The 56,775-nt window shown below is 30.9% G+C and overlaps 1 protein-coding gene across 4 annotated transcripts; it reads right to left on the bottom strand.

The window, feature by feature from the left end:
- Positions 1–1,639: 1,639 nt before the first annotated feature.
- Positions 1,640–48,891, bottom strand: LOC122527677 (peroxidase-like). 4 transcript variants are annotated; one of them, XM_043652059.1, is made up of 13 exons: positions 48,731–48,891; positions 23,602–23,745; positions 20,370–20,688; positions 15,721–15,941; positions 8,721–8,897; positions 8,405–8,601; positions 8,161–8,332; positions 7,071–7,413; positions 6,757–6,913; positions 6,156–6,329; positions 5,634–5,832; positions 5,308–5,413; positions 1,640–4,731 (listed from the first exon to the last, which is right to left on the bottom strand). In XM_043652059.1, exons 2-13 carry the CDS (start codon positions 23,732–23,734, stop codon positions 4,644–4,646), a joined length of 2,286 nt encoding a protein of 761 aa, XP_043507994.1. In that variant the 5' UTR covers positions 23,735–23,745; positions 48,731–48,891; the 3' UTR covers positions 1,640–4,643. The 4 variants fall into 4 exon arrangements, with proteins under 4 accessions (XP_043507994.1, XP_043507991.1, XP_043507990.1 ...); XM_043652056.1 differs by lacking the exon at positions 48,731–48,891 and adding an exon at positions 42,096–42,469; XM_043652055.1 differs by lacking the exon at positions 48,731–48,891 and adding an exon at positions 34,886–35,357.
- Between the last annotated feature and the right edge of the window lie 7,884 nt (positions 48,892–56,775).

Genomic DNA, 56,775 nt, shown 5'->3' with positions numbered 1-56,775 from the left:
AGTTAATGCAACTATGTTTCCTAAATCGTGGAAAAAAATCGCGTACGTTTTCACGGCGGAAATTTTCAGTCTTTTTTAATAATGTTTTAATCACGTTGCTGCAAAGGCAATTTCACCGCTAATTATAGAAGTTCCATTGTAATTGATCACTGCCCAAGTCTGACTCAAATAACGCTCAAGTTCGATCGAAACGAAAGATTGCAATAACAAAAGAGAAAATTAAGTTGCGCGAAGGGAAAAGCCGTATCATAATAACACTGTTCCATTTTAACAAGGCAAGACCCGCGGAGGATCGCATAATATCCTTTCTGTTACTGCGAAACGTGGAAATTCAATCTTACTTTATATATAATATATTGGAAATTTCGAAGTATAATGCTCGTTGCGTGCTGCATAGCTAGATCGGCACGATACGTCGGAGTAATTTAATTTAAACGAAAATGCCCGATGTAAAATTCATACGTTCGTTATTTAATACACGTGATAAGACTCGTTTCATTGTTCCCTTGTCAACTGATGAGAAAATACAGCACCGCCACTTGACGAGTTCTCTTTACTTCTTTTCGATGGAGAAGTCGACATCTTCGTTTTAACGATTGAACGTAAATAATGATGATCGATTTAAAGAGAAATTGAAGGAACAGAATCAATCTTGCAAGCTTCTTGCCTCCAGCAATCGTCAATTTTGTGAAATTCAATATGGTTTTCAGTCGTTTGAGTGTTCACCAAAATTAAAGAGTTATTAAATTATATTAAAGAATATAATTTAAAAAATAAGAAGCATGCAACAAATTAAGAACACGTTTGTCTTTAAACATATACCTTTTGATACATTCTTTTTAAAATACTAGTAAGTTGTTTAAACATCTCAATTTATGTCTATTTATGTCTGTCTGATATTTTTAGTATGCCAAATGTATGTCTATTATGTCTGTCTGATATTATTGTATGTCTATTTATGTCTGTCTGATATTTTTAGTATGCCATTCTTCTTCACGACGTTATAACAATTCAAAATATCGACAATCTCTCATGATTAGTTATTGGTTTAGTTGTATTCTTCGCGTGACATAATTTTGTTTATTTTTACTATTTTCTCCTGTTGTGAACTTTTAATCTTCCTCTAGTAGTTATATTTTAATCTTGTTCTATAGTTTATACTTTTCTGCAAGCCTTCTTGTTGTAAAGGAATAATTTACCATTTACGTAAATGAATGAATTAATTATAAATCACTTGTATATTCTTGGTCAATATGAAAAATTCGGTTTTTGTGATTACGTTCAACCACAAGTTGGCACATGTTCTATGACAACGATTGAAATAAATTGGGTAAATTTAATTTAAATAGGATAAAAAATAAAAATTTTAAATAACCATTTATGTTACTTAATTATATATATAATTAATTAATTAACATATAAATAGTTATTATATTATATTATAGTATATATATATATATTAATAATTATATAATAATTATAATAATTATTATAATATGTATATATATTAATTTATTTGATCCAAATGAAACAAATCATTCCCAAATAACTCATTGTACCCTGCAAATGCAAGAATAATAGAAAAAGACACGTGGGAAAATTGCGAGTAGTAATGAAATAAAAATAAAAAATACCGACATCAGGATCAAGACCTTTATTTTCTAACTTCGCGATACGATTAATCTCACTTTCAATCACTTTCGATCGAAGCTTTCAATCGTATCGGACATCTTAAGTACAATTAATCCTAATTACGTACAAAACGTTCAACAATATTACTCTCTTCTTAAAAACTAATCAGTCATACTCCATATACTCCTAAAAGGAAAAAGAAAAAGAAACATACTTCAGTTGTTCTACAGTCGTGCAAACCAAACGTAAACGCTGAGCAGAGTTTCCCTTTTTCAAATTTTCATTTTGGCAAAAACGTGGCAATAAATAAAGAAGTGACGATGTCTGCGAACGAAAAAGAACGCGAGTGATTTGAAATGGCAGTTAATTGGTTGAGAGTATTTAAAAGAAAGCTGTATTAACGTGTAATCTTTCCACGCAACAATCGATATTCAACAGTTCTCGGTGTGTCGGCTTGAATGAAGAATTCTAGAGCAATTCCAACTGTTCATAGTAATTAGATTAAGCAGAGAGAATGTACAAAACAAGCATACAGGCATAAATAAAGTGTCCAAAGTACAGCTTGTTACGAAATCCAATATTGGAAATAAGTTTCTATTTTAATTACGTTCATACAAAAATTGAAAACTGCAAAATTGAGACCAGTGTGATTATAATAAACGGGATGCGTAATTAAAGATCAACTACTATATCACACTATATATAATAACACTACATTAACTAGAAAGTTTGATTACCAGATATATTTCCTTAAAAGTATCAATACAAATCTTATTTCAAGATATGAGCAAGGATTTCCTGCTAATTAGAAAAATATTGTGCACCAAATGTATTGCTATTCTTTATTATAATTACAGAATGATCTCGTATTCTCTGTTTGCATTTGAACTGCTCAGAAACCAAATTGGTCGACTTCTCAATTTCATAAATTTAGACAAGCAAATGTATATAATATTTAGGTGATTTAGACAATATTTAACACCTTAAGAAACGAAAGACTTGTTTTTACTCATTAAATGGAGTAGTGGATGTGCAATTATAAATTTGAAGGTACATTTACAAAAATAACGTTCGTAATTTTCCTTTACGTTTCAATTCATAGAGTTGCTCAAACCTGCTTGGCTTCTGAGCACCATATCTGTTCCACAATACTTTGATCTTATCGTAAACTCACTTCTTCATCCAATACATAAAAATAGTGCAATATTCGTCTGTTATAATATCGATTATTCTTCCACAACTTATTGCTCAATCTTTTTCAAATCTTTTCGACTTCCGATTCATCTGATTAAACTCTTGCCATACCTTATTTTCTTTCTTCCCACGTAGTTGAATGCATTGCTTTAATGAAAAGTTATTATTCAATTTAAAAATTATTAACGCGTTTCACTTAATTTTATTCGAGCCATTTTAACGTTGTTCTTTCAATATTCCATCGTGTTACTCTATCACATTATACTGTGGTCTCATAGTGTACTTTCGATTTATTTGTCGTTAATTTAAAATGTACGTATAGCTAAACTTGGTATAATACAATATTCGAGAAATGAAATAACTTCCTTTTGTTGGATAACATAAAACTTTCCCCCCAAGAACGTACCCAATGTAGAAATTATTTTGCTTTCGATTGATTAGTTAGTACGAATTAATTTAACAAAAGTACAATTCAAAATTTCTAAATAACTGAATTGTCCTCGATATCACAATTATCACAATATCTTTGATAAAATTTTCCAACAGTTTCATGCAGCAATTGTATTGAAAGATTGTTTTTAGCTCTGGCGATGAACCTTAAAATAAAAGTAGTATAATTACTTTACACACAAAAGTGCGTTCTTCAAGTATACGCTCAGACTTTGAATATTCTGCGATTACTCCGCTTAGATCATTTAAAACGCCAGATCATTTTAAAAGAGAGAAAAAAAAAGGATAAGAATTCAATAAACACGAAGACTCTCGCTCACACATTCACCTGTATATATAACACAGCATTCAAGACGTCACGCTGCTCTGATTCATAAGAATAAAGTACGATCTTAATAACTTAGGTAACGTATACCTTTGTGAAAATATGAAAGAGAAATGTATACCTAACAAGTAAAAACCAAACTCCTCCCTTTTCAAAGAGGCAGCTGCACTTTTCACGTATTCTTTTCTTACATAGCTCTATTTCATCAAAACGTCTATTTCATCAAGATCTTTTATCGCCTTTTTGTTTTGGTTTATTAAAATTAAAAGTGAAACTACCTCCTTGTTACAACAATCTCTCTTCAATCTTTGAACAGACAATGCGAATGGAGGAACAAATTGCAATGAATATCTGAAAACGAATAAAAATCGAGCAACATGACCGGTTGAACTAAGAAACAAATATACTCTCTAAGCGTAGGATTAACAAGAATTAGCGTACGACTTCTAGCTTTCCACATGCACTCTCATGTAAAGATTAGACGAGTCGGCCGCGCATTGTTCCGCAAGTTATTCTAAAAGCGCCACTCCGATCAAAACCGTCTGGCTAATTATGTTCTTCCCCCCTCTTTTTATTAAACGATACACTCATCCCTCTGTTCTTCCCTCCTCTCGACTGAGTTCACGTACTGTAGCACAGCCCCATAGCGTAGTTTCGCTTTAATCGACTAGTCACGTGTATTGGATGCACCTTGCTTTTTATTACGTTATTGTTCAATGAATTTTTCGTGTAGCGTGCATGTACTACTAAACTGTCTCGTTTCCCTTCATCGTGCCCGTTATTCGTCGTTCTTCTCTTGAGTGAAAATTCTCCGTCTCTCGTTCCTTTTTTTTTTTTTTTTCTTCTTTCCCTGATCTCGAGCGTGTTGATAAGATTGCGACGAGATTCGGTAGGAGTCAATCGCTATTTCTTTCTTTCTTTCTTTCTTTCTTTTCGCGATTATACTATATCTTATCGTGGTCTTGTGGTTTGTAAATTACGCCCGTCCCGCGACCCAGGCGAACCGATGCGGCAATGTGACCAGCCAATTAAGAGGGGAAGTTCAACGATAAGCCTTGGCCCTTTCTGCCCAGGCGAATAAATCCACGCTCGGAATCGCTTCGAACATCGTGCAGGACCTCAACTCATTTCTGATAAAAAATAGACAAATATATTTATGATGATTGCACTCAGAGATCGTTGTATAAGCAAAATTCTATATCAGTGGATGGCAATCTATTTTAATAACTAATCAATTAATTGAAAGTGACAAGTAACAGTAATAACAAAAAATAATAATGAACCACTCAATATTATCTTGTACATTTTCTTTACAATTTTTAGTAAATATAACTTATATAACTACTTTCAATAGCTTTTATAATTTTGGCACAGCCTGTTTCATTTAAAACTGGTTGGCTTTATAATTTTCCATCAATCAAATTTAAATAAGGAAAAATGAAATTGAGGTATTTCATACATATTGAACTGAAATATACTGAATATTTTTTACATGTAAAAGTTATTGACTTTATGTGATATATAATCACTATAATCACCATAAGTTAAGGTTCTTAACAATTTTACATTATAAACATATGAAACATTGCAATCGAGAACTAAAAAGAAAGACTATTCTAGAATTTAACAAATTCATATTTTTATTCTTTTTCTAATTCTAAACATGGATTATTGTAACAAAATGACTAGATAAAATATTAACTTACCCTAATTGTGGTCGAAGGAATACATTTGGTTGCATTTCTGTAATGTGGTTACCATTGGCGCAAAATACTCTCGCTAGCGTTACATTGCGAATTTCCGCTAATTGTTCTGTAATGTAAAATTACAACACGCTCGACTTTGCCCTTTATAATCAAACATAATTAATTTAAAACAGCAGTGTACTCAATCAAAGTTTTCATTATCTATTTTGAAATTAGCTTTTAGATACTATCATCTACTAAACTGTGTTATATTACTTCATATTATTAAATCAAGATGAGCCAGTGCTGAGGATTAACGAATTAATTTGAGAAAAATTGTTTCTTACTAGGGGTGAAAGGATGTGGTTGATACGCAGAATCATAGAAAAATCTGTCGGTGCGGCGAGTTCTCGAAAATTGTTCAAAGATCAAACAACGGAAAGTTGGACCCAATAATCCATCTTCTGCTGGCCGTTCAGCCATACCACCAATAATGAGATCAACGTCATCTGGATGGGCGTAAACTGTACGCAATTTCTTTATCATCTGTTGACAAAATAAATAACAAATGTTTAAGAAATTGAAGCAATAATTCTTACTATCAAATTTCATTGGGACAAATATAAGTCAAGTTTCGAACATTCTTTTCTTTTTCCTTCCTATCAAATGTTCATTACAAGTTTATTAAAATTAAACTTAAAATTTCTGTTATATTAATATGAAAATATCAAATATATACCAAGTTTCGAACTTTCATTTCTTTTCCTCTTTCGTAAGATACTATCGCATTGAAACAATTTCTACTATATCCCATTAAGGTAGGAAATAGATTCCGAATGTGAAAAATTTATTAACACTTGAATGTTTACCTCCATTGGAATGTAATCTAGGAAATCATCGAAGCTCTTCGCAGATGGAAGACCGCAATATTTGCGGTAATGATTATATCCCGGCAAACCGTGATCACGACCACGCTGAATATCTAAACTGATGGCATCTAAACCTAGGCTCTCTTCATTTGAAGCAAACAACTTGCTTGTTATCTGTAAAATACGAATAATTTTTTCTTATCGACTCTGTTTTGTTTATTGTTAGTATTAATTTTCTTCTTTGGACAGTTTATTCTTATTTATACTCATTTTGAGATTAATGCTTCAACGAATTCATTATTGTAATTTTGTTTTACTCTTGAAAAATGTCAGCTCTCTATAACATTTGAAAATACTTATTGCTTCTTTATTATATTACGTCGATACAGTGAATTATTTATTATTTTCTAAATTGATCTAAATCAAATTATTAATTTTCGCAGATTTTCAATTGAAACAAATAGTTGCAGTTAATTAATAATCACTTTCTTTTGCAGATAAAAATTTGGGCTATAGAGGATTAATTATAACAATTGCAAACAAGTTCTCAGAGGATACAATTTAAGAAAGAAGAAAATTAGAGAAACATTGTAACACTTACGTCTTCGACTATATTAATATCCATCTTCTGGCTGCTCTGAGTAGCCATGCCACGCAATAAATCGTCGAACACTTCATCCGACTCGATTATCGTTGGCTTGAAGAAATATTCCGCCAATGTAACTGTTTTATTGTTCTGGCGTTTATTATCTGTTAAGCTGTAACATCAAAATGAGACAACCACATGAGAGATTGAAGTATTAATCTTTAAAATTATTAAAGCTATCATATTTCTTATTATTTCAGTCATTTGTAGCAACTCTACAGATTCAACTCGTTGCAAAATATTGATTTTGAAATGCAACGTCGACTGACCTGATCTTTCCTTGCATCAAGGAAATCACGAAACGCAATGCCGCTGTAGCGACCTCGTTGCTAACTGCTGGATCATCCTCGGAGTTGTAGTTACGATTGTAGCTACTTTCAACAACAAGACCAACAGCCCGAGCGTACTTCTTGCCAAGCAATATCGGCAGCCATTCTTTGTACGTAATATGCTGAATTTCAGCAATTACTATACGCCTGGCTTCCTGATACAGTGTCTCGTCCGACCAGTTGGGATTCAGTTCGGCAAGCTTGTTGGCGATTCTGTTGTGTTCACGGTGCCAGATAGTGTGCATCACAGCCAATTGGGGGTGCGTATTTACGCGATAATCACCTATAAATAAAAGAAGTGATATATAATATTGTACAATGAATATCATATGCTATGCAATATTGTACAATGAATATCATGTGCTATGCAATATTGTACAATGAATATCATATATCATATGCTATGCAATATTGTTTATTGTATAATATAATATATATTGTAATATATGTTATGTACAAACTTCAAGAAAGTGAATATTATATTTGTACAGTGAATATTGTACAATATCGTATGTATTATATAGAATCATGCAATATTTTATACTTTATACAGTACCAATTTCAAGGAAGTAAATATTATATTGCAATATTGTATATTACATATGATACAGTACAAATTTTAAGAAAGTAAATATCGTACAATGAATATCATATATGTATATTATATATTATATAATATTCTATAATATCTGTACTGTATCATATTATCTATACTATATTATATAATATTGTATACCATATAATATTCTATATATACTGTAAAAACTTCAAACGAAGTGAAAATTATATTGTATTGCAGTATTATATATAGTACATATCGTGCAGTGAATATTGTATATATATTGCACAACATTGTATAATATCGCATTGTGGTATTTTACAAGTACAGTATTTGTTATTATATTATACAGTACATATTTTCTTGGACTTTCCTCAAGAAGTATGTTTTTTCTCGAGGTCGAAATCGATCAATCAACTAATTATACAAATCTCTCGTCGCAGATCAGCTACAAAGTGTGTGAATAATTACCGGAATCATAACAGCCATCCTTGCATTCAGTCCCTCCGATCGGTAAGAACTCGTGCTTGTTGTCCTTGTGAACGCGTAACCGGCCGCCATCGAACTCGCGTAGTTCGCGAGATTTCTTCAAAGTGGAACCGTAGATCGCGGAACCATCCAAAAAGTGGCTCGCTTGGTTCATCTGTTCATCGAGAATCGCGCGATTACTCTATCTCGTTCTAACATCAATTATTAAAAAAAAAGTTCCACTTGCCTGTTCCGCAGGGCCAAATGTACATTCTGACCTGAGAACCGGCAACGATCGCACGTAATTCATGCATCGTACGTAATGCTGGCCATAAACGGGATCTCTGTCGGGTACCGTGATCGGCGAACAATCAGGATGTACATACCGAGGTGACAATGGGTTTCCATCCGACCGACAACACGAGATTGGCTTTCCTGATGACACTGCGAGCGATAACGAACGAATTGAATTGAAAGGCGTATATTCATTCAAATCTTTCACAAGAGAAAGAAAGAAAAAAAAAAAAAAAAGAAAATGAAACACCATTGATACACGCACTTACCCATCTTGCGCATCGGAGTGTACGAGATATCGTTGGCAATAAACTGGGCCCATTGCATGACCGTCAATGTTCTGCTGACATCCGACTGATCGTTGGGTGTCGATAGAGCAACGCTCACGCTCCTGGCACCTGGCAGCGGCTTTTTCGTTTGCCCAATGCGCCTCGGCTCTTGAATTCCTGGGTCGCCAAAGCACGGAAGCATTAGCCTCGAGATTTTCTCTGACGGCGCGTCGTCAAATCGGAGTAACACCGCGCTGATTAAATCCACGCTCAGATCTAACAAACTGCTGTTTTGTACATCGTACAGAATCATCTCGACAGAATCAAACAAACGATATTAACTCTTAACTCGTACCGTTGAATTTCGCAGTCAATGTTACAAAGATCTCGAAGTTTTCAATGAATTATAGTAAATCCAACGTAAATTGCCGTAGCTGTCTGTATCACGTATACCAACGATACGATAGTTGAGAGTTAATTAACGAACGAACAGAGATTGTAAACCGAGACATCACGATTACTCCGATTTCGACAATGATCACGCACCTGCGATTTTCATCATCCTATGCATGTGAAACATAGTGTTCGTGCAGCGCGAGAGCGAGAGCGACAATTCGCGGCTGATAATACAAGAACAGCAACGCCTGATTCTGTGACTTTGGAATTCAAATTCGAAGCCTAACACACCGCGCGCACCTACGTGAAAATAAAACCTGCCTCAGCTCGCGAACAACATTCGTCAGGGACCAGTCAGTATCTATAGTCTCAGAACACTTTTGTCCAGCGTTTGACGAACGATATCTTTTCCAAACGCTCGAATTTTTTTCTGATCTATGTTTCTCAAAGCTGACTGATCCCTGAATCGACCAGGGAGCGATTGCCTCTCGCGCTGCAGAGCAACAGTACAAAATACTTGTCTTCTACTTATTTTGCGAGACATGACGTTCTGATGCGTTATCGACGAAACACACGCGCTGAGTGAACGAGAATTTCAGAGAAAGAGAAAGAGAACGAGGAGAGAGAGAGAGAGAGAGAAAAGGAAGAACGGTTTTCTCATTCCCGATTCTCTGTCATAGTGAATGCTTCAATATTTTGCTTGTTAAAAAACGATCACGTCGAGAACGCTCGCAGAAGGAATCAAGTGACTTATCTATGGTGGCTGATGAAGGTGCCCAAGCGAGAGAATCAAACTGGGAGCTGACTGTCTCAATATCCTGTCGTGCTTTCTAACGTGGTGTTCAGAGACAGTTGTCAGTGTGTTATATAGATGAGAAGTAACACTGAAGTAATCGTGTAGACAGTGTTAACGAAATGCTTCGTTAAAGGATTATAACAAAAAAGTAAAAAAAAAAAAAAAAAAGAAAGGATAAATTTATACATAAGAGATAAATTTACAATATTTTAAAGTGTCGTCGTATTATTCTAATTCAAAATTTCTATCGACATATACTATAGACTGAATTTTTCTGGCAATCATTTGTTATTCGTTTCTTACATTTTCAAGAACGAAGAATATTTTTCCTTAAACACAGAGAATTTTGAATGTGTAAAGTCTTTCTCTCTGTTTCTGAGCTAAATCCTTGTAACTTTAGGAAAATAATTTTATATAAATACACAATAAAAATAAAAATACATATTATACAAAATCATGCAATAAATAAAAATCTAAAAGTGTAAGATCAGATATTATTGCTTTTAAGAAACACGAATCATTTTGTCACGAAATACAGAAGGCCAGAAGATAAAAATATAAAACGTACATACATACATAACGTATACTTGTGTATGTATGCGACTCATGTAGTTGTAAACTTATGTACTTATGTGTGAATTTCTTAAATATCATTCTCAACTCAAAATTGAAATGTTCAACTTCTTCGTACGCAGCTTCAATTCTTGTAAATATTCAATTCAATTCGTGTAAATGCTTCTATATTAAAAATTTATTGCAGTCAAATATAGAGGATATTTTCCAACAAGTAAGAATCTAAAAGTGCAAGATTTGGTGACGTAGAAAGCCAGAAAATTGATCAGTTCAACAATCATCATCTGACGATCCAAAATTGATCGTACACGCATTTTTCTTTATTATACACAAAATTTTTATCATAACCTTTTAACAAAACATTTTTGAACATTTTTCTACGCGACATTTCCCACTCTTATTTTTGTAAATAATAAAACACACTGGCAAAGTTTGAACCCTAGATACCCTGTGATTATGTAATAAATCGTGTTCGTATTTCTACATCTTTCATCAAAATCTTCAAAAAAAAGAAAAGAAAAGAAAGAGAGATACATTTAAAATAAGTTTGACACTGTTGGAAAATCCTAGAACCGCGCGAACGGCTCCCAATTCTCCATTCGCTTGTCTCGGACACCTTTAACGAGACCCGTATACCGCAATCAACAGAAAAATATTTGAACTAGTGTTACAATAATAAATATGATACATTATTAGGTATATCCGAATTAGTTTACATACACATTCTACTGCTGGATAGAATCTCCCGACCGGGTCACCCTATTGTAGGCAGTATTATTCACTGCTACACTCAGGCATTTTATGCTCTATGTGCCTTATCGCACAACAACTGTAATGCAAATCACAGAATATAATTTGTTAAGCCAATCGACGAACGTTTTCTTTTTTTCTTCTGGTTTTTTTTTTTTTTTCCTTTCGTCCATTAGCGCCCAGGGATCAGAGAGTGTGTTCGTTTTATTCGTTCGTATTACATGCACACACGCACACACATATATTTATATACAGAGTGTTTTGAGTTTCACGATACAGCAGAGAAAGAGGTGATGCCACGTGAAAGGAACATAAGTCGAAAATACAGGACAAAATTGTATGACATACGACGCTTTGTTTCGGTGAGAAATTTGAAAATTTATCAAGTGTGTTTCAATTAGGCTGATTTTGAATTGTACAGAAGTAAATGATCGACAGAATTATACAATCTATTCTATATGTGAAAATAAAGTAATATTATTACTCTATAGAATTAATTTGCAGAGTACTATTATTAGTAGAGTATTAAAAAATTAATAGAACAAGATATTTTGTTTCCAAGGGAATTAAATTGAAGGTGATCATTTTAGAAAGCATTCATATCTTTAAATATATTCTCCTGTTCTTTCTAAACCTTCAATAAATATATCAATTGTCTTTCAGCATCACAGATTATCCGTACAGTATTTTAATAAATATAAAATATATATTTTAATAAATATATAAATATATTTATAAATATAATATAATACAAATATATAAATATATTTAAAAATATAATATAATACAAATATATAAATATATTTATAAATATAATATAATACAAGTATATAAATGTATTTATAAATATAATATAATACAAATATATAAATATATTTATAAATATAACATAATACAAATATATAAATATATTTATAAACATAATATAATATAAATATATAAATATAATATTTATAATAAATATATTTTAATAAATATAAACTACTCGAAGATTTAACAAAATACATTTAAAGCCAATTTTCTTAGAAAATTTTATTCTACAGTCTTCATTCAATTTTATACGTAGAATATTCTTCTGTCTGAATGCGAAATTAATTCTGCTCCTTTCTAACGATCATTTCCAATCCACTGGTATTTTTCAAACTAAAGGAAAAATCTAAGAAATATCTCAACTTTGAGAAAAATGTGAAAAAACTTCTCAGCAAGTTAAAATATTATAAAAATCGTAAATTTCTCACTTGAGCCGTCATAAATTCGTTCGATTCAAACACTATACAACTTCAAATTCGACCATTTCGTCGAATTTCCAAATTCCCATCTTCTCGAAAACGAAGTCTCAAACGAAAGGCAAGAGACAAAAATGTCACTGCTTCCTTCTGACTTATTTTCACACGTAGAATCATCCCGTTTCACGATTGTATCGCGAGAACCGATACACACTTTGTATACACAGATAAGATGCAATTAGTCTGTCTCTCTGTGTGATGAACGTGTGCATGCGTGTGTATGATGATTCTCGTGTGATTCGTGTATGTGAGATCGTGTACGATATTGCAAGGTGTGTGTGGTCGTTTGTGAGGAACCAAGGTAGGTTAGTAGGTCGAGGTTGGTAACTCGCGTGCACCATCACGCAGACTGCAACGATCTCGAGCCGTGAGCAGGAAAACACGAGCAAACTGGCACTTCTCCTATCGCAAGAGGCAGTTTTTCCAAAAATAGTTTCGCTCGAAACTCTCGAAAAGTTTTGCTCGAACATTCCACGGCCGACGAACGAAGAGTGACAAGAAGAATATGAGAGAGGACGATGACAGTTTGTTGGTTTCGGTGAGTCGTAGCTAATCTAAATTCGTCGAGTTGTGCGAGAAACCTGTTTGAGGGTCTTGTGATATGTTTGGAGAAATTTTTGATTCACCGGGTGAGGATTATCATGCGAGTACCAGTGTGACGCAGTACAAGGTATCCCAGAGTTATCGATGTAAAATTCATTACTCGCGTGCAAGTATAGGAGCTAGTAGCCTTGGATTGTTTTATGTAAACGTGGCGAAGTACACGTGGAATAAAAATAAATAAATATTTGTTTTATCCTATGTATTGAGTATTCTAAAAAAATTCGACAGATATAAATTTTGATGTATTTCAATATCCAGCGCTTAACTCTTTTAATGTCTATTTAATTCTAAATCTAATCCGTAATTCTCGACTTCTATTAGATACAGAATCTACTGAATTTTGATGCAAATTTATTTCAAGGATTTCTCACTTCTTGTCTCATATCAGAGTCTCATCGAGAACATTCATGTTAAGATTCTAGATTTATCCTTTTCTTTCCACTCAATTGTGCAATATTTGCAATAGCAATACCGACATGTATTGACATTCTACATTCCATGTTTTTATATTGTATTTTATTAATTTCTTTCATGACACACGAAATTTAATATCAGAAAAATTTCATTAACTTGCCATTAATTATTCTATTTCTTAATCGTTTCATTTCTCGTCCAAAAAGTTCAGATATTGGATGTATACGTTAAAAAGAAAGAATGATAGCGTATCGCAAAAATGTGTATTAATTGAAACATCTCTAGGAGACCCTGTACAAGTTTCAGTGTTCCAGCCAAAATTCACAGTCTCGTCATCCCTCAACACTCACAAATATCATCAACTAAGCAACATGTTCACAGGAACCGATACATCCCACATCGCAAGATGCGTGTCCAGTTTGTAACAACCAGCATTTGCAATTAGATCGCATTCATGCAGAACATACTTTCTCAAGAGTGAGCCTAAAGGAACAGTAATTCGAAAACATCCTTTGATCCTTGGATCGTCGGCCGTTTCAACGATCACACCAAACAAGAAAGGAAGAAGAAGAAGAAGAATCTACCGAAACGAGAGAAAATTGAGAATGTTTGAGAATCCGAAAATATCGGAGATTTGGTGTTTTGTTCAGTTTAGTGAAAGAAAGAGATTAGATCAGAAGTGGGCCCCAAAGATTCGAAAATATCAGGATTTTCGAGAATTTTAAGCACTTTTTTAAATTTTCATTATCTATTATTAATTAATTGTACGAAAAAGAATCTATGTAAATTATGGAAATATCACATAAAAATGAATAAAATGAGAAACGATCATTCACAAAAAAATATATTTTTGTACACGTGAATATGTTAAATTTAAAATAATACACCTCTTAAACTTTCTTGGTTAATCACGTAATAAGTTTTATCTTTTTTCTTGTAGTCAATAATTTTTAGAATCAAGCGACTAACATTCTGAATTTTAGGCATCGAGGCCACACGTTCACTTCATTCTATACTCATATTGTACAATATGAAGAAACATATACGCAAAAAAAAAGAAAGAAAATGAAACTCAAAGTTGAACAACAGTTACGAGACCTTGTAAAATCTCTGTCTTGAAAGAATAGACAGACTCGGAGCGCGAGTTCAAATCACAGTCGAAGCAATTCGTTCGCAACATCTGTACTTTAGTAATAATTAAAAATTAATAATATTATTACTAGTTTAAAGTAATGAAAATGAATTTTTTAAAAAATAAACAAGCAAAATTTATTTTGTACCTTTTGTATCGGGGTTAATTAATTAATTTTATTTGTCTCGAAAGTAAATGATCTAAATATATATATATATATATATAAAATTTTATTTATTTTAAAAAAAGCTAGATATTAATAAATGCGACAATATTATTATTATTTAAATATATATATATATTATTTTTTTGTAAAATAAAAAATAAATATATATTTAAAAATTAAATGTTTGTCGTATTTATTAATATCTAGCTTTTTTTTAAATAAATTTAATTTATATATAGTCGAAACAATGGAACAGTGAAATTACAAAGGATAAAAGAATCCAGTGTCAGAATCCCTAAATATTTTCAAGCTACTTTCTCTGGAGTTCCGACCCAGTTCCAAAGCAGATTCTCGATATTTTCGGATTCTCGCACCCCTAGAAGCCATTCTTCTTCGCAGAGACTATCGAAACAGACGAGGCAGAGGAAACTGAGGACGATGGGGGACGGGAGAGCAAGGAAGCGCCAAGCGTTCAGAGGCTGCAAATAATTGTTACCATTATTATTCCACACAAATAACACGGAACACCGTTCGTGAAATACCGGTTTGTCTCGAACTGTTATTTCGGATGATTAGACACACAACGAGAGAACGAAACGCGTCCGCGGGCGGTTCGCGCCGACAAACCGGAAGTCCGCGAGCCCAACGCGCTGAAGAACAAGATTGAGAGAGAGAGAGAGAGAAAGAGAGAGCGTAAACGCGATCAACGAATCGATCACCACATCCCAACGGATCCCAGAGATCGTACGAAAATTCGAAAACGAGCGCGTCACGTTTGTTGTTGGAAAACGACGTAATGAAACATGGCTGACAAGCGCCTCATCATTTGTTTCTTTTGGAATTTTCGATGGATGATGGACACGCGGGTTAGGAAACACCCTTACCGTCGAAATATTGGGGGAAGAGAATTCTGGTGTACGCGGTCATCGCACTACCCCAGCTTGGATTTTCCACGTTGTTGCACGAGCCGTCGAAGCTTCGATACTTGGCCATCGGGTTGCAGATGGCGGCGTGCCGCGATCCTGGACAAGCCGAGTCCAACGGTGTACCCTGCAGCGACAACGTCGATATGTAACGGGCGCAGTCGTCTTTCTCCAAGCCGAATCTGCAACAGACGTTGGTCGTTTCTTGTCAATATAATTAGTGGACGAACCGGAACGCCCGTTATTCACGCGTACTTGTCTATTTACGTCGACAACATGCTATTATATTAATCCAGGGAGAGACAATTATTATCTCAGAGTTTGTAGAATACACCGTGAAGGGATATTATTATATATCCCGGAAGGATGTCGATTTTTCAGACGCAATTCTTTTTTTTTTTTTTTTTTTTTTTTTTTTTTTTTGTGGAGCAGACTGCGGATATTTATGCGAAAGTATGTTTCGTGTTTAGCGACGTAGAAAATTGTCGATTGTCCGGAGATTGGAGTAAATGTAAAATTAACTTGATCGATATTCACGCGAATATTTGAATGATAATCCTGCGTTACTTTATTTCAACATGTGCAAATGATTTTGCTAAAAATTATTGGCTATCAAAACAAGCTGTTTTCTTTTATTTATAATGAACCAGTTTATTTTGTTATGTTACTTTATCTTGTGATTATTTCATTCAGTTTTGTCTTCTTGTGTTCTTTGTATTTGTTTTTGCAAATAACTTTTCAAATGCGTGCCTCTGACAATGTTGTGTCAGAAACTTCATCCTTCGCTGCACTTTTGATGATAACGTAATTCGAATAAAAGATTTATTTGACTAGAGCTAATTTTCCCAATGTTATTTCGAAAATAAAAGTAACAGATTAGTGAGAATGACTCGCTATTTCAAACTGTTATTATTATTATTTTTTTTTTTAATCTTTCTTTCAAATAAACTGGTTTAACCAACAAACGTCAACGATCTGACATTACAACATGTGAAAATGTTATACATTATTGTATTCTTATACACAGATTCTATAAGCACATTTCCCGTGTATGTGTGTATATTTTGTAATAAAACATATTTATAATAAAAGAGTGTTTGTATGAGTTGCTACTTTTCTATAATTAAAATTAATATTTAAACTCGTATAATATGAAACACATCATAGTATTGTATTATCACGTTATCATATAGATATTATTTACTATACATATAAATATAATATTTAACAAATATGCAAATTTTCGTACTTTTATATATCGTACAAATGCATAAACATCCGCAGTCTAATAATAAAATGAATTAAAATATCCTATTGAAGGTATACTTCTGCGTATTCAGAAGTATGCTGTGGTAATATTCAGACAAATTCTTACGACTTTAATTAATTTATAAAGTTATGTAATTACATCGATCCTTTACGATCTCGCTTCAGGTTAAACTGCATATTTTATTCCATTTACTTGACTTTTCTTCTTAAACTCGACGTACAAGAACATACTCTTTTCAATTACGCTGCCAAAATAAAATGTCAAATGCAAATTCGAGTCGCAAAGGGTTGGATATATGTAATTACATTAAAAATCGCTCTTTATTCAAGAATTGGATTCACTCGAAGAGAATAAGTTTTGATCTTCATCGTGTTTCTTAATCAATTGTTGAAGTGTATGTAGCAATTTTCTAATTTTCAATATTAATCGTAAAAAGGGCTGGAAAACTTATATAACTTCCCTTTTGATTTTCCCATGATTTTTCTCCCGTGAATGTAACGTTCGAAACAAACTACAGATTCATCGTGATGTTCAAAAAATTCTCTTTGCAAGGTGAAAAATAAAATGTGAATTTTCGTCAGTAACTTCCATTTTTTACATCTCTCTTGAATTATACTTTTAAGACTGACTCTGTCTTACTTTCTGCATTGAAAACATTTTTCTTCGTACATTTTTCAAATCGATATTCACGCTAGCGTTCATCATACGAACATCACTGTTCGTACGTGAATTTCACTTAGCGACAATTAAAAGTCCGTAGAAAACATCGAGAGACTGAAGAAGAAAGTTTTGCTGATTCGTTTAAATCGAAACGTATTTGCAGTTATAGTCCAATTCTCTTTTAAAGATGAAGAATACGTTGCTATTGTAGTTGAGAAGATGGTTTCAAAACATTGCCTAAATTTAGTAACTATCGCTATAAATCAAAAACACGTTTACTTACCACCAACGTAACATTCCTAGCAATAAGTGTTAAGACTAGATTCCAGATGGTTATGCGATTTCATATATTTTACGAACTTAATCGAGAAACAAAAAAAAAAAAAAAAAAAAAATAGAATTTAAATCGAAATTTATTTTGTGTATAAAGAACTATAACCTTTCACGTTACATTTCTTGGTCCATTTAAATTTCGCACATACGCATAAAAATCCGGAGTCTAGTTGTAACATGTGAATCCATTATTCTCTTCGTTTAAAATCATCTTCTGAACGTGTTCAATGGCAAACGAGTTCTCCAACGAGTCGTTCATTGTGCAAAAAGGCAATGTTCGTTAATTCGATGCTGCGAACAGAGCATTCTCGAGCGAAGCAAGATCCCGTTGATACTTGAACATTTGAACGTGTAACAAGAACTTGGTCGGAAGACGTTGTTGAAAAGTTCAATCATAATCAGTAGTTATTCTAATGGAAAAATTTTAACAAGTGAAACATTTAAACGTGAATTCCTCGGTTTTTGTAAAAAAAAAAAAACCGAGTGAGAATTTCAAGTTTCTTCTGTTCTCTTTTCTCTTTGCTTTTTCTCACTTGGTATTGCACCGCTTCGATAATAATACAATTATAATATTGCAGCAACAATATTTGATCGTACTATGATCCGAAGATAAAAGATGAAACTGAGAAAGCACACCGTGGTTGAAAAGAAATTTCCTTGCTATCTCGATAATCGGATTTATCTCGATCTCAGACCGTTTTATATAAATATATATAAAACGTTATCTCTACTTCGTATCACGGATAATGACTATGTATTCAATCGAGTGAAATGCAAACAAACGCCGTGCAAATAAAATTCAATGATCAAACCACGTGTATATACCAAGTGTTATCATGTATATTATGTATATACCAAGTGTTCAAACAATGCGAAACCGTCTTTCTTCGTGGAAAAGAATCTTCCTTTTGCACAATTCCATCCTTCTTTCCCAGATAATATAATAAGATATGATGGTGATTCTTTACAAACGAAGTCCACTTTAAATGAAAGACTCAGCGTTCAAAAGTAACAAGCAACGGAGAAACAATGACTGAAGGCAGATTTGTAAAAATAATTATCGTTATCAACCACATGGAAACATTCTTTTTTCGCACATTTATAGAATACACACTCGTCCCCCGATTTATTACAAGTATTTTCACGCTACATTAGTTACATAGAGATTAATCTGAGGATTAATGAAGTTAATCTTCAATTAAAACAGAAAACAATGTATTTGATGAAATTTCATTAACAGTAAAATATTCTAGAAAGATAATCACTCGACAACAAAATAATCAACACTCTTTGATCTGACAATACTCAAAATTTGATATGATAATTGTCAAGTGAAATTACGTTTGTTAGCGAAAAATCTTCGAAGAAGCTCTTTTTTCATTTTCTTCGTGTTTTTTTATCATTTTCCTCATTCAGATTGTTAAATTTAAATCCTCACTGGGACTGTTGAGAAATAAAATGAACGTGGTAACAGCTTTGCATCAATGTAAAAAATTTATTATAAAACTGTGTTGCATAAAAAGAAATCGTCAAATTCTTCGTTGTTTTATTTCAACGAGTTAATCCGAATGAACGATTATTTGCAAGCAATTCATTTGATCTGGACACAAGTTAATATTGAATAAAATTATTTCTAAAATAATTGTATCATTTTATTTTATATTCTATTATTTATTAGCGAGAAACGATTCATTGCATTTCAAGTCTTTATTTCAAATAAAATTTGCCCAATCCTGATATTAACTAACAAACGATTTAATATTAAAAATACTGTTATATTATAAATAATATTTATAATCAATCATGACACATCGTTGTTAATTAAAACTTGGTGCCATTTCAGATAAATCTACATAAAGTACATATGTACATTTCTACAAACGTTATTACAAACCAAAAATTTCGTACATGGATCGATGAACGAGTGTGTAAAATTTCTCTCATCCAGGTTATATTAAAAATCTATTAAAAAATTTTCATCTCAACAACGAACGTAGTAAAATACTTCAATATCGATCAATAATCGAAGCCTTCAACTCGACTTTCGACCTCGCCACGAGAAAGTCCACGAAATCAAGTGGTCGACCTTAACTTCCAAACTGACACAAGATACATTGCCGATAAAACCAAAGATTAAAAAAAAGAAAGAAAAAAGAAAAAAGAGCAACTTTTACGACACACGGTTTATTGAAAAAAGAAAGAAAGAAAGAAAAAAAAAACGAAACTTTTAAACGCTGAAATTCATTCGTAAGAGGACTTTCACCAGTAAGGAAGCATCCTGGTAGATGTTGTAACAAGTTCAATCGGAAAGGAGAGTTGTTGTTGACCTAAGTGGTTGGTATGTTACCTGCGACAGCTCTGATGAAGGAGATAGGACGAAGCTTTCATCGCCACAATGGCGTCGAGGCCTCTCTCGAAAGCATCCTCGGAAGGATATGAATCAAGGAATTGCTTTCCAGCCGGCGTGTGAGCCATCAATTCGACGCCAGCGTTCGCGATATTCCTTTCGAGGGTGCTCATACGATCGACCAAGCTTTGCGCGAAACTGATCGAGTTGTTCAAGACCGCCTCGTCAATGTGAGGGTAACGTCGATTATGGAAACGACCCGTGTCTACGACGCCGCCCTCGTAAGGGTAGTTCGACATCGGCAAACCTGAAAGGATACCTTTAAAAACGTCGGTGAAAACGGTTCAGTCAGTTCAGATTTGATTGTGTCGCGAAGTTCTGACGATTGGGTCGTAACTCTATTTATCAACGAGTTATCTCTTTGTTAAACTGTCTTTTGTAACAGTAGAGCTTTATCCGAACCTCTTGATGATGAATTTTCACGGTGGACGACGCGAAAGACCGAGGCAAAAGTTTTCAATAATTACGTTCGCTGCGTGCCTAATTTCATATTTCGGCACACTTCTTTTGGACAGATACTACGTTAACTTTTCGTGCATACAGGAAATCTCTGTCGGCATTAATCTACAATTATTACCCAAATTTATTTTATTAAAAAAATTTTAAGCGCAATACTAACAGTGTAAATGAATAAAAATATCTTATAAAATGACAATACTCGTCAAATACGATACGATTATTATTATCATATATCCTTGAGATTTATAATAATAATTATAACTGTAGATGTTTGTGCATACGCGTGTAGAAAATCTTAAATTGCACAAAAATACACATAATAAGAAAAAATTTATTAAATAGCCAATTATAGGTTACACATCAAAGTTTTATTATTTTTTTTTTTTTATTGTGGTTTCAATTTGAGAGAAAGAACAAGTTGCAGTGCTATGAAATCTAAATTTTAAAAATTTTTAAATTTCTAAATGAAATCTAAATTTTAGAAAAGTATTGTCAAATTATGCTTTGCATCTCTGATACGATGTAACAAATTATATCTAGGAAAAGAAAGTCGTGGAACAAAGAAAAAATTATATTCTAAAAAATAAATAATAAATTTGTATCTGCTGATCATAGTTCTGATAAAATATAAAATACAAAATTAAAAAAATATTTCTTATGAATATGAATAAAATATAAAATACAAAAACTATTTCTTATGCAACGAACACGCTATTGTTTCAGGGATTGTAAAAGATGAGAATAAAACTGTTGCCTGGAACGTCTCACCAGAAAAGTGAAAGTTAATATTCGAACATTATATTACTTGAATAAAATGTCTACTAATAACGGATGATTTTCCAACTACCAGTATACTAATTACATTTTACTCTGATAATATAATGTTCGGATATTGAGATATTCGAATAATCGAGGTTTGAATAAGAAAGGCTCTACTGTATATTTTCTTTTCTCTTTATAGAAATTTTATTCAAAATAAAACTACGTAATCATTAGAGATTATGTGCTAGCTTATGCGTGGCATGGTCATGTATCTCCTTTTTCTAATTGTAGAAAATTACAAAGTAGAAAAATATTTAAAAAAATTCTTCTCAATAAAAGTTATATTAGTTCCAGTTGTTATCTGGCGTGTATATATAAACTGTAAACTCACATAATTATTTCTCGAGTTTTAATAACAGTGTAAGACAAATGTGTAATTAACAGATTCTCGAATTCTCAAGTGTTTATTATTCATATATTTCTTTAGAAATAGAATCATTATAACGTTCATAAATCCATTTTAAAAACAAAGTTCAGTAATATCAAACAAAAATGTTGCAACTGCTTGATAATTGACTAAAATAAGTAACTTTGTAGATACATATTTGAAAAAAGTCACAAGTAGAGTAGTTTGATATAAGAAAAGTTAAAAACAATGATAAAAATACTCAAATATTAAATAGATGCTGGATTGAATTATTATTACACTAAATAATTATTAAGTTATTGAGTGACTAAATATGTTAAGCATAATTTCACTTAGAAATTCAACAGTTTTTCAATCAATAACAGCTGCAAAATTATTAAATACAATTGTTTCAAAAATGCAATTCACAATGGCACCAATCTTCAAGTATATTTAGAACAATTTCATTTGTAACGTAGATTAACCCTTTGCGGTCCACAACAATTGTCAAAGCATGAATTAAGACAAGCATAGTAAATTTTATACTGAATATGTTTATAAAAACAAAATTTCTTTGAATTAATAAAAAGTGATGAGACTGATACATATAAAATAATTTATCTCTATAATGCAGGGAAATATTCAGTGTGCACTTGTAGCACTTTACAGTAGCTTGTAAAAATATTCGTACACTTATATTTTATGTGTGTATCGTAGATATTATATAAAACGTTCTAAAATTTAATTTAAAAAAAAACCTAATTTGAATCTAGTTCGACAATATGTATAGAAATTAGTGAATGTTAGTACTTGTTAATGTAATGATGATTATTTAAAGACTTGTGACCTCTGCGAAATATATCCTTATTTTAATCATAAATAAATATACGTTCTCAGAATCGTTTAAAATTTCATTAATATAATCATAACAGTGTGTAACATGATGAAACTTCAAAATGTGAAAATATAACTCGTTCGCGTATAAAAGTCATGTCGACGAGTGTACGAATATTTTTATGAACCGCCATAAATATACACCCCAGAATCATCACAAAAAACGCTGCATTTTTCCCAAAACTGAGAGAATTAAACAACTCGTTTCTTATGCAAGGAAGGATCTATAAAGCACGCCAACAGCTATATTTTTCAATGCATGCATTAAGAATTCGATTCTTCACATAAATACTGAATATTAGAGAACAGGGGTGTATACACTGTGTAAAAAATACAAGAGATGCTGCTACAATTAACAAAACTACCAATTATCAAACGTAGTCTCTTTTCTGAACAGAAAATTCATTGAAATAAAATTAATCTCCCGAATCGCACTGAACGTGTATGTAGTACCGCAAAAGGTTAAGGTTCAACCCCGTCATTGACAATGATAATCCAGAATGGAATTTGTCATCGAAGGCTACTCGATCGAGCGATCAAAATTTTCTTCGACGACGAGAGAAAACAAAAAAAANAAAAAAAAAAAAAAAAAAAAAAAAAAAAAAAAGGAAAAAAGAAAACAAAAACAAGAAAAAGCAATGGACGACTTACCCGTGTAACTGGCGAGATAATTCTGCAGAGACATGGGCAATTTATAGGCGCCGATGGTGTGCGAAGTCCCAAGGAATCCCATGGTTTGCAGAGAGACCCAGAGAATCGCCAACGTCGCCACGGAACCCGCCATCAGGCCTCCAGCTGCACAAAATCAAATGATCCCCCGTGAGCTACAGCTGCATGATTCAACGCGCATAATGGAGAAAAAACACCGACTTTATTTATGAGTTTCGAGGCAGGTCGGTTGAGTCATTTCTATACGATGGAATGGTTCGATTCTAGAGCGATAAATCTCGTTTAGTGTAGTAATTTACGATCCGTTATAAAGATTAATTGATGGCTTAAGCCATCGTGGTTCTGGTGGATTACGGTTCTTGCGAGATCATCACTTTTTTTTCATCTGTGTGCGATATTACGCGCAATTGGAGTTTTCAAATATCATGATTCGCAAGTCCAAGAGCAAAAAATTAAATTATTATATAATTATATAATATAATATTATCTAATTATAATTATATTATAAATATTATAATTATATTGTATGTATATTACATATATTATATAATATATAATATTATAATTATATAATAATATAATATTATATAATTAATCGAACACCGGTGAAATTTTCTCGTTTGATTTTGTTATACTATTTAGGTCTTGATTCGAAATTAATAATATGTTTGTGCGTAAATAAATGTTATGGACCCAATTGTACTGTGACAATAAATAAAACATATTTTATAAGCATTTTATAAACATATTTTATGTGCCATAATTAATCGAGAAAGAAGAATAATATTCTCATGTTCCAAAAAGCAAATTTTGATCACATTTAATTAATAATTGATTTAGTAGTCATACAGTCCTATGAAAAAGTTGTTTGTATTGTTATATACTTTTTAATTCTACAATTTAATGATTCTGATTTTTAACTCCACAATTTATTCCTGATTTTTATCCTAACAATTGTTTTGGTAATTTATCTGGAATTTAATTGCTGAATCTTGAAACTTTGATTATCTCGAAAACGTAATCTTTAAGTGAAAAGATTTCATTTTTCTTCTCCAGAAAATGAAATCACGAATAACAGATGAAAAATAGTGCAGTACAAAACATTATTGTAAAATGCACTTGTGTAAAAAATATAATTAGAAATGAATACGTAGTCCATCCAATAAATTAAAAAATTACATAAGAGTTAAATAAAAACAAAAGATAAACCGGGTATTAAAATTTGTGAAAAAACATTCTTCCATAATACTTTAACACTCTCATCAGTTTTTATAATAAATTTGACAAAAAACCAACGATTGTTGATACATATACATTCCAACATGGCGTCGTTCAATTCAAATGGTTAAAACTTTGAGAGATTGCCATTGTTCACCAGAACAATCTAAAGGAATTTAGAAATTTCTTACTTATCGAAGAGTGAAACACTTGAAAATGCTATCGATTTAAAAAGTTATAAATCAACTACGTCGCTGAAACCTTTGTAACTGCAACCATTTCGCGTAAAGTGTCGTTCTATCTAATCGTTACCATTTGTTGCAGATATAAATAGGCTATAAAAAAAAAAGAAAAAAGAAAAGCATTCTCGGATTTCTTATCGCTGCAGTTTTTCACTTACACAGAAATATAAACAATAAATAAAGACGATAGGAATTTTCAAAACACCTCCTATAAGCCTTGAGACGAGCCGTTTTAACACCTTTGTGACGGGAACTTTCATAGACAACTGTATAAAACGACCGGTTGCTTCGAAACTCGTAGGTTTCCTAAGACGTCAGAGGCTTCTAGCTTACCCGAGTTCATTGAACTCGAACACAAATAAAAATATTTACATTTTAATACTATATTATATATTTAATATATTTATTTATATTTATATTTATATTTATATTTATATTTATATTTATATTTATATATTTATATTTATATATTTATTTATATTTATATTTATATTTATATATTTATTTATATATATACATTTATTTATATTTATTACAAGTAAAAATTTGTAACATTAACATATTTATTTATATTTTAATATATTTATTACGTGTAAATATTTGTAACATTCAACGTTAAAACTAACGATGACTAAAAGTATAAATCAGATATATAATAGAATAAAGAACACGAACTGTATGTTTATATACTTCACGAAATATCATTAAAATCTCTAGAAATGAATTGGTTATTTCGACAGAGATAAGAGAAAAACTATAAAAAAAAAAAAAAACAGATTAATGCATCATGCATTTTAACTCACTCATTAATTTTATTTTTGTTCCACTAGATTGCAAACTTTTGCGAAAATTTAATTAAATAATTCTTTTTCGAAAATATAATTAAAAGGAGAAATTGTTGCTAAATATTATAACAAGTGCTCTATTTTATAAGTGGACATGTTGCATTTAATATTTATGTTTTCATAGCATTGACGATCTAAGTTAATTATTTTTCTTAAAAAGAAAACATTGAAAGATGTGTAATTTATCTGTTCTATATTTATATCATCAAAAACACACATACACATGCAATCACGATGAAGTTACACGTTTCTCAGCATGTTTTCGGTATCAGCAAAGTGTGAGATTCCTCGCATAACTGCGTTCATCTTTCACTGTACTTTTTTTTTTTTAAGTCATATGATTTACAACGCTACGCAATTTGATTCTTGTTTACATAATCGACATTTACGCAGCCGCAATTTGCAAATTTTTGCTTACGTCTTGTTTTGTTAATACGCGAGTTGTTGGATGTAAAATACAGTCTACGCAAAAGCCTATCGTGCATCAGCGAAATTTCGAACATTCGAACGAGAGGAACGAGTGTCCTGAACGTTCCATCGATATTAATCTCAATTAATTCGTTAAAATCAGACTGGAATTTCGAATTTCAAATATTCAAAATAGAGAGAGAAGCGTTTCGAACGTTTCATAGGATTTAATTAATTTTATAATACTAGCAGTATCTCTTGCATTTGTTATTAACCAAAGGCTTCCGTAATTAACGATTAACGAAGACAAATTATTTCTGTCTTTGTCCTTATAAATGCATAATTTGTTTGTAACGAAGATGATGAGAAAAAAGTTTCAATATATAAATTGAGATTTCACGAAAGTCTACGCGTGTACAATTATTATATACACCAATGTGATTAAAATATATTCTGATTGTAATTATAATGAAGCTCCAAATTTAATATACTGTTAAATTGGCACGATAAACAAGAATAACGTTTGTACTGTATCTTTTATAAAGCACGACATAAATAAAATGCATTTTCTATATTACTCATATCAAGATTGAGTATTCGAGCTTGCCAGCTTCGTCGAGATATCAACTTCCACTAGAGTGGAATTTACCATTATAAAAGCAGAACGGAATTTGCCACTCGATCCGTCACACATACAAATCGCACCAAGCAAGCAACAGTCAACATAACACGCGTGTCAACAGGAAGCATTTTTAATAATAAAATAGAAAAAAACTTCGACAGCTATGACGATAGAAGATATGTACGATTAATGATCATCTTTCATAAAACATTACGCTGTATAAAAAAATAATAAAATAACATTGAAGCTTCAAGTACTTGCTACGATTATGAAAATAGAAATAGAAATGTGTAAAGTTAATGATCATTTTTCATAAAACATAATATTGATAAAATAATAAGATAATAGTGAATTTCTTAAAATTTCTTAAAATAGTATTTAAGATATTTAATTTTATTTTACATTTCATATAGGCTAACTTTAAAATTAGATTAAATGCTCCAGAATTTAATAATTTCGCAGTAAATTATTATCCATTAATTTATCATTTGTTTATTATTATTAATTCAACTCTAAATGACCTAATGATATACCAGTTAAGCAATACTTAACCTAATGATAGATAATAACTCACGTGTGCTTATTTTCTGTCCTGTTTACCACATCACGTAAACGTTGGACAAATCAGTTGTACAATTTTCATTTTACACTTCGCTGATATTCACTAATATTGTTCCTAATGAAATGTAATGACCCTTATACGATAATACAATGTCGACTAACAGTTTTCGCTAACGTCTAACTGCAACACTAGTATTGTATGGCAACAGTTGCTTATTCTACAAGGACTGGTACAACATGCTCGAACAAAAAATGTTCCCCAAGCGATGAAAGACAGTACAATTCGTCTTGTATTGTACTTTTTTTTCGTGTTATTATCGTATGTTTATACGATACATATATAAAATATTTGTAAACGAGAATATTATAGTCAAGTATAAATATAGCAAACGTTTGTTTAACCTCTTGCGCTGGAATTGCGTCGAGAGTTTCTTTGTCCCAAAATTGTAATATTTTCTCAGTTTATTTAAGTATAATATAACAATAATAATTTATATATATATAATTATTATATATTATTACAATAATAATTATTATATATTATAACAATAATAATTTATATATATATAAATTATTATATATTATTATAATTATCATAATATAATAGTAATAATTTAATAAAATATAATATATTTATTTAATTTAAGTATAAGTATATAAATATTTCTAAGTATATTTAAGTATAACCCAGGCAAAACAAATAATAAATTGCCTCTCGATAATTTCTATCCAGTGATATCATACCGACGAGTTCGAAAAGTAAGCGACGAATTATTGCATACGGTTCGGTCACTCGTTATGGTCCGCAATCAGTTGCCAGCGCAAGTGGTTAAAGAAAAGCGAAACATAAAGTGTTCAGAGTTCATTGTATCAATGACTTTCGTACTTCGATGCGAAAAATATCGCGCGAACTTCCAAAACAAGTTCAACTGCGCTATAAATTTCGCGCGCAAGAGAACACTGGCAACGATTCAATCTCGATATCTCGCGTCTCTTTGGAGAAAATCAGCGATCGTTCACTGAAATACTGCCATGAGAAGCATAAATTTAGCGTTCTGCGGAATGAACGAGCCCCGTTCTTCGTTTGAAACAGGATTCTGAATATAGTTTCGCATAAATACACGTATCAAAGCACATCAAAGTACTATGAATCAAGGCTTGAATCAACAATTTATCTGAAATCTTCTCGCTGACACCGTTAATATTATTTTGCTATGTATTTCGTAACAGATGAGTAAAATACGAAAATTTCGAAACGTGTAAAGTTATGTGTTACAATACAAGATATTTCCTGAAAGGATAAGAAAAATGTGTAGAATGAAATTTTTTCATTTGAAGCGTTTGAGTTTGAAAATTTTAGAAAGAAAGAATAAAATTTCTGAGAAAATGAATCAACGTTTTTTTTTCAAATAAATAAATTGTATTTTAAAATGATTGTATTTTAGATATTGTATTTTAGAATAAAATAAATATCGTTCTCAAAAAAATTTTAAATAACTAGAAAATAAATAACTAAAACCTACCTGAAATAAAATAATAAAGTTAAAATAAGTAGATGATAATAATAAAATATAAAATAAATAGTGAGAAATATGCTTTTATTGCAACACAGTATAGCCAAAACACATAAACATAAATTTCGAACAGCGGTCAATGTGTTATGTATCGAACTTGGCCAATTTTAAACAAAACAGGAATGAGTAATCGGCAGAAGGTTATTCTACATGCGAAGATAAGTCGAAAATACGAAATACAATTCCTTTCTTTTTTCACAAAACGCTTTGTTCCTTTAAAAAATTAAATCTGAATATTTGAAAGCTTGAAATCCTCACTGTGTAGATAAAACGAACTTTTTTGCACGCTTTTCTCAGAAATAAAAATGTTAAAATTATAATTCTGTTCCTAAATATAATTGCCGAGTAAATTTTCAAATTCTGTTTTCTGGAAAACTAGGCTTCGAATTAGGCTTCTGTATTTTCTACTCATCTTTCTGCATACGTATCCAAATCATTATCTAATTATCTTTAGTTGATACAAACATACATAAATAAATATACATACATAAATAAATAAAAAATACTCTAAAAACATAAATAAAGCACAGCTTTATCTGAAATGAGGAAATATGTCCATAAAAAAAATAGTCACGTATTTTAACATAATCACGTCTAGTGATTCAAACAATATACTTCAAAAATGCTGAATTGAATAATATATTGTCTCATTTGAAACAACTATACATCAGTTCCCTGAACGTGGAAATTATTTCATTATTTGGCTATCGAAGATAACTTTTTACTTTATTTCTCAAATAAACTAATACAGATTTTAGATGATCTTACGTGTCAAATTACAACTCTTGCTGGTTTCATCTACTACTAACCTGAATTTTTATTAAATAAACGAGAAACCACTAGCAAAGAGAGGCACTAGACTTCCAATCACTTAACTCTACTTACATAAATTTATTCCCCTTTAATTTCATATAAACTGAGTTCTTTGCACTTGTTGTTTTATTTGAATAATCAAATTAATTCAAACAAGAAATTACTCGACTCTCACACTAAATACATGAAATTAAATAAGATTATTAGTAGAGAAGGAAGATCAATGAACTTCTATTACGTGAACTCCAATTAAGTAAACTATTGTTATTATAAATAATATAACAAACAACTATGATTATGAACGATATAAATTATTATTATTATTATTGACTTATTTTCCTATAGGTTCACATGAGGAATTGTATTCGTCAAATTAGTTCAAATTAGAGGTTATTTGTACAGAATTTGCTCTAAATGTTATTTCTAAAATTGTTATTTTTCAGTTTCAAGTAAAACGTGTCCAAGTCTAATCTATAGTCGTAGAATGATTCACTCGATGTCTCATCCTAATCGCAGAAACGCTCACGCGAGAATGGAAATAGAGTGCCACCGCCCCCGCGATTTCGAATCCACGACACGAGATCCAGAAACCGCTCACACTTACTAATAATCGGCGATCATGCAGAATGGATCGTTCATTTCAGGAAAATTTCGCGAGATATTTATAGCGTGTTCCTGCAACAAACGTAGCGGCACAATTTCCACGTCTGTTTGCTATCAAACAGTTAACAGTCGAGGTTACGTCATGGTTTCTCGCGTTACAACGGCTATTCATAGGATACATCTGTCCATAATCGTATAATAAATTGAATGAACGTTTCGATGATCAATTAATAATGCAACGAGCATTTGAATGTTCCTTTCATTTTTTTCGTTTACGTTCGTAAAGTAAAATATTTAGACAGAGTCAACTTGATCTATCAAGTTCACGAATGGTTCCTCAAGTTTGGAATTTTGGAAGTTCAGAGACGTGATTTGGAGCCAGAAACATTGAGAGTGAAATGATTCACGATTGAGTTCCTTGAAACTATGAACGAAATGTAGTTAAATTCTTGACAGAAGTTTTAGGATCTACAGCTTTCTCGAAAAGAATTTTCACCAAGTTTCCAGCAGATTCGACGATACATAATTGTTACATAAAATATAAATATGTTCAATCTATCATTGATGATCATTTTTCGATCCATCCTTCATGTTTTTATTTTCTTTGTGCAATTTTTAATTTCACTCGAGTGACAAATTGTCGCCTCTCTTATAAAGTATAGAAAAAATATTTCTAAAATATATAAAACTCTATATTTTCTTTTACGTTTCTTCCACATTTTTTTGTATCAGTGTTGCTAATAACTCGTACTTCGTTAGAAGTATTAAATTTCAAAGGAAATGGTCCCAAATTTGATTTTTATTTATGTTTGATTATTACATAATCTCTTTTCTTTTTATTGAATTGAATTCGGCAAGATTCAAGCTCTCAATCGTTTAACAAATGGTAGATATCGAACAGCAGTTTTAGTCATCAAATTCTGAATATTTGTTACGTTATTGTTACCTCTAAATAGCTAATTAAACAGAATCAGACTAAAACGCAAGAATTTAAAACATCGCGAGATACTCCGTATACTCCAACATACTACAGTCATTGTCTTCTCATTGAATAATTACTATCTTTCGACGTTAATTTATTGAAATGAATATCGATCGTCGAATATCGGCACAAATATTTTTCTCGTATGCAAATGACACATCGAACACTTGATGCCATTTATAATTACAAATTTCTTATTTTTACACGTCGTTTTACTCTTTTCATGTTCTCGTTTGGCATTCGAAAAAAGAAATTATAATTAATCTGATGTACGTGCTGAAGGTGCAGAAGTATATATCTAAACTCCCGAGGGTAGACAAATCCTGATTCGTGTCACGCAAAACGTATTAATTATACAATTACTTTAAAAAAAAAGAGTGTAATCGATTCTCTCGTTATACGTAATAGAATAGGAAATTTGAAGATGCAAAAATATACAAAATAGTTTAGGGGAAATTCCCCTATTTCTTTCGCTACTTCAGTATAGTAATGACAATCACCTTGAAGCTTCGTATTATCCGCAACGTGTTATTCGCAATTACTATAATTGGGAAATTGCTTAGAAAATTTGGAAAAAATCGAAAAATGCAGAATGTACAAAAATATATAAAACACGGAAAGTTGAGTATTTAGTGCAGTATTTAGTAGCGAAAATAAATTTTAACTCTGTTCGTAAAAAAATATGAAAAATTTGCTATGAACCATTGGAAAAATTATTACAATTTTCATATAATCGTAATAATTACGAGTAACAAAAATGTGAAAACTCTGCTTATATTTTGTCTATTGGAGAAAATATTGAACCTTTACCTTTAACAAGTGAGTGCAAAGAACAATTGAAAAAGTATGGTACAATATCTCTATAAGTTTTTCCAATTAATTTAGAAATGACTGTCCTGAGAATTTTCTATATAAACAATGACTATGTATTATCAAATATTGTATTATAAAATACCTATATTGTGTATATATATATATATATATATATATATATATATATATATTTATTTATTTATTTATTTATTTATTATACCTATAATTTATATATATATTTATTTATTTGTTTATTTATTATACTTATAATTTATACATATATTTATTTATTTATTATACTTATAATTTATATATATATTTATTTATTATACTTATAATTTATATATATATGTTTATTTATTATATTTATAATTTATTTGTATAAATGATGAAACAGAATCCTGAATTACGTACTAAATTGTTTCTACATGCACGTATTGCATAACTACGACTCAGTCATTTAAATATATTCCATATTCGTTGAAAACAAACCAGCTTCTTTTCCAGACTGTCGTCTATTTCCGTAAAAAAATTTTCTTAATAAAATGCAAAACTTACACCTCATAAATATCACGCGATCATTTCCCGACGTTATGTTTCATAACGATCGTACAATATAACAACTTTTCTTTTCTTACTCTTAATTTAATTAGCTCTTTGAAATTATAAAATACTAGAAGAAGAGTGTTGAGATAAAATTTTTATCATAAGAGAAATAAAAGATATTAAATAATTTTAATAATAAAAAAATAATAATAAAAAAAATTGAAGCTAGCGTTAGTTCTTTGAAATAATAACACAAATAAAATGACATTATACATATGAGAATTTTGAGATCAAAATTGTACTATAAAAATTATACGTCATATCTCAAAAGCATCTCATATTTTATTTTAAATATTACTTTTAAAACGCATATTATTTTAAGCGTATACTTTGAGTTAAAAAACACAATATTTTATTCATACCGTAAGAAAACGTAATTTGAAGTAATAATTTGAAAGATACGAATAAATGTCAAGTGTTTTTCACAATTTTTGATATAAATATGCACTCAACGCTTTCGAAAAAGGTTGATGACTTCAAATTATACTCTTGTTTAGACATGTAATGATAGATTTATCAGTTTCTAAATTTTTTTTAAAATTTTACTTTGCCTTTAAAAATAAAAGTCCATGGACAAAATATTCATTTGTTTGTACTTTGTGGTGTGTAAAAATATTTCGTAATAAATTTTCTCTGCCGCGCGTTTCACCGTATTTTTCTGTCTTTCAATAGTACACAAAAATAAATTCCCTACCACGCATTTTATTTTCACAGCCTCTGACAAAAGCGTGGAAAATCACTTCTCGACTGCACGTTTCATTTAATGGTAAAATTTCACTATTTCTGCTGCATACAAAATATTAATTAAATAGCGTTAACGTGATACTTTATCTGCAATTGTTTTCAATTAATTTATATTAATAATTTCTATCTTTTAACAGACTACAAAAGAAAATTCCATAGATTCGTTTAACATCGTTACAGCTACGTTATAGATTATATAATACTTTAATATTTTTCCATCGTTATATCCAGACAATGTAATATTACAAAATTTCAAGAAAGTAAAGTATTTACAGTATTACGATTAATGGAATATTTTACATCTCGAATTTACCAAGAATTTTCAATTTTATTATATTTTATTACCTAATTGGTGTCAATATTTTTCTGCAAGTGAATTAGAAACTTTTTTTCCACGTCATATTCGTTAAAATCCTGTGATCGTTGATAAAACGATCTTGAGTGATTTAAAGATTTCTACCCTGACCCAGATAACTGATAGGAGCAATAATAGTATTCAATTTCATGCAACAGGCTTACATCTTAATATGCATTTGACACATTTTAGATAAGGTCCAATTTTCATTTGTAACGACGTAAGTCATACGACTTGCGTTGAATAATATCGTCGCAGTGTCCAACTAACACGAACGCGATGTGAAAGAGGACAATACTCTAGGAAATGAATGTACTAACAATAAGTACATTCTACATTTTCACAGGAGAAACACAACGCACAATAAGAGAAAATACTTGGGTTTAAATATAAAAGTTGTAAGAAGAAATCGATATATCGTAAAACGTGAAACCTGCAATATATATAAATATCAAGAATTCCGTTCTCCAACTTTCACAAGTTTTGCTGGACGTGTGAGCAAGATGTAATCGATTCGTAATTATATTTTCATAAATGAAATGGCAATTGCTATGCGAGAAAACAATTCACAATAAATGTTAATAATGCGATCATCTCCTATTTTTAACAACTACTATATAAACCTCAAACTGCAATGAATTATTTACGCTAGATATGCTTGCTTGAATTCTCAAAGACACAGAAGAGACACAGTTAGATCACGGGCTAAAGTGTTAAAAAAAATTTCCGTTTCAAAAAACAGTGTCTAATTTTGTAATCTCGAAACGTACGTCGAGAATGCAATTATTTACAATTTCATGCACACACACACACACATACATACGTCTGACGATAAGAATCGTTTGCAATCATTCGCAATAGATATGGATGAAAGCATTACCGGATACGTGATCCATAGGCTTCTCCAATCCGTGCATAGTGTATGCCCAACGATTGTTGTCGACCGGCGCGACGAGGAACATTCTCAACACGCAAAAGCGGAACAGCTGCGCTCGCGGTGGAAACGATATTTCCCACGCATTCAACGCGATTACTTATACCGATCCTCCGCGACGAACACGAAGTTGAACTGAAAACGTCTCGTCGAGTTCGACGAATTACAGGGATGTATGTTTGCAATCACGTTAGTCGCGATAGAATTCTCGTTGAAAGCCGCGCTCGTACAGGTGCATTCACCTTTGGAAACTCACGCTGGTGGAAAGAGAGAGAAAAAAAAAAAAACAGGAAAAACAAAAGAGCGGTCGCTCTACGTTATATGAGAAGACTGGCTTGCTAAAAGACGAGGCCGAGGAGCGTGTTCAAATTAACGAAGACGACTGAACGCGAGCACCGGCGCTACAGACTGCAGAACTCTCTCTATCGTCTCTCTCTTTTCTACATGCCCCCCTCTCCTGCGCTCGCTCGAGGCTACTACCACGTTCTCACACATTGGCTTCCATCTTTTTCTTTCTCTCTCTCTCTCTTTCTCGCACGTTCAAAACCAGCGAGCCCCTCGTTCCTATGTTTCTACGTTCTCGCGGTGGATTTATCTGAAGCTCTTTCATCCGTTCGAAAGTAACCGTCTGTCTTGCTCGAACGTTCTATACACAATGTTCACATATTTCTGAGGATTCTGCTCTTTTTTTTTTTCTTCGCGAAACGTCCTCGTTCGTTTCCCTTTCTCGCTCATTCCTTAACCACCGTACACACCGAAATTTATCCACGAGATATTGGAAATTTTCACGTATGCTACGATGCTACAAATTGCGATATATAATGGTCTCTTGTTTGATGTCTCGTACAACTGATAATGCGAGATCGTTTCTACGTTGTGTAACTGCGTACGTACCTTTATGATACGCTCGCGCTATCCTTCTCTTACGTTCGCCGCATTTTTTTGCTATTTTTATTCCACGTTTCGTGCACTTTGACTGTCTTCCTCTTACTTATATTTATCTTTCTCGATGCTCTTTTTCTCCTACACGTTATTTTCTTCATCTTACCGATCTATTTTCTATGTTTTAATGATACAAAACATTACAATTTTCTCTCTCTCTCTCTCTCTCTCTCTTCACATACACGCATGCACGCACACATGTTTTTTTTATTTTCATATTCCCATCCAGCTCCCACCATTCTTTCCATTCCCCTTACGCACAGTACACACATAACCCCCCACTCCCTTGCATCTGCGCTCTTCTTCTTCGTCTACCTGTACGTTGCACAGCTCCCTCTCTCCCTGTTCAATCGTAGTTTCTCGATTTTTCTGTTCTTCTCGTTCCTACGCAACGCCATGCCTGCAACGTGGATTCTCCGTCCTCGTTTCATTAGCGCCAGCGGATTCTCCGCCAGCTCCGTTCATTCGCTACGGGACCCCCACTATCAGGATAGGGTCACCTTATTCGATCAAAGAAAAAAAACTTCTATCACTCGGTGAGCACGTGCTCGTCCGGGCCCCTCACCCCGCGACACCGCGCCGCTGCATGCCAGCTCACCAGCGCAGCGCGCGTTTCCAACTTATCGCTCGCCGATTCTTCGCATGATTTCTTTTCTTTTTTTTTTTTTTTTTCTGTTTGCCAAACGCTGCACGATACCGCGTATTATTGAGAAACGTTGCAAATCTAATAATAATCGGAAACGTTTTGTAAATTTCGGCGGACATTGAGCACATTTGAAAGTTCAGACACTTTCGGTATCTCGGTTGCGTGATAGGGAGAGAGATTTTTCACGTGGCCGCTGTTATTGCGCGTCGTCAAGAGTTTTAAGCCTGGCTGACGTGTTCGCCGATTTTCCACAGGCGTAATTGTTTATTGATATTTCCGTTTGATAAAACGGTGTCGTAAATAATCACAGCTTAAATAAGATATTATCTTTGGATGGTGACACGGAATTAAATAACGGCTTTCGACTTGGATTGGGAAAAATTGAAGTACGTGCGTGCTACGTTTCTTGTTTTATCAGTTGGAAATTTATTTGCGAATTTTCCATTCACGTTAGAGGTGTAGTTTCGGAAATCATTCGCACTCGAATCATCAACGATTATACATTATGATTAGATCAGCGTTAACGTACGTGCTACGTATATGTCAATCTACGACAGTGTTTTTTTTTTTTTTTTTTGAATTGCAAATTTCTAGAATATTTCTTACCAGACATATAATTCCACCGGTCTATAAGATATCACAAAATCAATTTACTGTTCTTCATTTTCCATATTTAACAACAGAACTGTCAGAGTGATCGCTTCATGGAACATAATATTTATAAATAAAAATTTATAAATATTATATTATAAATGCAAGCTTTAACTAGTTAGAGTCGTTATTTCAAAAAGAATTTTTAGTTTCGGTGGAAAATTCACTGAAACATCTGTACATACGGAAGATGGAAAACAAAAATCCAGGGTTTCTTAGGTTGGACCCAAATTAAGAACAAAGCTAGATTTTTCCATCTTTATCCAAGGGCTGCCCTTCGAGTTCCCTATCTCTTTGTATAGTGAGCAAGACAGGACCCTTCCAAGTGTCCAGTACTTTTCCACTACTTTCACTCTGGCATTTCTGTCCTGCGCAGCATATTTACATACGTATAGGCAAGGTAACAAAATGGAAGTAGAGAAATGCGCAGGCTCAACGCTAGATCGATGTAGGACACAACAGTTACAACCGATAAATAATTTATTTCATGCAATCAACGATTACTTATTGCCATTTTTCTCCAGTCTCGATACATTTCTCTCTTGTACGATATTTTATTGTGAATATGTTTTCAAATACATTTATTTCAATATATACCATATTTGATAATTTAAATGCAATATTATATATTTTATACGTGAAATGTCCGATTTTTAATGGTAACTTTAAACGAAGATAATATTAATCGAAATAAAAGAATTATTACGATCTACATATATGTTTCAAATTCATTTGTTTCAATTAAACTAAATTACTAGACTTAGTAAATTACTTCAATTAATTGTGAATCACAAGTTTCCTAATATAGTGAAATAAGTATTTTTTATTATATTCGATTATTCTTATATTTTTATAAGAGTTTGAAATTTTGTAAAAATTATGTTTGTAAAAATGACAATCAAAATGAAATGAAAGCAACTTTGCATACAACAAATGATAGTTGAATCTAATAGAAAAAAAAGACTATTCTTAAAGTTGCATTCAAAGCATCTCCGAAAATCTAATTTACTAAAAAAAAGTTTAAAATATATATCAAATATACAATAGAATCAAATATTTAATAAGTCTTATATTATAATAAATTTAATTATTACATAACATTACAATATTTAATAACTTAATAATTTAAATTATTAAGCATCAATTATTTTTGTTCCAATATTTAGGTTTCTTTTTTTTTAAACTGTCCTTCAAAATTCTGAAATGTGCCATTTATTTCATGAACGTAAAAATAAATTTTATTTCGTTAACTTATCTTTGCATATATTTTGTGTATCAATATAATAATGCACGATATCTATAATAGAACAAAAGAACGTACATTATACATATGTATATCCAAGAAAAATGTTATCTTTACATTTCGAAAATTCAAATGATCGTCATAAGATAAAAAATAATAATCAGTTGAAAAAAATAGTCCTTATTTTCTTTTTTACTGATATATAACATTACATGATATACCGAATTGGCAATTCTCATTTTTTCTTTTCTATTTTTTAAATAACTCAAATCAAAAATAAGGAGCGTGTTATTAGATCAATGTAACTATGAAACGGGCACAGTTATAAATAAAAGGGTATTGACTCAATTAGAATTGAATTCAAGAGTATGGGTCACGAGCAAGTCCATCAATTGATTATAGCAATAAAGTTCAATTAAGAAAATTGACAAATTTATTGGGCTATCGATGAAGAAAATTTCCAATTAAATAAGAAAGCGATTAATTTAATAGAAATTCACACAACTATAATATCATTTTACAAAATAATATTCTACAGTAAAACAGAACTATTTAATCTTGAAAATATTCAAAATGTTGAGTCGTACAAATGAAATATCTAACGTATTGAACATTTTATGTCCGACATTTGAAAATATACGAAATTTATGTTCTACATTTTTAATTTACGTTACTATATTCAACAAGGCAACGGCAAAAACAAGGCTGTTATGAAAATATTGTCATCTCATATTTGATGTTCAACAGTTAAAATATCCTTGAAGATAAGCGAGTTAAAATTTTCGCGTGTATTCGTGAAGTCGTTATATTTATTCTTCCTGACATTTTTCCTCTTTGAAACAATTTGTTTAAACAAAGTCGAAACAAAAATAGTGAATTCACCAAATACAAAGATGAATGTTACAATGGATTTTATTTTGAAAATTAGGTTTACAGTTGAAAAGTTTATCAATTAAATTTAAGAAATATATTCTAAATAAATTTAAGAATATATTTTTTAAGAAAATATTCAAAATTTTGGTATTTGGTGTGAAAACATTACTCTAATGTAAAACACACTGTGCTATTTTATGAAGTTAAATTTTACGATGTTTCAATCAGCATTTGTTACATAAAAAGGAGTTATTTAGTTCTCTTTCGTTTTATTGCTCTTGCATCAAATTACCAATACCAATTTCTAACAACCATAATTTATTCTGTAATGTTTACACTCATTATTTCAAAAATTTCATTACACTGCTCCAATTGCAACACTTATAAATTGGAACTGGACGAATCTGGATATCAAACATGTGCTTTGGACTATTAAAATTTAGAAAATAAAAAACAATTTATGTTATTAATCACTTAACTTTTATCGAATTGAAATTTGAAATTTATCTTCTTTAAATTCTCTCTTATTTATTTGTTTTTCTGTTATCTGTTCTTGTTACCTATTCTTAATTAATCAAAAAATTGTGCGATTTCGTTTTCAAGATGCTGCAATTTGTTTTTACGAACAATGTACTATTACTTTATCATATCATACTTTTTGAAGATTTCAATATTTAAATGTACAAAGAATTTTCAGTTGAAATAACATAGGTATATCAGAATAAATCTTCCGAAGAGGAAATTCGATTTAATATCAGTATAATTGAATCTATTCATCGTTGTTCAAGCTTAATTTATTCTGTCCAACGAAAATGAAAGCAATAAATCGAACATAAAAATCTCGCATATTTTCCGTTCAAATAATCTAATAACTAACATTTAATCCTGATAAAAAAAGAAAGGGGAAACTATAGCGATAACAACATTACTCGCTAAAAATCGAAAGAAATACGTGTATTACGTGGCCTGTCTTATCGATAATAAATTTTCCATTTCTTCGATTCGCTGCTCCTTACCACAAAACTACAGAAAAAGAATAAATCGATTTTCGTTCCTTGAATTTCACTTGGGATAATTTGGAAAAGTAAAGATACGAATCTTCTTATCTGATTTTTCAATTTTATTTAAATTATTCTTACACTTTTTTAGTGACGTGTATTCTTAAAAAGAAAAGAAAGATGAGAAAACTTTGTATTATATCAGATTTTCCTTTTTCATAATTACCGAAAGGATACAGGTATTTTTGTCGAAATTAATACCGATTTTTATTTAGACAAAAATCTATTTGTTTTAATTATTATCGTTTGGATAGTAATGATTCCTACGCAGAATATCTTGTTATATATTGTAAACCAATTAGTGCTAGTAATCAAGGCTTCAATAATATTGAACTTCGTGTTTAAAATATCATAACGGGGGAAAGCTATATTTTTACTGAGAACGTGCACATTTGTCTTTTCAATATTCTTAAGCGTGACATTTAACCTTCTGATTGTGACGTCAAAACAGAGTTATCAAAGGCTCGATGTCGCAGTATTGATTAGAAATTCGGAGCAAGTGCAGATAGAGCCTGACGTTCCAGAAACTCTGACCTTTCGAATCATCTCGGCAAAACACTGTTAAGATTTCGATTTCTGTGTCGGAATAACAAATTAATGATCGAATGTTATCGATAATGAAATTAAAAAATGTATATTCTTCAAGAGCTTTCTAAAAATATACATTAAATATGTTATTTCAATATTATTATAAAGACCGGAAAGATATATTATGGAAATATAATTTCCAGACGAAGTAAGCTATGTTAGTTATCGATAATGAAATTTTTCGTAACAGTGATATTTATAATGTATGTTCTTCAGACTCTTTGTAAACATGCGCAAAGAAATATAAATTGTTATTGAATGTTTTATATCATTATCAAGACTAGAAATAATTTTTAAATAATAATCTGATTAGTGACAAATCTGCAAGCGTATTTTAATGTGTCTAGATTCAGTAAATAACAGAATATAATGCGATCATTACATATGATAATGGAAATGTAATTTGAATTTTTTTTAAATTAGGTATTTGTACATGTTTGTCGACAAAATTACAATTGTTTTGATTTTGTTGTGACAGATGCAGTAAACTGCTGAACTTATTCATATGTATTTCAGAAGTCCTCTTTTTTGTAAATAAATTTGTCTTGTATTATCTGAATACGCGAAAATTTATTAATTAAATGTCAATCTCTAACAATCTCAAACTAGTTAAATGCACACGTTTTCTTTTTAAACAATTCATTGAAGATACTCTGAATAAAAAAAAAAGACAAGTTATTGACAATTAACCGATAAGCTATATTTTATCATCTAGTAAGACTTTCTTAGTTATGACAGTGTTGGCCAACCTTTCAAATATACCGTTCCTAAAATTACACATAATGACATTTGTTTATATCAATGAAAAAAGATGATCTATCAATTCTTATTGACATTCATCGAATGACTCCAATTTATTAGCATAAAATCGAATTGTACTCAGTGATTTTATTCTCCAATTAAAACGACGCTGTTTTTTAAATACATACATCTTTCAAATATTCAAATATCATACCATTTGTAGATTTCTACTAAAATTAAAATTATTAAAAACTACTTTTACTAAATTAAACTAAAATTATGTTAAAATTAAATTAAAATTATCAAAATTAGATGTATGACACGAGACTAGGTTCTGCACTTTCAATGTGAATCATTTTCAATTGCTCCAATATCTAAGCCAATGGCGAGTGATTACAAGTACATACGACTTACCCAAATACGACTTCTTGAAACGTTCAACTCGCAAGTTCTCGTACAGGAAGGTGAACACATCCACGCCCATCTTTCCTCGTTGTTCGAAAATTCGAATGCTCGGGCTGCCTGCAGCCACGACGCGATGAACTTTTTTGAAAAATTCGCGGAACAACGACGGAACAACTACTCTTCCGTGCGATCGATAACGCTTACTTTCGGACGCGTGGCGAGAAATGTTCGCGTCAGTGCGTAACAGTGGGCCAAGTAATTGCCGAACTGATTGCTGAAAACGATCGATCGAACGTGACCGACTGACAGGTGAAAAACGTCGATTTCGGAAAGTATGTAAAGTAAATGAACCAAACGAACGGTCGCAAACGTATACTTCCTATACGATCGACTACCCGAATTCGACTCCCTGTGAGATTCTCCCTTCCCCCACCCCGCCAGAGCGTCTTCCCGCAGAGCGCATGCGCCCCGCCCTATAGAACCGCTGTTCGCGTTCATGCGTACCAACAATGAAACGTTCCATTGTTCCAGTGTCAACAATTCGATTCGATTCCTCGTTTCGCCGATTATACAAAGCCCGCGAAATCTGTTCGAAAGATTCAAATCACTTACTAATGCAAACACGAACGCAGTTTAGAAGAAACGAAACTTTGCGATTTTTGAATTATCTAAAGATCTGGTCGTAACGATGAATTTTGAATTGTACTGATTATTATGACGAATTGTGTTTTTATTATGAATAACGAATCAATTGTACGATTTATAGTAAAATTCTATTTTTTTTTTTTAAATTCCGAGATATTTTGAATTCAGTTATTGTTAATAACAAATACTATAATAAGAATACTTAAAGAAAATCGTTCAAATTTATTTCGAGTATACGGAAATTTTTTTGATTTTTTTTTAAATATTTCAAGTTTCCTTATATTAATGATGACTTTGAACGAAGATTAAAGATTTACACTTTATTCAGATTGAAATTTCGTATTTGTAATACAGAATTGAAAAGCTTGAAATGATATATTACAAATCCATGATATATTTCGAATTTAGTAATGTTAATGGTAAAAAAAAGACATTGCAGATTCCTATCGAATTAAAAATATTTAAAAAAAATCTCTGAATTTATTTCAATCGCGAAAACTTTAATTCTTTTCTATTCCTTTCAAATAAGTTTACACTCTCGAGCATTCTCAAAAATATGAATTCTCATAAAGTTACGTAATCTAGCCAACAATTCGAACGAAAACGAACACGGTTGTTTTAGCTGTCTCACTTGCGTTCGCGGCGTGTCATAAAAGCCAGTAAAAGCCAAACAGTGCGGAACGAAATAGCAAACTTAGCCGTTTCTCTCGGCGAGTAGAGAGAACGGGACAAAGAAAACCGAGGAAGATCGTACGGAACGATTGTCCGTCACGCGTGTATCACGTGCTCGCTCGACCGGCCGGCATCTTTACCGTTTCTTGCCTTTGCATTCAAGATTGAATTTCTTTTGTGTCCGAACCAATTCGAACATTTTCAAAGCGGAAATACACCTTCCAAGGATAAGTAAAATCGTTTGAATAAAACTACGCGAAACGCGTCTAACTTTATTTTGTATAAAACGAGAAATAATTCGAAACGACGAAAATTCGTTAAAATTTAGTTTATTTGTAATTTAATTCAATGTTATTATTTTGAAGGAAGGTAACTTTATTTGATGTGAAATTACTCAAGTGATTTCTTACTCGAGTAGTCCTTAGTTATTCAAATAAAATGAAAAATAATCTGAAATTTGTATTTGTGACGTTAATTAACATACAAAGATTAGAAAATTTTTGAGAAATTATTTGAATAAAGATATATTTGAGTACGAAATAGAAAGATAATTTTGTAATTTAAAATAGTATGCCCACCAAAATTAAAACATCTTTCATGACATGATTTATATATTTTCACCTGAGTGTAAATTTCATTTATCACGTTGGTATTATGGTGTCAAGGTCAACGTAATATTTTAGTAATTTGAAAAACCACGTGTGTTAACAAAAATTTAGATATCGCGAATATTCTGAGAATTGGCTTATATTTTTCCATCTCAGTGTGAATTTAATTTTTTTCATGATGGCGTTATTACGTCAAACTCGTATCTCATACTTTTATCGTTTGATACTTAATTTTTGTAAATGTTATATTTAACTCTGTAAATTTTATACTTTGATACCTAATTTTGTAAACTGATATTTTAAAATTGAAGAAATCGTTGCTACTGATTAATCTCAAAAGTTTCAAGTCCTTTCACTATCAAATATTTATTTTTTCAAACCGGTTCCAAGATAGTTTCATAAAGTCTCGAAATTACACAAAATAGACTTGTAATTGAATCACTCAGAACTGAAACAGATTAACTTTGATTTTGCACGTTAGTGCAAAAATATAGTAATAATTACATTAGTAATCATTATTATTTATTAGTAACAATTATTTATTTAAGAGATTAATAATAATCGTCAGCTTTACTCTAAAATTTTACTTTGTTTTATATTATTTTTTATTATTTTCACTGCATTTCAATTCGTGAAGTTCATCAATATAGGTACCGAGTGACTCAATTAGTTGTACGACACATCTTTACGCTATAAATTTATACAAGATTTTCCACTTACTCCTAGAATTAGCTAGAAAAAAACACTCGAGAATGTATTGCAGTGACGACCGTATCTTTTCAATGAATGACAAATTTTTACGTATCGAACGAATCGTATCGACGTTTTCATTTAAGAACATTACGTAAGGTGCACTGTGTATAACCACTTCGCAAGGTCAAATGGTGGCGATGTATCATAGATCGAGTTCAAAAGAAACTTCAACAGATATAGCAGCGATTAGTCAATCAAGAAGATTCATCACTCCGTCGCAAGATGTTTTTCCGCTCGTTTTACGTTGTAAAATTGACACGTGACAGAATTTCACGAATAGCTCAGGCAGCTTTGTTATTGCTCATTCGCCATCATTAACACGACACTATATAATGCCGCTATCATTTCGCAAGCCACGTAGTATGCGATGAAATTAAAACATTGAAAGAAACAGAAATCAATTATATTATAAGAAATACAGCAAAAAAGTAAACAAAAGTAAGTAAAACTCGTGTGACTTTAATCTATTCACGTGTAAATTCTTTTTTCTTCATTCCTTCAGAAGATATTTCTTTATCAGAGTTTCAAAATTAACGAGGTTTTTTCATTAAACAAAAAAAAAAAATAGTTTTATCGTGTTATATTTAGGCAGGTTCATCACGAGGCCACTTGATACGAACCACATCGTGACAGAAATAACCATAAATCGGACAAATTGAATTTATACGTGGAAGCAATCGAATTACTTTGGAACGAATGTTACATACGCTACTTCTGTTTAAACATTTCGCAACAAATACCGCAACCTGCACGCGTGTATGTATAGATGTTCATCGTCTATCGTTGCCTTACTTCCAACCGCGTTATTTTTAGTAACTAGAACGGTTTAAATTTCGCTATTTTAACGATTTACTTCGGCGACAAAAAGCGAAAATTGTCGTGTACCAATGCGTTTATTATTCAGATAATAATTTTAGATAAAAGCTCTACGATCGTTCAAAATTATCGTTCGAAAATATTATAGGCAATTATCGAGACGTTGCTGCAAGAGTCGATAATTTTAATACGACTCCATCATTGTTTTCATTCGGTTTCATTCAGTATATAGTCAACGTTATCGTAAAATGTTTATTAACGTTTATTGCCTCCACGTCATTTAAATCACGTGGCCAATTCATAATTTTATCATTATCACGTAAACCAGTAAACAATCGGTCGTTAAAATCGAATCAATAATAAAATCCTCTCGTTGCTGGCTTGATAAGAACGTCAAAATATTTTTTTATCGATGTTCTTCATTTGCCTTCATCTTTTCAATTATTATTCCTTTTTCTTGCTAGGGTTCTTAAAATATTCCGTAATTCAATTAAGGTTCTATGTAAATTGTGGTTTGCAGTTTCTTCGAGAGAAACCTTTGCAGAAACTTAAATTTCGAGCCACTGATTTTGGAATTTTTCAAAAATAATGACAGAAATAATATAACATAACATCGACAGATAATAATAATTAAATGAATTACAATGTGATGTGATAGATATAACATGAGTTATTAAAATAGTCATACGTGCAACTGCACGATATTATCCGAGGTATTTTAAAATGTCTAATCTAATTCGGTCTTTTCTAAAATTGTTCCGTTGCATAACAGCATGCACAGCTACGATCAAGAAAGTGTCACGAATGCGTCACCTATTATTTGCAGCACAGAACTGAACGCGAGTTCTGCTCGTTCGATAAAAACGTATAATATGCATATTTCCAGCGGGAATATTCGATTTGAAAATGAACGCGAAAGCGCGTATCTCTCAGCGTGAAAACGTGTGAAAGTTCTACTTTCTAAGCAGACAGGGATATGATCAAGTTACAGAAAAAGTTTTACAAAAATCAAAAATTACTGGACTGTGGATTTTTATATAATTTCCTTCTTTTCTTTTTTTTTTTTTTTTTTTATTACGCTTTCGAAAGTGAAGTATTATTTTTTAATATAAAAAAATTAAACGATTGATATGTCAAGCTTGCCTCTTGCTATATTAAACTTTTTATTTCAATCATTTTATTTTATCATTTTAATCACACTTTTCAACGATTATATATATATAATGAAAATACATTTGTGTATATTTTCTATGTATTCTGTATTTTTCGCATTCTTGGATTCTTGAGTCTCCCCAGAAATGCATAAGAACTTGCAATCTGCGAGCTATCGTAATTGCGGTTAACAATAGAATTCAGAGACGCGAGCGACGCGCGACGATGAAAACAAAACGAGGCAAACAAAAGCAGAAACGTGATTGGAAAACATTTTCTCGAACCTCTGTCTCGTTCAACAGTTTTGGCTTCAATTGTGATTCATTCGATGGCGACACGTCTTCTGTTCTGACAGTGAACTTCAATTGACTTTGAAATACGCATGTATTATTCATAATTGTTTGTACTCTGATATTAAACTGACGTAAATCTTCGCTTCAGCCAATGTTGCGAAGTTTTCCTTTGCGCCAATAATTTATAGATTTTAGTTTACAGACTGTAACACATTAATAAAGATAATTGTTGACGATGTTGTATTTCATCGCGAAAGACGAACCTAATCCAAACCGAATTCTTGCGAATTTTTCAATATTCGTTCAGGAACGTAATCGTTGTGCTCAACTCTTCAAAATATATGTATGTTTACAAAATACGAAATAAATAAATGAAATATTAAATATAAGTGTAATATAAAATATTAAATATAAACTGGATGAGTTTACTTGTCAAAAAGGAACTTGTTAAAAAAATCAAATAATCATGAATGCCAATGCTTTCTCTACTTTTTAATTTACGAAGTATATTATAATTAAAGTAATTTAATCGGTTTGAACGATTCAAATAATGTTTCTATTGTAATGTGGAATTTCGTATGATCAACTGTATTAGTGTCGTCCTGTCGAACAGCAACATGGAAGATGTTATCATTGTTTAATATCCCATTATCAACGTTTCTCACTTCTTATTTGTCCTTTTAAAAATAACTAACGAATCTGGGTCACCTGTTACAACCACTGCAAAATTTATATTTGCATTCTCATTGCCGCGCATAAATTTGTTTAGCACAAAATTCTAATTCAAAGATCATTTTCCTCTCAAATTTCCAACAATACATCTCAAATAACACAGTTATCTACCAGTGTGTATATATATATATATACCTGTTTAGAAAATAATTTTTCTGTCTCAAACTAAAGAGAAAAACTTTTCTCACAAACTCGAGATTTACTAAATAAAAACATTAAGAGAACAAAAAGAAAAGAAAATAGAAATTAAACTAAAGATTCAATTTGTCGTATTTTCAACTCTAAATAATGTATACAGTGCAGATTTTTGTGTAAATTCATATTTTTAAACTTAAAAAAAATAGAAAATTAATTTAAAAATATTATGCATTATATGGAATTATATTATATTATATTATATTATAAATTATATTATATTATATTATATTATATTATATTATATTATATTATATTATAAATTATATTATATTATATGGAGTAATACTACATTTACACTCTGTATTATAAGCGTTCTGTTCAATTTTCCATTCTTAAATTTCCTACAAACGCATAAAAATCCACAGTCTAATTTAGCCTCGTCGAGATGAACTAAGAACGATAAAATATTTGTTTTCCTTCGAGATACAGGTCAGACACGCGATTTAACAAATAACACGCATATCAATCACAAACACGCAACGGCTCTCTGTTTCACTTGCTCGCAAAAAATCGGACGATCAAGTGAAATTGAAACGAGATCAACGTCTTCTAATCTCACGTAACACTCACAGTGATAAACAGTGCAACGAATGATACTGAAATTAGGAACGTTCATCGATTTCAATTAGGGAGGATTTTACAGAAAGAAAAAAAAAAGCGCGCGAACCGCTTTCTCGGCCAATCACGAATCAACTGAACCGGAATCGATAGGTGGAAAAGAAATCGAGATGATGGCGTTTAAAATTCAAGGATAAATCAGAGAGAAGGTACTCACAATCGTACGACGAGGAGGATCGAAGGGAAAATGTTGGTGACTCGGTCTGGTCGATGTCCACCGATTTCAGCCACCTTGGCTAGCTTCCGTTCCTGTTCGAACGCAGCTCTCGTGTTCGTGGCGCCTCGAGTGCGCCTCTGGCTGATCCTCGCTTTTCAACTGCAACTATATACGAAGACGAGCTCTATCGGCCAACAAGTGATTCTAGATAGCGAGGCCCCTGCCCGACACTCTCATTGGCCACTGGTCCGTGGTACTTACTCGTCTCTTAGAGCGATCGTCATGGGGTCGTTCTGGGTCGATCTCCACCCTGGAACGAACAGTTCATCTCTCCGTCGAGAGAGGAATTCATCGTTCGATTCATCATCATTGTATCGATGTTTCTTTATTTTTCTTCTTTCTTCTTTCTTTCTTTTTTTGGAAGCTTTAAGAATTCATCAGAGACGTTTTAATGAGTCAGAAAAATAAAGAAGTTGTAGACGTACACAGTTGGAAAGTTATCCAATTTTATGAAGAAGTTTTAGAAAACATATCTCGCGATTTTTTTCTTTCTTCGCTTTCCTCCAAGAAAATCCTAACTGGTACAGAATTAGAAATTGAATTCTACGAGAATTGCTTGGGAAATATATTTTACGAGTTGTAATTAGGTGAGTCAGAAAGAACGTGATATTAGGAAAGTTGCAGTAAACGAAATTTCGTAAAATTCTCTTTAGAAAGTCTTAATTATTCACGAAAATATCGTGACACAGGATGCTTAGATCTTTTGAAATATACATGGAGTATAACGATGGAAACAACGTTAGGGAAGTTTTAGAAGATCTGCGAGAAATTTTCTTTTCTTCCTCGATAAATTTCTGGCAGTGAATTGACTGAAAAAATAAGTCACATGATGTTTAGATCTGTTGGAAAATATATGGGTTGTAATTGTAAAAATGGCTCATTGTTTTTTACTTCCATAAGTTCTTGTGATTTAAATCACGTTGAATTGATGCTTGTGAACTGCGAGAGAAACAGTAAATTTGAACTTCAATCCTAAAGCAAGCAATCCTAAAGCAATAGAGCATTTTTGAGACTCCTCCTTGCGTTATTTGATACTATTTAATTATCCTTACAATCTTTAATATTAATAACCAACACAATAATGTAACAGATGTAATGCATGCAATATAAATTATATACACAGTAAATGTATATCTATAGTATAAAGTTTATATACTATAATATAAAAGTTTGTGAGATTTTTTTATGGTAATTTTTACGGTAAATTTCTATAGCAAATCAAGATTAAATGAATATAAGTTGAGATTAGATTGAGACATAGTTCGTTTCATCTGACAGATTTATTTTAATCCTGACCTCTTCCTAAGAGAGGATTATGGCAAGTGAAGTGACATCAACAGCATTTTTTATCGTTTAGTTAATAGTACGAGATGTAAGAAAAAAAAATTTTTTCGTTTTCACAATACGTTTAATACATCTTTACAGATTCGATTTCGAGGCGAGAATTTTTTGAAAATTTTCCCATCTTTCTATTATACTATTCATATATATATCACACTATTATATCCCACCTTTCTATTATACTATTCTATTATATATATCATATATCATACTATTCATAGTTTGCAGTTCGTGGTAATATAGTGTATAATTTACGCATTTAAATGCAATGGCTTAAATTACTATGCTTAATTAATGCAGTAAACTGGCATTAATTGGTATAGATTGATGCAGTGACTAACATACAATAAAAAATATATTTGAAAAAAGATGCACAATGATGTCGTTCAAAAATCTGGACTATGTTTTGCTGATGTAATATCGTCGTTGACGAACATTGCAAACTACGTCGTTTTTATGATCAAAAGGAGGAAAATATTTGCAGATACACATACCTATTTCCTCTATTTGACAACTTCTCTGGAAAATACGTTAGACTCATCTAATGCAACAATTATTAATTTCCACAGAGAAGGAAGTATGATCTTTAATCTTTGCACTTATGAAATTATAAATTAAACGCTTATGATTATCGATATTTAGCGCTATTTATCGAAATGTCAATGTTGAATAAAATTCATATTCCGCTTTCGGATAAGAATTTTTTTTTTGATTACTTTACGATATTTTATTGTAACATATATATATAGCCCTGTGCATGTATAATTCTGTGTCGAAATTAAGCGTTGCTTAAAAGTCTGAGATCATCCAGGAAGGAAATCTATGAATTTTTTCTCTCTTTTTTTATACATAAAAGGCTTGAAAACATTCATTTGGAATAAAATAAGAGTTTGAATTAATGAATTATTTCAGATTCCAATAAATTATTTCCGTATCTTGTTCAATAGCCAAGTAATGGAATAATTATTTAAATAAACTAACGAATATAACAAATAACGTCGAGCTAAATATATAATAACAATATTAATTCATCATTTTTGAAATATATATTTTAAATAATATCCAAGCCCGATATATAGTTCTCCTAAAAAAAAAAGTCTTATTTTTTAAGTAGATTTATATTAGCTGCCAAAAATCATATACGACGTATAGATCACAAGTTGATCACAAGTGAGTACAACAATAGACGCAAGAAATAGATCGACTTTTTGTGCAATACGTCCAATGAATTGATATTTGATATTAATATGGTTTGTTTGTATTGTAATAATATTTTAAAATATTATTTATTATTCTTATATATTTTATTTATATTACTATTAAAATTATATTTTATTTATATTATTATTAAAATTATATTTTAAAATACGATTTGTTTGTATTGTAATAATATTTTAAAATATTAATATAATATAATAAATTAATATTTTAAAATAATTATATAAATATTTTTTAAAATATATTATAAATTAATTATAATATATTTTAAAAAATATTAATAACATATTAATATGATATAATAAATTAATGTAATATTTTAAAATATATTATAATATATTTTAAAAAATATTAATAACATATTAATATAATATAATAAATTAATATAGTATTTTAAAATATTAATATTTTAAAATTCTTTAGATGACGAAACAACTATTGAATTGTGAAAATAATAAATTTATTATTATTAAAAATTCCTAGAGAAATAATATGTTGCAATATACTGAGTAAATATATCAAAAAGCATATATGGAAAGAAAATAATCTTTGTCAACACTTTGATTTCTTATTTTACCCAACACTATAGAAGCAAATGAAATAATGCATTATTCAACCTTTTGAGTGTTTAAACTTTAAAGTATCGTGCTAGAATAGATGCTTAAAGTAGAAATAATAATTAATTTACTCATTAAAGATTCATAGAGGAAATAAAATATACTGGATATACATATATTCAAAGACGAGTTGCATTCCTAATTTATTATACATCCTGTTCAGTGTGTATTAAAGTTTCGATTTTTGGTAATTTTAAGCACTTGAAAGGTTAATTATTTAAACTTTACTTCACTGGACAGAACTGTTCATTGCATTTAACAAAAATATCAAATATATGTACGTCAAAGAATCTGCTCGAAACGTACATGAACGTATCGAAACTCTTTACTTTGTAATCTTGCACATCTGGACTACTGTTGGTGAACAACTCGTCATTTAGACAGTGTCAAATAAAAAACAGTATCTCTCGAATTAATATATTAAATATAATATATAATAATAATAAATATATATATAAATAAATATAATATATAATAATAATAAATATATACATATAAATAAATATAATATATAATAATAATAATAAATAATAATAATAATAAATAATATATTAAATATATTACCACGACATGTTCTCGCTACGCCTGCGAGAAGGAGAACGGGAGAGAAAAACATTGCAAATGAACAATAACAAATATATCAAATTAATGAGAAAAACTTCTCAATGAGAAATCTTCGATTTTGACATGTAACAAATATATCAGATCAATGGGAGATCTTCGATTTTCATCGATTTTAGATCGAACGCAAAGAAGACGTGCACAACGTGCAACAACACAAACAGCAAAACACGGAGGAGCGTCGGAACTGTTGCGCAATTCGAGCAAGCTAAAATCATATACATATCTGCATTGGATATTAATCAAGCAGCAAGCAATGATTTATCGACGAGGCATCCTAGGCGGAATACAACGCATTTCGTTTCGTCACAGACGCATACTGGCGTCGTTCCAACGAGAAACGAGCGACTTCAACGTCGTTCACTGATTATCCTTATCTGTGGCTTGTTTAATGCACCACGGGGTCGAGAAAGGGGACACGCCTCTCTTATGTGAAACGTGCTTTGTTCGTCGATCGTCGATCGTTGGTGAAACGCGTCAGTTGTTTGTACGAGGCGAACGATAACATAATAATTTTCTAAATCGCGAGATTCGTCGGAGTAACGAGATGGCGGAAGGGATAAGTCTTCTTGCGTCTCGTACTTTCTTTTATTTTATGTTGGTAATACGGAGAAAAAGGTGGATAATTAATTACATGCACGCGCAGACGCGTAGAAAATGTTCGTACGTTTGTATTTTTTAAATTTTTATTGCGTCGAGGGAAAAGGTCGTGCAATATATTTTAATCGTTGCAGGACACCACTTTTTAACGATTCATTCGTTGAAAATGTGAATGCTTAACAAAGCTGATTATAAAATTTACGCGTTTGTCGCTTAAGTGTAAAACTAGATATCCGAACTGCTAGAATTTTGTAAAAACAATATCGTAAAATAAATAAATCCTCCACTCCCAAACTGCGTCCAAATTAAGTTTATTGTTTATTTCGTTCGAGGATATTTTTATATATTTACACAATGCAGTAAATGACAAAGTGAAGAGATCTTTCCTCTCGAAAATAGTATAAATTGTCATAGTACATGAAAATGATTAGCAATTAGGATTATATAATTTTAGCATTTTTCAAATTTTGTTAATCCATGTCTCCTTTTTGTAAACCTCCACACCGCTAATGATTTTGCAATTTGTCTCGTGAACAGATGTGTTTCCAAATATGTTAATAAATCAGTTAGACTGACACCTATGATCTTTTAAAAATTCTCTATGAAACAAATGTTTTCTCTCGTCCTTCGAATTACAACTGAGAACCTGACAACTCGTTTGTTACCATCTAATTATTAATTTCATTATTGTAATTTTAATTTTATTTTCTTCTCCTCTCACGTTTCGCGTAGCTTCTTGAAAAATTGATTCGTTTCTTGCACATACTACATGATCTATTGCTAAATTAGTTTGAAGCTGTTTGAAGGTGAAATTCTACGCTAATTTTTACACACATACACGCATACTTCTTAACAGGAAAGAATTTTTTTTTTTATGATTGAACGACAGTGCGAATTTCGAGAGAACTTGAAAATAACACCTCCTCAGTTATTTTACACAATGAACGTTGTTTTTCCGATTGGAATCATACATTTTCCAAACTGCACGGACTAGACTGTTGAGCCAGAAACCACGAGGTTCCCTAGATGTTAAGTTAAAGTTGAACTATTCGACCTAGTTGGCGCCTCGCCTATGAAACAAATTGCGCCAGCACACTGCATCTCAATATCTATGCGCGTAATCTACGCTACATACTATTACCCGAAGAAATAATGTGTTTTATAAATAAATTGAACAACAAGAAATATTTTGTAATTGAACATAGAAGAAAGATATTTTTAATTGACCGTGGGTTTTTGTGCATTTACGTAGAAAATCTTAAAATGCAAAATTGCACAGAGTGCATAGAGCGTGGAAGGAAATTATAAAATGTTTAAAGTACAGTCTTTTATGAAGATTCTTAGAAGACCCGATGTGTGACAATTTTCTATCAAAGTTCTGTCTTTGTGCAACTCTTATGTAAAGATTTGCAGTTTATAATGATGTTATTAGATTGAGTATCATATTAAAGCAACTGCTTTATTTAGTAGAAGTTGAGTGAAAAATAGTAACGAAGTTGAAAATTTATATTTTATAAACTAACGTGGTTTCGCTCGTTATCTGAGTATAAATTTTAAATTCCTGAATTTAGATTTAATCATGCTGTTTGAGGAATTTTCACGTAAAGCGCGTAGAAATTAAAAGAAAAATTCTTTTGATATCCATCGAATAAGTGAAATTTATAAATATATAAATAGTTTTAAATATGTTAAGAATACATGCATAAATACATAAATAATCTTTAACACAATATAAAAACATAATAACAAAAGATACATGCAATATAATATTTGAAATAATAAAAACATAATATGAAAGATATACGTTAATTCAACAAAACTGTTATAAACTAGAATTTTGTATACATTTAATTTGAATATTCAAACCTCACTTAATATTCAAATTAATAATCGCCAATTTACAAGTATTAAAATCGATCTCATTAGACTAAATTATGGAATGCTAATTGCGAAAGAATATTAAGAGTAAAAGTTTTGATAATGTGAGTCAGTGATTATATAAAACTGGATAATTCACACATTGACACAGATTGTAGAGTCAGAAAAACTACAGATAGCACATCTAATGCGTTTTAAGTTGACCTTTGTATGTCGATCAATTTAAACATTTGTTGTAGTTCTAAGGCATAAATATATTTCGAGTCTTTGATCGTCTTCGATCAAAAAATTATTAAACGTATAAAATTATTTCGTTCATTATCCAAATTTTTTGCTATTTAAAATTATTTGATTCGTCGCTTCTAACGCAGAAGGTTATGCGCATGTAAATTAAAAATTTACGTTTCCAATAACTAGAATAAATTTCATTAAACTCATAGTGATATGATATATCAACGGAATAATATTTATTTTATATCCTGAAACACAAGTCGAGGAAAGTGAAATACAAATGTATTGAAAATTTCATTTTTGAAACGTAAATGATTAATGTTTCAACATTTTAGATTCAGACAGTAAATTTAAATGGATGCTGGCGTTTAATAACACATGAGTAAATGCATCACTCGCGAAAGATACACATAGAGAAAAAATTTCTAACTTGTCTTCGACTTGTACAAATTGTTTATTATAATTTTATGCGTTTATAGAAGATTCTGAAGTTACAAGACTACTCAATGTGTAGCATTTTCAATGTTCAGTTTTTCCAAATATATATTCTCAGGATTATGCAAAAACAAAAATCCGCAGTCTAATATTCAGTAAGAATAAGAATTCTTACAGTAAAATAGAAACAAAGACTTTCTAGATGATTAGAATATTTCATTAAATCAATTATTATCAATAGAAATTTAATTGAATTATATTTGTTCTATTCATCTAATAAATAATCAATCTTACTTTTAAATATAATTAAATAAACTTATTCAATGTATAATTAAATAAATATATAATCTTACTTTTAAATATAATTAAATAAATATGTAATCTTACTTTTAAATATAATTAAATAAATTTACTTAATATAATTGAATAAATATACAATCTTACTTTTAAATATAATTACATAAATTTAATTAAATAATCAATCTTGGTTTTAAATATATTGCACTTCGTAAACGTAATTCAGTTACTCATTTGTGCAATAACGAAAAAAGCGTCGGAGAAATATTTAAAGAGTAGGGAGATACTAAGAAAGCGTACGTGATCTTGGTTTATCTGTGAGAAATGACTAGAAATTAATTCCAGATATATATGTATGTATGTATAATGTTTACGTGTAGAATCAACAGTGTATATATGTATGTATGTATAATGTTTACGTGTAGAATCAACAGTGTTTAATGGCGAATGATACGAAGTAAGCTGGAGTTTTCTGAATTTATCATACATGTATAACTTTAAGAAAGAAAAACAAGAGGTCAAGAGCAAGAATGTACATATCGTTAAACCATTTATTGTATTTATTGTATCGCTATATTAAGTTCTCTCCTTTTCTTTATGACAAAAGAAAGAATAATGCATCATTTCCTTTTTGCAAAAGAGCTATTCTTATTTTGATGAATTTTCGTAAGATAATTAAATTAACTTTATATTGAAATTGATAATTTAAGAAACTTTAATAATGTTGAATTTTGTACAAAAATGTAA

The sequence above is a fragment of the Frieseomelitta varia genome, unplaced genomic scaffold, assembly GCF_011392965.1.
Source record: "Frieseomelitta varia isolate USP_RPSP 00005682 unplaced genomic scaffold, Fvar_1.2 scaffold_23, whole genome shotgun sequence".
In the NCBI taxonomy this organism is placed as follows: domain Eukaryota; kingdom Metazoa; phylum Arthropoda; class Insecta; order Hymenoptera; family Apidae; genus Frieseomelitta; species Frieseomelitta varia.
The sequence above is the reverse complement of the archived record's forward strand: the minus strand, read 5'-3'. Positions and strand labels throughout refer to the sequence as shown.

Coding starts and splice junctions, on each gene's coding strand:
- LOC122527677 (XM_043652055.1), bottom strand. CDS start 34,967: ATGTTCCTCGTCGCGCCGGTCGACAACAATCGTTGGGCATACACTATG. Junction 15,942..20,369: donor CTTCATCAGAGCTGTCGCAG/GTAACATACCAA, acceptor CGTCTGTTGCAG/ATTCGGCTTGGAGAAAGACG. Junction 6,330..6,756: donor ATATTAATATAGTCGAAGAC/GTAAGTGTTACA, acceptor CGTATTTTACAG/ATAACAAGCAAGTTGTTTGC.